The sequence below is a fragment of the Anopheles merus genome, chromosome 2R, assembly GCF_017562075.2.
Source record: "Anopheles merus strain MAF chromosome 2R, AmerM5.1, whole genome shotgun sequence".
Taxonomy (NCBI): Eukaryota; Metazoa; Arthropoda; class Insecta; order Diptera; family Culicidae; genus Anopheles; species Anopheles merus.
This window is the reverse complement of record NC_054082.1, coordinates 36,908,496-36,980,584: the sequence shown is the minus strand read 5'-3', so window position 1 is coordinate 36,980,584 and position 72,089 is coordinate 36,908,496. Positions and strand designations below refer to the sequence as shown.

The window sequence follows — 72,089 nt, the reverse complement described above, 5'->3', positions numbered from 1 at the left end:
CAAATAGCCAGAATTGCTTAAGCAGCTCATTCTGGCACGCTAAAGATCGCTGCTCTAATTCGCCTTTTGCAGTAGTTAAACAGCATCAAAGTTCTATGTGGGTCTTTCAAACAGCGCTTAAACAGCTTCCCTATGCTACGGTGCCGGGGATTATTTTTATTTGTGTTTTATTTTCAAGCAAGCGTCATCGATGAAATAAACAACAGGATTTGTTTTGTTTGTGTACATGTGTATATTTTTAAATCATTAATATTCATGAATTATACAAAATTTTACACAATTTACTGTACAATCACAATCACTTCACTCAATATTCCTCCTTCAATTAACTAGCTAGGGCAGCAGCAAGTCAATCATCTCGACGGCACCAGTCTTTGACACTTTGACAGGGGTCACCTCGTACCGATGTCATGCATTAAAAAGCTATAAAATTCCACCAAGTTCGGTACACACTCTTAACAAGCCTTAAGGTTCTACCATGAACCCTACACATAGTGCTAATCAGCCGCAAAGTTCTAAAGAGTACCATGTGCCTGTTAAAAAGCTCCATCCCAAGTGCCACAAATCCACTAAACGACCACTAAACGGCTTCTAAACGACTCAAGTTCTCTACCTAAACGGAATATAGAAAGACTTCGTTTAGCAGACGCCAAACGACTCATGCATTCTAAAAATAGCAAAAAAGCTGGTGGCGCTATCTGTTGGTGGGATACCCCAACCAGTTGAGCTTCATCGCTTGGAGGAGAGCTTTCTCATTTCCTCTGTACTGTTGTATGGTTTCGCATTGAAGTTATGCATCGCTAGAACTAGAACGGCGATACGATTGTTTAAATACTAAACTCCAACGGAAACCACCAGCACTGAAGCAAGTGAGATTTGAGCAATGGTCATTGGTGTTGATACCCACGTATCTAACCACACGACCATTTATATAGATTTTTGCTCAGAAAGTTAGAAGGCTATATAGGTCATAATAAATGCAACTTGTCGAAACACATTGCAAGAAAAGGATAGCAATATAATGATGAGTTGTAATACGCCATCTATTGATCAAACCAATGAAGCTGTGGAGCTTTCATTTTTTTCCTATGGATATTCAATTTTCCAGTCGTTTAAGCTTAATCTGTGGCGCTTGGGATAGTTCCGCAAAGTACCGTCTATCTCTTAATCAGCCACAAAGTACGACATCGTTACGAATTTTCATTAAACAGCCCCAAATCAGCTATAAAGTACGAGCAGGCTATTTGGGGAGTTCTGCAAAGTACCGTCTATCTCTTAATCAGCTACAAAGTTCGACATCGGTACGAATTTTCATTAAACAGCCTCAAATCAGCTATAAAGTACGAGCAGGCTATTTGGGATGTGCCTGTTAAAAAGCTCCATAGTTCCGCAAAGCACCGTCTATCTCTTAATCAGCCACAAAGTACGACATCGGAATAATTTTTCGTTAAACAGCCCTAAATCAGCTATAAAGTATGATAAAGGGAGCGTTTCTACATACACCGAGACTGCAGCTGAGAGATGGCTGTGAGAGAATTGACAACCGGTTTCTCACACTGGTGTGTGTAGAAGCTCTGAAAAGCGCCGAGATGAGACTTTTAAAATGATGTTGAAAAAATCCATTTTAATCGCTAAAATGAAGTCAAAAAAGTTTCTTTTACTTTTTAATAATATTTCTACGATTATTTAACGGCAAAAATGCAAACTATAATTGATCGGTCGCTACAAACCACCAATTTAATTTTTTCTCAGCTTCATCGTTCTTTGCATGCCGAGAAAATGCTGTCAGTCGCTGTCAAAGCATGCTGTCAGTTATTTTCTCAGCTGCATTCTCGGTGTATGTAGAAACGCTCTGGTAATGGTTTTTTAACATGATTTAGCTGGCTATTAAATTGTTGGCTGTTCAGTTCGACTAAAACTGACAGATCTTTAATTTAAAATATTGATTTTCAAGTAAAAGTAATTTTCAAACGGGGCCAATCCAACAAAAAACACAATATAGCCGCCAAGGTAGCCACAAATGAATAACAGATAACAGAAATGAATAACAGAGAGGGTTAATGGAACATTGAGCTTCAATAAGCTTAAGCTTATTATACTTAACAAACTGTATAGTCGATTATTTATATTTAGATTTAGATATTTAGATATTTAGATTTATTTAGATTATTTTTTCCAATTTTTCGAATGTAAAATTATGGCAAACACACTCACAAATAGAAGATTAGTAATTGCTCCAAACTTTCAAGCTTTTGACTGTGCAGCTATTATTAAAAAGAAATTTCTTTTTTTAATTGTTTCGAATAACAAGAAATTTACCTCTTATTTTGTTTGTTTTTCATTCATGGTGGATTCTACACAGGTCTACTCAGGACTGCTTAACTAATCCTTTGGACCAAGCCAACAAGAGGCTGAAGCCGAGACAATCGCTACCGCTGCCGTAGATAATTTAGAGCATATAATTTGCACGATAACAATTTTTAAAGATGATTTGGTTGTTTCAATTAGTAATGATATTAATTGATTGCGTTATGACAATTATATGATGGTTGATTGCGAAATTCCTCAAAAAGCTGACGCACTGTTTATGAAACTGTCCTCCTTTAGTCGGTGAATCTTAATCCCTTACATTTATGCACGCACAGTTCTATAGCTAAAACTGCTGTTGCTAATGTCCATTGCACAATGAAAAACAGCATTAGGGGTTTTAGATGCTCATAGCCAATAAGATTTGCTGATGGGTCGTACGCACCACGTGACAGTCGGAGGTTGTGTACATGAAGAAGAAAGCAATTGTAATACTCCCGACGCCAGCGCTGCTGCATACCGGTTTCGAAGACGCGCTGTTGGAAGTTATGAAAGCGCCTTGCCAGAAGTGACTTGGCGCCAAATACGTAAAACGGAATAGCCTCGTACACATTCTCGCTCAGTAGTGTGTATTGCATTCCGTACCCTTTCATTTTATCAGCAAACAGCTTTTCCATCATCAGAGCAGCACGATTATCCACCAATGTAATACCATCGAACGTGTAAACCTCTTTGTCGTAGAATGCTAGCAGGTCGCTCAGCTCATGCAAATAGGTAATGTTGATTTTTCTATAATGTACGGTGATGTTGCGTTCGCGCAAGTCTTCAACTGACTTAGCGTCTGGGACACGTGGCGCTTCGGTGATGTACGATACAAGCTTTGCCTCGTACGCACACTTGAGTTGGAAAAATAGCACGATCAATGCACAAGCGGTTATTTTCTCGATGCTTTTGGAAAGGACTAGCTGTCGCTTATCAAACCCAAAGAGTGCCAAAGCTAGCAGATTGTTGGAGAAAAGTGTCGGCTTCAGCTGATGGATTATCTGGTAGGTTACAAGGATGCCCAGTATCATGCCCCAGGCAGACTGCTGGAATGGTTTGAGCATAATTTCCCACACAGTAAGCAAGCGTCCCCAAATAGCCAGCTCGTACTTTATAGCTGATTTAGGGCTGTTTAACGAAAAATCGTTCCGATGTCGTACTTTGTGGCTGATTAAGAGATAGACGGTACTTTGCGGAACTATGGAGCTTTTTAACAGGCACATGGTACTCTTTGGAACTTTGCGGCTGATTAGCACTATGTGTAGGGTTCATGGTGGAACTTGAAGGCTTGTTAAGAGTGTGTATCGAACTTGGTGGAACTTTATAGCTTTTTAATGCATGGCATCGGTACAAGGTGGATCTTGTCAAAGTGTCAAAGAGAGACGCCGTCAATCATCTCATTGCTGCTGTACAAGTTAGATAAGTTAATTAAAGAAGGAATATTGAGTGAAGTGATTGTGAATTATCAGTAAATTGTGTAAAATTTTGTGTAATTCATCAATACAAAAGTTTTAAAAATATACATATGTGTTTAAACGAAACAAATCTTTTTGTTTATTTCATCGATGACGCTTGCTTGAAAATAAAACACACAGAAAAATAATCCCTGGAATCGTGGCATAAGGAAGCTGCTTAGGCGCTGTTTGAAAGACCCACACAGAACTTTGATGCTGTTTATCTACTGCAAAAGGCGAATTAGAGCAGCGATCTTTAGCGTGCCAAAATGAGCTGCTTAAGCAATTCTGGCTATTTGGGTCCCTTCGGTGTGGCAATAGCGAACTGTTCCATGGCTACACCACTTACGGCGAATTTGTCGTACTGCACCATAAAATATCGATTTAGCATCAAATGTATCGGATTATACCGCGATACACACTGGGCCAGAGATTCATTGCTGTTGCATCGAAGCTGTTGCAAATGAAGTGTTAGTTGTTGCGTTTCAGCAAAGAGAAGAAACAGCATTGTGTCCTCACCGTGCAGCTTTTCACAGTAAATGGATGTGTAGTAATCCTTAACGTATCCCGCCACTAAACTTTTGAACTGCATCGTCTGTAGCCGGTCGAAGAACAGTTGATCGAGCGTGGGGAGGCCGGAGTGACTCGTGATGCGTAACGGTTGATAACGAAAGCAGAACACGGCGTCCTCGTTGATTGCGATCAATATGAAGTAGAACACCAATCTCGTTTGGAAATACTCTCCAATTTTTCTTGGCTGATCAGTCCCAGTTTCATCATGTTCATACAGGACAATTGTAGGACATTCGGGCGGTATGTTCACTATCCACTGGCTGGTGTAGAAGTTGTCAAATGGTTGATGTTGGTTTCCCCACAGTATTATGACCAAGTTGGGCTCTCGGAATGTAGGAACATGCTGACCCCGATGGTCCGCTTGCAACAGACTGATATCTTGATTACTCAGGCGCTGTGCGATGTCGTTCAGCAGAGGTGATAGTACAGATTTGTTGGAAAACTGTAGTAGCCAGCAATTAAACACTCCAGCATGTTGGATCTGAAGATTGTGGGTGATATTGGTTAGATAATCTAAAACTTGCTCTTGTCGATCGGCCTGTGCACGAATACTGAGTAAAGCGTGGATCGCAAAGGATATTCGAACAATCTTGCGGAACATGTTCAACGAAGGCCGCTTTCAAGCACACTAAACTTGAAAACATAATTTGCTTAACGATTTTGTTTCAAATTGTCTAGTAATTATTCCGTTTATAGTTGGGTTTCAGTAGCAATTTAATAATGATTGTCTAATTATTGGTGACCAGAGGTGTTATCACGTGCATAATTATTCATTAAACTGTTTAAGACATCAAGTAAATGAAATGGAACGAACGAAATAAACTGGAATATAGCGTAGAAGGTTTAAACATCTTGAGTTTATAGTAATCTTGGGTTTGTGAGCATCTTGGGTTTTGACAAATACGATGTCCGAAGAAGTGACAGTGTGCGAGCTGTCAAAGCAAAAAAAAAAGAAATAAGCCTTGGGGAAAAGACCTTCTACAATAAACTCCTTGTGAAAAAACTAAAACAAATCCGTGTATATTACAACTCAGAAGTGGGATTTACCTCAGAACATGCCGACAAAGGAGGAAATGGTGTGTACGTTACAAAGTAATGGCGTTGAAGTGCCATTTACAGCAACAATGTCGCAGATAAAAAAGCTGTTCGAACCATACGCACCGCCATGTGTTCGCAGTGAAAAGCAAGATGGCCGCGATGAGATTCCCGAAGCGTCTCAAGCGGGAGAGATGAAGCTAGCACCTGCCATCATGTGTGATACAGGAAACAATGCCGAAACAGCCAGTGACGTAGGAAAAACGCCGAGTGTAGCAATCATGAGCGACCGTGATGAAATTCATGCTCTTCGCACCAAACTGGAAATTCTTGAGCTTCGCCAAAAAATCGCTGCCCTTGAATTCCAACCTATGAATACACCACCGCAACTTTTTATGGGTTTCGACAAGTTTCTGGAGAAATTTAGCGGTGACAATGATGAAAGTGTGGATGAATGGTTCATGGAATTGGAGCGTGTATTCGAGCCGTACAACATGACTGAAACATTTAAATACTACAACACGCGCCAGTTGCTCACTGGAACTGCAGCACTATTGGCCAAATCTGCTGAAATCAATACTTATGCCAAACTGAAGGTGGAGATGCACAAAGCATTTATGAAGACAACGTCCATGGAGCAAATCTACCAACAGTTGAGAGCGCGGCGATTGGCACGCAATGAAACTATAACGAAGTATGTGCTTAAGATGCAGCGAATCGCCGGAAAACGCATCGGTTAAGAAGAATTGATAAACATCATAATTGATGGAATCGGCGACCCCGTAAACATGGCGTCTGTGCGCTTCGCAGCTACCTCAATGGATACACTAAAACAACTCCTGAAGAAATGCGAGACCTATCGTGCTACTGCTCCTCTGATTCCTGTTACGTCAACTATTGTCAACAAACAACATGACATTAGTAAGGAGAATTATGCAGCCCCCCGATGCTACAATTGCCGAAAAATGGGACACACACAGAATCAGTGCCGACTACCAGCCAGACCACCCGGTTCGTGTTTTCGATGTCACAAAGAAGACCACATATATCAAAACTGCCCCCAACGCGTACAACAAGCTGCAGCAACCATGCACGTTATCGATTCGGAAGAGGAAGAACCTCACAATAACCAAACCATTGTTAAGATGAATGCGCATCAGGAGGTAAGTGTTGCCTATAAATGTAATGATGTATGGAGCACTAATTAAAATCATTGACTCTTTGTGACACGGACAGTCCTAAGAGCTTTATCAATGCAGGACTACTGCCGGAAAACTTGTTAGGTAAGCCACAGCCTTCAAATATGCGTGGAATAGGTAGCCAGGAGCTCAAATCATATGGAAAACTTGAATTACGTATCACACTTAATGGAACTACAATAGAACACCCTTTATAAAATAAACCTTAAATACGTTTATGACATGAAAAAACTTAAAGATTTGAATAAAAATGTCAGGGTTAGTTATCTAGATCAGAATATAATCGAAAAGCTCCATACACTAAACATACATCGGAAGTCCATCGTGCGCTCGGGGAAGACAATATGCCAATTGTGCCGATTTCTAAACAGCGTGATTTATGTGACATCAACGACACCTTTGGGAGTCTGTGTATGATAGAGATTACTGATGAATCTAGTGTGATTGATATTGGTACTCACCTCTCGGAAGATCAAATCAAATTAGTAAGCAATTCAGTTATTCAAAATTATCACAAATTTCCCATTGAAGAAGTCACTTCTCCAGTTTATTCAGTAAAAATTAATTTGGAACACGATACACCCATTTCTACCAAACCTAGATGTTTGTCCTTCGCCGAAAGAGCTAAAGTCAAAGATATAGTGAAAAACCTGTTAGAAAAGAATATCATCCGTCCAAGTAACTCTCCATACGCCTCAGCAATAGTTCTAGTTCGCAAGCGTAACGGAGAAATTCGTAAATGCGTTGATTATCGGCCATTAAATAAAATTACAATCCGAGACAATTTCCCATTACCCCTTATCGACAATTGCCTTGAACATCTGGGAAACAAGAAGTATTTTACGCTTCTGGATCTCAAGAGTGGATTTCATCAATTGGCCATGCAAGAGGAATCTATAAAATACACAGCGTTCGTTACTCCAGATGGACAATACGAGTACACGCGCATGCCTTTTGGGCTGAAAAATGCACCAGCAGAATTTCAACACTTTATCAACTTAATACTCCGTGAATTCATTGATCGTGGAGAGTTGGTGGTGTACATAGATGATATTCTTATAGCCTCGAATGATTTTGACAATCATATTGAATTGATTGGGAAAGTTTTATACACCTTACGCAAAAATGGTCTAGAACTGCGATTGGACAAATGCAAATTCGCTCAAAATGAGTTGAATTATCTCGGGTATAAAGCTAATGTATCAGGCATTCTTCCTAGCGACCATCATATCGAATCAATTAAGAATTACCCCGTTCCAAAGACTAAAAAACAAGTTCAACAATGTTTAGGATTGTTCTCATTTTTCCGTAGATTTGTACCAGGATTTTCAACCATAGCAAAGCCTCTAACAAACTTATTAAAAGATAAAGTAAATTTTGATTTTGATGAAACCTGCTTAAAATCTTTTGAAACATTACGTAATGAACTAATAAAATCACCTGTTTTATCGATCTATGACCCAAGCCGTGAGACTGAATTGCATTGTGATGCAAGCTCTTTAGGCTTTGGATCTGTACTACTACAAAAACAAAATGATGGAAAGTATCACCCAATAGCATATTTCTCTAAAACAACATCAGCAGATGAAGCTAAATTGCATAGCTACGAACTAGAGACGCTCTCAGTAATTTACTCGCTGAAGCGGTTCCATACTTACGTCCACGGGATTCCGATTAAGATTATCACAGATTGTAACTCCTTGGTACAAACTTTAAAAACCGGAATGTCTCAGCAAAAATAGCTCGTTGGTCCTTGTTTCTTGAAGATTATGACTACACCATGCATCATCGCCCTGGGTCTTCAATGCCACATGTAGATGCGCTTAGTCGGTTAGAACAGGTTGCAGGAATTGATGACTTAGATATAGATTTTCAACTACGTATAGCGCAAGCACTTGATGTTGAAATTATATCTTTAAAAACTGAAATAGAATCTAAAGGAGTGAGCGGCTTCACAATCCGAGATGGAGTAGTATTCAAACAATCACCAACAAGCCAATTAAAGATGTATGTTCCATCAGAAATGATTAATAACTTAATACGACACATTCATGAAAAAATAGGACACCTTGCCGTAGACAAGTGTTACATGCAGATTTCCGAATATTATTATTTTCCAATTTAATGATTTAATGAAAACAAGGATCACTAATTACATAAAAAATTGCTTGAAATGTGTAATGTATTCTGCACCAGCAAGAGTTAACAATAGAAATTTATTCAGTATACCTAAAACACCTATTCCGTTTGATACTTTGCACATTGACTTTTTAGGCCTCTTACCATCTGTTCATTCAAAAAAGAAGCACTTACTGGTAGTAATAGATAGTTTTACTAAATTTACAAAGCTGTATCCTACGATATCTAAGAACACACGTGAAGTTTGTAATGCTCTCAAGCAATATTTTATGTACTACAGTCGCCCTAGGCGCATCATTAGCGATCGAGCAACGTGTTTCATGTCTGATTCTTTTTCAAATTTCCTAACGACGCGTAGTATTACTCACATTTTAAATGCAACAGGATCACCTCAGGCGAACGGACAGGTTGAAAGGGTGAAACGTGTCCTACGACCAGTACTGAGCAAACTTTCAAACCCGGTAGACCATGCGGATTGGAGCGCTCAAATTCCTAACGTAGAGTATGCTCTTAACAATACTACTCACACATCTACACATTTTGCTCCGTCAGTTCTTTTATTTGGCATTGAACAGAGAGGTCCAGTGATCGATGAATTAACCGAACATTTGGATGAGATAAATAACGATTCAAGAGTAGATTTAAATAGTATACGATCACAAGCATCAGTTAACATAATGAAACATCAACAAGTTAATGAGCAACAACACCTGTCGAAATGTAAACCAGCCCCTGAATTTGTAGAAGGAGAATTTGTGGTAATACGAAACGTAGTTAACACGGTAAACTCAAACAAAAAGCTTATCCCTAGATTCAAGGGCCCCTATGTCATACACAGACGGCTTCCAAACGATCGTTATGTTGTTCGGGACATCGATGGGTGCCAGCAGACCCAACTTCCTTATGACGGAGTGTTGGAGGCGAATAAGTTGAGAAAGTGGATTGTGCCGATCCCGGGCAGTGATTGACTTCCTTTTGCGTATCTTTGGCAACACTTAGTCTATAAGTAAATTGAGGGCAATTTATCATGTCAGGAAAGGCCGAGCTGTAAACATCTTGAGTTTATAGTAATCTTGGGTTTGTGAGCATCTTGGGTTTTGACAAATACGATGTCCGAAGAAGTGACAGTGTGCGAGCTGTCAAAGCAAAAAAAAAAAATAAGCCTTGGGGAAAAGACCTTCTACAATAAACTCCTTGTGAAAAAACTAAAACAAATCCGTGTATATTACAAAGGATTAACTTACGAACAGTACAATACGATGGTTTAACCTTGCCACAAGAATTCACGTTGTGCTTTGAGCTCCATCCCAAATAGCCAGAATTGCTTAAGCAGCTCATTTTGGCACGCTAAAGATCGCTGCTCTAATTCGCCTTTTGCAGTAGATAAACAGCATCAAAGTTCTTTCAAACAGCGCCTAAGCAGCTTCCTTATGTCACGATGCCAGGGATTATTTTTCTTTGTGTTTTATTTTCAAGCAAGCGTCATCGATGAAATAAACAACAAGATTTGTTTCGTTTAAACACATATGTATATTTTTAAACCTTTTGTATTGATTAATTACACAAAATTTTACACAATTTACTGATAATTCACAATCACATCACTCAATATTCATTCTTCAATTAACGAATCTAACTTGTGCAGCAGCAATGAGATTATTGCCGGCGTCCGTCTTTGACACTTTGACAAGAGCCATCTCGTACCGATGTCATGCATTAAAAAGCTATAAAGTTCCACCAAGTTCGGTACGCTTTCTTAACAAGCCTTCAAGTTCCACCATCAACCCTACACATAGTGCTAATCAGCCGCAAAGTTCCAAAGAGTACCATCCCCAATAGCCAGAATTGCTTAAGCAGCTCATTCTGGCACGCTAAAGATCGCTGCTCTAATTCGCCTTTTGCAGTAGTTAAACAGCATCAAAGTTCTATGTGGGTCTTTCAAACAGCGCTTAAACAGCTTCCCTATGCTACGGTGCCGGGGATTATTTTTATTTGTGTTTTATTTTCAAGCAAGCGTCATCGATGAAATAAACAACAGGATTTGTTTTGTTTGTGTACATGTGTATATTTTTAAATCCTTAATATTCATGAATTATACAAAATTTTACACAATTTACTGTACAATCACAATCACTTCACTCAATATTCCTCCTTCAATTAACTAGCTAGGGCAGCAGCAAGTCAATCATCTCGACGGCACCAGTCTTTGACACTTTGACAGGGGTCACCTCGTACCGATGTCATGCATTAAAAAGCTATAAAGTTCCACCAAGTTCGGTACACACTCTTAACAAGCCTTAAGGTTCTATCATGAACCCTACACATAGTGCTAATCAGCCGCAAAGTTCCAAAGAGTACCATGTGCCTGTTAAAAAGCTCCATAGTTCCGCAAAGTACCGTCTATCTCTTAATCAGCCACAAAGTACGACATCGTTACGAATTTTCATTAAACAGCCCCAAATCAGCTATAAAGTACGAGCAGGCTATTTGGGATGTGCCTGTTAAAAATCTCCATAGTTCCGCAAAGCACCGTTCCAAATAGCCAGCTCGTACTTTATAGCTGATTTAGGGCTGTTTAACGAAAAATCGTTCGGATGTCGTACTTTGTGGCTGATTAAGAGATAGACGGTACTTTGCGGAACTATGGAGCTTTTTAACAGGCACATGGTACTCTTTGGAACTTTGCGGCTGATTAGCACTATGTGTAGGGTTGATGGTGGAACTTGAAGGCTTGTTAAGAAAGCGTACCGAACTTGGTGGAACTTTATAGCTTTTTAATGCATGACATCGGTACGAGATGGCTCTTGTCAAAGTGTCAAAGACGGACGCCGGCAATAATCTCATTGCTGCTGCACAAGTTAGATTCGTTAATTGAAGAATGAATATTGAGTGAAGTGATTGTGAATTATCAGTATATTGTGTAAAATTTTGTGTAATTAATCAATACAAAAGATTTAAAAATATACATATGTGTTTAAACGAAACAAATCTTGTTGTTTATTTCATCGATGACGCTTGCTTGAAAATAAAACACAAAGAAAAATAATCCCTGGCATCGTGACATAAGGAAGCTGCTTAGGCGCTGTTTGAAAGAACTTTGATGCTGTTTATCTACTGCAAAAGGCGAATTAGAGCAGCGATCTTTAGCGTGCCAAAATGAGCTGCTTAAGCAATTCTGGCTATTTGGGGTCTATCTCTTAATCAGCCACAAAGTACGACATCGGAATAATTTTTCGTTAAACAGCCCTAAATCAGCTATAAAGTACGATAAAGGGAGCGTTTCTACATACACCGAGACTGCAGCTGAGAGATGGCTGTGAGAGAATTGACAACCGGTTTCTCACACTGGTGTGTGTAGAAGCTCTGAAAAGCGCCGAGATGAGACTTTTAAAATGATGTTGAAAAAATCCATTTTAATCGCTAAAATGAAGTCAAAAAAGTTTCTTTTACTTTTTAATAATATTTCTACGATTATTTAACGGCAAAAATGCAAACTATAATTGATCGATCGCTACAAACTACCAATTTAATTTTTTCTCAGCTTCATCGTTCTTTGCATGCCGAGGAGAATTCTCTCACCGAAAATGCTGTCAGTCGCTGTCAAAGCATGCTGTCAGTTATTTTCTCAGCTGCATTCTCGGTGTATGTAGAAACGCTCTGGTAATGGTTTTTTAACATGATTTAGCTGGCTATTAAATTGTTGGCTGTTCAGTTCGATTAAAACTGACAGATCTTTAATTTAAAATATTGATTTTCAAGTAAAAGTAATTATCAAACGGGGCCAATCCAACGAAAAACACAATATAGCCGCCAAGGTAGCCACAAATGAATAACAGATAACAGAAATGAATAACAGAGAGGGTTAATGGAACATTGAGCTTCAATAAGCTTAAGCTTATTATACTTAACAAACTGTATAGTCGATTATTTATATTTAGATTTAGATATTTAGATATTTAGATTTATTTAGATTATTTTTTCCAATTTTTCGAATGTAAAATTATGGCAAACACACTCACAAATAGAAGATTAGTAATTGCTCCAAACTTTCAAGCTTTCGACTGTGCAGCTATTATTAAAAAGAAATTACTTTTTTTAATTGTTTCGAATAACAAGAAATTTACCTCTTATTTTGTTTGTTTTTCATTCATGGTGGATTCTACACAGGTCTACTCAGGACTGCTTAACTAATCCTTTGGACCAAGCCAACAAGAGGCTGAAGCCGAGACAATCGCTACCGCTGCCGTAGATAATTTAGAGCATATAATTTGCACGATAACAATTTTTAAAGATGATTTGGTTGTTTCAATTAGTAATGATATTAATTGATTGCGTTATGACAATTATATGATGGTTGATTGCGAAATTCCTCAAAAAGCTGACGCACTGTTTATGAAACTGTCCTCCTTTAGTCGGTGAATCTTAATCCCTTACATTTATGCACGCACAGTTCTATAGCTAAAACTGCTGTTGCTAATGTCCATTGCACAATGAAAAACAGCATTAGGGGTTTTAGATGCTCATAGCCAATAAGATTTGCTGATGGGTCGTACGCACCACGTGACAGTCGGAGGTTGTGTACATGAAGAAGAAAGCAATTGTAATACTCCCGACGCCAGCGCTGCTGCATACCGGTTTCGAAGACGCGCTGTTGGAAGTTATGAAAGCGCCTTGCCAGAAGTGACTTGGCGCCAAATACGTAAAACGGAATAGCCTCGTACACATTCTCGCTCAGTAGTGTGTATTGCATTCCGTACCCTTTCATTTTATCAGCAAACAGCTTTTCCATCATCAGAGCAGCACGATTATCCACCAATGTAATACCATCGAACGTGTAAAAGGCTGAAAAGGTTTGAGCATAATTTCCCACACAGTAAGCAAGCGTCCCTTCGGCGTGGCAATAGCGAACTGTTCCATGGCTACACCACTTACGGCGAATTTGTCGTACTGCACCATAAAATATCGATTTAGCATCAAATGTATCGGATTGTACCGCGATACACACTGGGCCAGAGATTCATTGCTGTTGCATCGAAACTGCTGTAAATGAAGTGTTAGTTGTTGCGTTTCAGCAAAGAGAAGAAACAGCATTGTGTCCTCACCGTGCAGCTTTTCACAGTAAATGGATGTGTAGTAATCCTTAACGTATCCCGCCACTAAACTTTTGAACTGCATCGTCTGTAGCCGGTCGAAGAACAGTTGATCGAGCGTGGGGAGGCCGGAGTGACTCGTGATGCGTAACGGTTGATAACGAAAGCAGAACACGGCGTCCTCGTTGATTGCGATCAATATGAAGTAGAACACCAATCTCGTTTGGAAATACTCTCCAATTTTTCTTGGCTGATCAGTCCCAGTTTCATCATGTTCATACAGGACAATTGTAGGACATTCGGGCGGTATGTTCACTATCCACTGGCTGGTGTAGAAGTTGTCAAATGGTTGATGTTGGTTTCCCCACAGTATTATGACCAAGTTGGGCTCTCGGAATGTAGGAACATGCTGACCCGATGGTCCGCTTGCAACAGACTGATATCTTGATTACTCAGGCGCTGTGCGATGTCGTTCAGCAGAGGTGATAGTACAGATTTGTTGGAAAACTGTAGTAGCCAGCAATTAAACACTCCAGCATGTTGGATCTGAAGATTGTGGGTGATATTGGTTAGATAATCTAAAACTTGCTCTTGTCGATCGGCCTGTGCACGAATACTGAGTAAAGCGTGGATCGCAAAGGATATTCGAACAATCTTGCGGAACATGTTCAACGAAGGCCGCTTTCAAGCACACTAAACTTGAAAACATAATTTGCTTAACGATTTTGTTTCAAATTGTCTAGTAATTATTCCGTTTATAGTTGGGTTTCAGTAGCAATTTAATAATGATTGTCTAATTATTGGTGACCAGAGGTGTTATCACGTGCAATAATTATTCATTAAACTGTTTAAGACATCAAGTAAATGAAATGGAACGAACGAAATAAACTGGAATATGGCGTAGAAGGATTAACTTACGAACAGTACAATACGATGGTTTAACCTTGCCACAAGAATTGTCGTAATGACACCTATATAATGCTGTAAGCTTAATATAGCCGTACTAGACTCAATTGCTCTACGTAATTGGAAGAAAAGGATCGTTCTCACTGATAAGATAAATCATACGCCACGGCAAAATACAAATTCACACCAATACTTACCGTTTTTTATAAGCCCTGATGCTAAATGATTTGGTAAACTAATAAAGTTTAATTTTAAGTTATTTTTACAATTACAGATATGATGCGATTTAATCAATTTTATAAAAAGCCTACTTTGTTCTGATTAAATTCTTTTCATATTTTTTAAACTGCACCTTCAACTGAACATCACCTCACAATGGCTGCGTACGTACGCAGCCAGCTTGATGCTGTGATTTAAACTGACAGCATCGTAAGTTAGAAAAGCTGTTGCGGTCATCAAGTGTATGGTAATGCTTTTTATTTGACGTGATTTGGCTGGATAATAAATTTTTGGCTGTTCAGTTCGATTAAAACTGAGAGATCTTTAATTTAAAATATGTAGAAGTGTGTAAATGTGTAGTGTAGTAGGCTATGACTACCAAACAGTGGTTTTACCTCTGCAGAATTTCGCTTCGCTTCCATAGTAGGCTATGCCTTCTTTTGTAATAAATTGGTTCATAGTCAACCACCAAACGAGCAAGTTGACTTTAATTTGCTCTTCGTTTGAACTGTAACATGTAGAAGTTGTCAAATGTTTGCTGTTGGTTTCCCCACAGTTGACCATGGTTATGACCATGTTGGGCTCTCGGAATGTAGGAACATGCTGACCCCAATGGTTCGCTAGTAACAGACTTACATGTAGATTACTCAGGCGCTATGCGGTGTCGTTCAGCATCGGTGATAGTACAGATTTGTTGGAAAACTGTAGTAGCCAGCAATTAAATACTCCAGAATGTTGGGTCTGAAGATTGTGGGTGATATTGGTTACATAATCTAAAACTAGCTCTTGTCGATCGGCCTGTGAGCGAATACTGAATAACGCGAGGATCGCAAAGGATATTACAACTGTTTTGTGGGACATGATGTCCAAATGCTGCTTTAAAGAACACTAAACTAAGGATACTAGGTTACTAAAACTTTATTAAGCGTACCCTTTCTCAGGTATGATTGTTTCACTGATCATCAGCTTATTATTCTTAATGAAGCAAAATACAGTAGTGTATTGATAAAAGTGCGATATTAAATATAAGCTAATGAAAGATAAGGATAGTGCCATGGGAACCCCCACTTAGCGTGACATTTGGCAGCGGTAGAATGAAAAATCGATCGGTGGTGTGACGGTCGAATTAATTACACCTTATGGCTTTGAGCGATTTTTATACAATACCGCTTTACTTAACCGTGTGGGATTGGTGATAATTCATTACAAGCGTGATAAGTGCTTTTTTTTAACATTCTCAAATAGTTTGTTGAGCCATTAGCTGGAAAAAAGACATTTTAGCTTTGGTGTGCAAGATAAATTTGACACTTACGGTTCTGTATTGTTTTTTTTTATTTATTTATTTATTTTTTTTTTTGCGATTGACCTCACATATCAACACAAACGATCGGAATGTGCTCGTATCGGCGCTTTCCTGGCCCATCTGCAGGAAAAGTGCTGCAAAATGCGTGCGAATAAAGTGCGTTATTTTTACGATTAGGGCCTCAAACTCAATGCAGCTATCTCAAACTGAAAGCTGTAGAAAACTGTAGTAAAGCCATACAATACAAAAGAGGGAAATGGTAGGTCTTTTATGTGGCAGTAGGACACGATAGATTACTACGCGGCTGCCAAATGCTAAACCACCACGAGGAAATTGCATGTTTTATATACTTTACGGCACTCCATTCCTTTTCATAATTCCACAGACGATGTCATAGAATAAAGCGGTGAAAGAGCAATGAGTGATTAACATCAGAAAGCTTAGAAGTAACAATATATTTGAGAATCAAGTGAAACGAGTAAGCGATATTGATTTGGACTATATGTTCGTAGATTGATTTGGCCTTAAGCACAGCACAATTAGGTTCTAGATAATTTCAATACATTTTCATCCCTGCGTACTTAATCCACAGTCTGTAAAAAAAACCGTTGCCTCGAGGCATCTCGATTACTTGTGATAACATCGCTTACAATCACATGGTTTCTAGTCTTAGCCAAAATGGACCCAAAAATGTACATTTACAAGGCTTACGATCATGGCATGATGACGATCGGGGAATAACACACCAAAAAGCATGTCTGTCCTGTTCACGAGATTTAATTTATAACATTTAAAACAAAATTGCAGTAACGATTGAAGAATTTTATCGACACACGTTATATGACATCAATGTATTGCGATCGTTTAAATATTCCCACCAATATTTCGATCCCAAAAACCATTACCTCCAAGGTCCATTGAACGAAGAAAAACAGCAACAGTGGCTTGAGATGGTTGTAGCTAATGATAATAGATGATCCATCGTATGTACGTTCGGAATGATGTGTGTACTTAAGTCGATCTCGAATGATGTACCATAGAAAGCAATTATAATATTCCCGACGCCAGCGCTGCTGCATACCGGCTTCGAAGACGCGCTGTTGAAAGTTATGAAAGCGCCTTACCAGCAGGGACTTGGCGCCAAATACATAAAACGGAATAGCCTCGTACACATTTTCGCTCAGTAGTGTGTATTGCATTCCGTAGCCGTCCATGTTATCGGCAAACAGTTTTTTCGTAATCAGAGAAGCACGATTTTCCACAATCGTTATTCCATCGAATTCGAATTGATCTTTGTCGTAGAACTTGACCATACCGTGTAGTTTATGCACTAACGTAATATTGAAACTTCTATAATGTACAGTGATGTTGCGTTCGCGCAAGTCTTCAACTGACTTAGCGTCTGGGACATGTGGCGCTTCGGTGATGTACGATACAAGCTTTGCCTCGTACGCACACTTGAGTTGGAAAAATAGCACGATCAATGCACAAGCGGTTATTTTCTCGATGCTTTTGGAAAGGACTAGCTGTCGCTTATCAAACCCAAAGAGTGCCAAAGCTAGCAGATTGTTGGAGAAAAGTGTCGGCTTCAGCTGATGGATTATCTGGTAGGTTACAAGGATGACCAGTATCATGCCCCAGGCAGACTGCTGGAATGGTTTGAGCATAATTTCCCACACAGTAAGCAAGCGTCCCTTCGGTGTGGCAATAGCGAACTGTTCCATGGCTACACCACTTACGGCGAATTTGTCGTACTGCGCCATAAAACATCGATTTAGTATCAAATGTATCGGATTGTACCGCGATACACACTGGGCCAGAGATTCATTGCTGTTGCATCGAAGCTGTTGCAAATGAAGTGTAAGTTGTTGCGTTTCAGCAAAGAGAAGAAACAGCATTGTGTCCTCACCGTGCAGCTTTTCACAGTAAATGGATGTGTAGTAATCCTTAACGTATCCGGCCACTAAACTTTTGAACTGCATCGTCTGTAGCCGGTCGAAGAACAGTTGATCGAGCGTGGGGAGGCCGGAGTGACTCGTGATGCGTAACGGTTGATAACGAAAGCAGAACACGGCGTCCTCGTTGATTGCGATCAATATGAAGTAGAACACCAATCTCGTTTGGAAATACTCTCCGATTTTCCTTGGCTGATCAGTCCCAGTTTCATCATGTTCAAACAGGACAATTGTAGGACATTCGGGCGGTATGTTCACTATCCACTGACTGGTGTAGAAGTTGTCAAATGTTTGCTGTTGATTTCCCCATAGTATTATGACCAAGTTGGGCTCTCGGAATGTAGGAACATGCTGACCCCGATGGTCCGCTTGCAACAGACTGATATCTTGATTATTCAGGCGCTGTGCGATGTCGTTCAGCATCGTTGATAGTACAGATTTGTTGGAAAACTGTAGTAGCCAGCAATTAAACACTCCAGCATGTTGGATCTGAAGATTGTGGGTGATATTGGTTAGATAATCTAAAACTAGCTCTTGTCGATCGGCCTGTGCACGAATACTGAGTAAAGCGAGGATCGCAAAGGATGTTACAACTGTTTTGTGGGACATGATGTCCAATTTCTGCTCGGAAACACACTAAACTGACAATATAGTTCGATTCACGGCACAAGTAATGTGTAGATTACAATGAGATGATTAAACTCATTAAAATAATTGACCAATAATGATAGATCTATAATTCGTTTTTAAGGTGAAAACCAAAAGCATGGAAAGGTGTTGCATAGTGTTGAGAACGAAACAAAAAAAAAACAAAATGATTTTTTAAATAGAATTTTAATCTTTAAATTGCTATGAGTTGCTATTATATAAATGAAACTGATTTTAATCAAATGTATAGTATTGCAGTTTTATAGGATCATGGAAGAAATTATTTATAATAATGATTTACAATTTGATTTCCCGGGCGTTAAATTTAATGAGTGGGTACCTACTCTTGAATTAGCACTCGACTTCGATCGTAACGTCGCGAAATGTGCCGCATTTGTGTGAAAATACAAAAGATAAAAACCGCAAAATTCACGATTGCTTTTGATTTGTTCTAAAACACCAGCGATTTTGTTCCAAAACTAAGAAGTTTTTTTACAACAAACAGCTCGCTGTTTTGGGTCGCCTAGAAGCAATGTAACACCGCTTTTATTTTCGTCATAACGCTTCTAAACATATAAAAAAGCATTTTATAGCTACCTCTAAACACTGCTTCAGATACAAAAAAAACCGTTTAAATTGTAGAAAACAGAAACATAAATTCATTTTGAAAACCAAGTCATTTCTTAAAATACAACAAACTTTCATTTATGCTACAACAAGAAATATTGGCATCTGTTCGATCTGAAATTTACACGACAAACCTCCGTGCGTTACGAACAGCTACGGCAAACCCTGCAAGCGAACAGGCTACGGGCCAATTTCCACCCAGCGCACATGTCATTTGCACTCCGAACGTCGAGTGAGCCGGATCGCGTTACGCTCACGCTCCGTCTCGTTCAGTCTCTCACTCTGTCTCTCGCGCTGCCGTTCAGATTGGTCTCGTGTGTGTTTGTTCGCGCTCGACTTTCAGATCGGCCGGTGGCGGTTTGTGTTGCTGTCGGTATCGCTGGACCGTGTGCGCCAGTGGTTGTGTTGTGTGCAAGCGGGTATCTCGCGAAGGGTGCCTCGCCGGCATCTATCCGGATGGACCGTGTTTTTGTGCGGTGTCCTTTTTGGTGAAGCGTATACAGGGTAAGAAGCGAGCATCGTACCACCAAGTACCCGTGGGTGTGTGTGTGCGTGCGCGTCTGTGTGTGAATGTTGTGTGCGTGTGCCCGCAGGTGTAAACAAAAGTGAGCGGCCACCAGCGAAAGATATGTTCGATCAACACAGCATAGAAGCATAGCTGGGCAACGTTGGAATTAGTGCGGCAAGCTTCGACAACAGCCAACGTAAGAATGTTTTCTTTAAGCTTTTCTTTAGATTTCGACTGCTTGCAATTTTTGTTTAAAATGTACAATAATTTTAAAATGTATTAAAGTGTGCACCGTGTTGAATGTGGAGGAATGCGGCATGAGCTTAGAAAGCTGCCGAACGGGAAGCAAAGAAAACCGGGAAAGTAAGACGAGAAGCAAACGCTGGAATAGGATATGTGCGTTTCAAAGCCGCGGACGGTTCGATTCTATCGATTCTGGCATTCCCCGTGTTTAGTGGGTTGAAGAGAGATACCGATCGAAATCGGGCGAACAGATTACACGCCAAGGCATTTGTCCGAGCGGTCTGTGGTTGCTACGAAAGCGTAGCTAAGACACCAAGCAGTCCCGCTTACTGTGATACCAAAAAGCATGACAGGAAAGCATCGAAATGCCTATAACAAGTTCATATGCAGGAACATGCAGGTCTGTGGCAGCATGACGAAGTATGTGAAAGCATCTAAATTTGTTTCCGTATCCGTATATTCATCCAGCACAACAGACTAATGAAAAATCATTCAAGAATTCAATATGTTTTCTAAACATTACTTTTAATTAAAGCGCTCTCAATGCACAAAAGCTACCGAACACCAAATCACTGCTGGCCAAACATTGCGTTTTTATTGGGCATCCGTGATGCCGGCGTGGTGCTTAGCTGGCCAGATCGCCACAGGGAATGGCGAAACCTGTTAAAATCCAATTTCGCGTCCACTGCAACATGGATTCACTGCGACTGAATCCGGGCGGGCAGTGGGCCATTCTCGAACGGTAGAGGACGCAATGTTGAATTGAATTTCTTCTCCCTTGTCGTGCCCTGGTGTTGTGGTCCAACCAGCGTTCTGCGTTTTTTTGGCCTAATTACTTTTCACCGCACAGCGGTTGTTGCCGCTTTGCCGCACGCTTGAAATTGCAACGAATAAAACGGCTTGACGTTCGTTCTGGACCTCCGTGTTTGGGAGGAAGAGAAGAGCCGGACAAAGCAGATGGAAAGGTTCGCAACACTAAGCATGGTCGCCTATGCCGGTTTGGCTTTTTGATGGTTGAACTTTCGGTGGAGTAGTTTACGCATCTGCTGGAGACTAAATTTCAATCAAATAGAAGGACTTTTGGGTAAAATACGGGACACAATAGCGACAAAGCCAGCTTCTTTGTTTGTTGCTCATTGTAGATGCAGTTGACATATTTTGCTACAAATTGTTTGCCAAATTTTACAGAGAAAACAACTGACAAAAATTGGTTTAATTGTACCAAACTGATACAAAAAGGGTGTGTGCGTGTGTGTATATTTAGAAAATATTATACAATTCATCCGTTTCTGTTTGAAAGTGTAAGATACAAATATGCGGTTTGAACGACCAACGTCTACCACGTGGTTAAGGAATGTTTTGACGCAGGAAACATTTAGCGTAAAAGTCAAAACGGAACAGTGGGACACATTCTAAATCCTTTCGGGGTCCCGCTCAGGGTCGTCTTACTTCACTCGTCTTGCTTGAACACCACTCCTGTCTGTGGGCCAAGAAGACAGCATGCCAACGAAGCAACTAAATGAAAGATAGAAATAAGATTCAACTCAACAAAAGAAGCAAAAAACGGCTCGTGTTCATTCATCTTTTCGATCTTGTTGTGCCCCGTTTGCGCTGTCGACAAAAATGAAATCCACAATCAGTGGGACAAAAAAAATTAACGTGAGATCTCCATTCCATTTGGGCTAGAGAATGCGGGCGCTGAGCTCAATTCGACTTGGCGAGGGCCCGAAGCTCGAGGTTATTTTCCCGCGAAATCAGAAGCCTCTGAAGGTCTAGCTTTTTTTTTGTGTTTTAGTATCGCAAAGTTCTTCTTCTGTTTTTGTAAGCTCGGTAAGCTACCAATCGGTAGGCTATCGTATCAAAGGTACTGCTACTATTACGGGAACGGGCGTGTTGCATTGACATTCCATTAAGGGAGAAGATATTGTACGGTTTGGGAAAACAGGACATTTGCTTTTTGGTGTGTACTTTTGCATGCAAATAGTTGTCTTTGTCTCGTTGGACTTTCTACATGCGATAAGCGCACTCATGCTGCCACTGTATAGGTGGTTTTAAAACATTTTTTGTTCGTTTTTCAATACTCATTCCGTTCATGGTACGGAATCCACTCGATGTACTCCAGTTGAGTTTGGTACATTGATTTTTAGTGAAATGTGAAATGTTCACCCGTCAGCAGCAGTAGAAATGGAGCAGTGTTTGTTCTATCGAATGAATGATTTGATTTCCATTCGCTCGTGATTGTGATGTGATTTAGACCGTCCCACAAAGAGGAGATGACCAATTTCGCTTATCTGTTTACGGCTTCGTTCGGTTTGCTTTTTGCATGCAATTTAAATTAAATGTTACAAAGAGACTAGCTCGAAACAAGTATCGATTCAATTTGATTTCCATCTCGCATAGAACTGTAGTCAATAGTTGTTAAAAAGAGAAAAAAAAATATTGTCGATGTGGGAAATTCTTTGTAATTTGTTGTTTTATTATTCGTAAACCATCATACACCACGTTAACTGCTGCATCGTTACAGGGAAATAGGATACATTTGTGGTAATATTATTTTTTATGTAAAAAAGGAGAAAGAAAAAAATGTTCAAGCTCCAAAAACAAGCACTGTGAACAAATACTACATGCAAAATGGGGTATCAAAATTCTGCATACTTCTTTAAATTTAATTTAATTTTGGTCCAAAAAAAAAACTGCACACGTTTTGTACCATCAGCTGCCAAAAAGGTGTGCTGCAAGCAAATAAATGATCAAATTAATCGGTTATCTTACCCAACCCAGCCCTGCGGGATATAAGAAAAAAAAAAAAAAACGCCATACCTCCAGCGTAAATATGAAACCAGGAACAAATTTGAACAAACCACACAAAAGTGAAGAAAAATATGATAAAAACAAAATCGAGAAAACAAAACACAAAAAAAAGCGACAGTAACAGATGGAAAGGTGTTTTAAATCATCGAAACACAAAAAAAAAAGTTGAAAGCAGCAGCAACAGCAACTTTAGCCACACACACATACACACAAATATACACGAAAAAGTAGTAAAACCATGCGTTTTCAGCACATTTTCACAGCACGGTCACCGATCGCCGTGGGCTGCCGCTAATCAAGGTGAACCTTAAAACATGTGCTTACCACTTGAGAGCTTTCCGGGCCTCCTCCCACCCGGGCGAGCCTTAAGGGCTTAGGTAGGCGGTAATTGGTCGTAAGGTTGGCCTAAAGAACCATTTCCGCATCGTAAGCTTTATGTTTTTCCCAAAATTTAATATTGAACTTGTTTCGGGCGAGTTGTGTGGTTGTGTGTACCTTTTGCTTGTTTTTTTTTCGCTTTTTATTGTGTTGAACAATTTCGTCGCATTGCTTTGCAACATTTGCAATATTTTATTGTGCGTTTTGTTAGACTTTTTGCTTTCATTTGTAGCATTCCTTGTTTTACGGGCTTGATTTTGCTGATTGTATTGCTGGTTAGTTTTTTTTTGCGTATGTTTTCTGCAAAGTGTGTTTTTTCTACTTCTTTTTCGTTTGAAACGCTCTTTTCTTCCTCTTTGCATCTTTGGCAGCCGATGAAATATGCAAATATGGATGGCAGCTTTTGTGTGTGTGTTTCTGAACCCCCTATCTCCCTCCCCCCGCTCCCTACATCACACACTTTCTGCGATGGCGTGACTTATTTATTTATTTCTTATTTTCTGCCTGTGATGAAGTGCCGAAACTTGCAGCATTTGATATAAGTTTTTTTTTCGCTCTCCCATTTGGCCCTGTTCAAATTTCGTTCCGAGAATTAATAATGCCGCTGTACGGCGCTCATCGGCGGTCGTCGTATGGCCGGTCGGTTTTGACCGAATTTGGATTTCGCATGCGCTTTTGATCCGGTGCGCCACGGTTGAGAAGTTGTTCGATCGTGTCTCCAAGATGTGTGTGACGCATGGATCGCGATCACATTGCCAGCGGAGTGTGCGAGTGGAGAGGAGGCGGTGACAAATTGTGGAATTTATTAGCGAAAGCGAACGATTTATTTGTATTTATGTATGCACTCTACGTGCGGGCACATATGTTATGTCATCGATTAAGAGTTGAACATTCAATTAAGAAAATGTGCAAACATAAATTTACTACTGCAGGTTAGTGCTTCATTAAGGAAGATACAATGTATAATATCATCACATCGACGATGCTTGTCGTCGCGAGTTGAACACAGCAATAAGTGTATGAGCAAACTGAGTCACAAGTTACGCGCGAAAGCAAAGCTTCCTCCACGGTCCGCTCCTCATTTGCCGCCGACGATACGTCCCCGCCCAACGGCATCATTATTGTTATTATTTTATTATTACATTATCATGATCATCAGGAGCGCAGGCAACCGAAACAACCAAAAACTCGCCAGATCACGCACAGGAACGTACAGTTCGTCCCGGTACGGCCTTCTGGCGACAGTCGCGCCACAAACCGACCCGAACATCGTGCAAGATTTTCCCTCTGCTGGCGCTGTGCGTTGTATGCGTACGCGCGCGTGTGCATGTGATAAAAGCTTGTTGCTGTTGCTTTTCGGTTATGCTTCGTTTTTTTTTTACCGGCAATTTCCCGGCGGGTGCAGAATCTACCGTGCGCTATCTTCATGTGTGAGTTTCGCGAACGTGTCCGGTGCGGAGCCTTTTTCCTTATTGCGTTACATTGCTTGGCCCGGGTGTGCCGATGGCTTCACTGTACCGATTGCGAGATATCGGGCGTTGATAACCGCAAGTGAAGGTTGCTTTCGCCTTCCCACCGTTAGCGGCTCGATGGGGTGGAAATGTTGAGTGCGTTCCGATGATTCCCTTCGGGCCATCCGGACCGGGGCTCGCATTCGGTACACGCCGACCGACCGGTGACTGTGCATCAGTGTATCGCTTTCGGCCTTTTTGCAGTGCCCAGAATTTCCGTCCATAAATGGAATAAACGGTCGAGGAATCGCTTTAATCAGCCCACCGTCTGGGATCGTACGTAGGGCAGGGGGTTTGTTTGATTTTTTTGTTTGCTTTTTGGCATTGAATTTTCGAATCCGGTCTCTCCCTCTCTCACCGTCCGTGTAATGCTGGTACCGGACACAGACCACAGACAGGACGGGCTACGGCAGGTTTTAAAAGAGATATTCGGCGAACATGATGCGCACATGTGATGGCGCCAGCTGCTGCTCCGGCTCCGGCCGGCATCGATCCCAGGCAGCATTTAGCTGTACGAACGCGGGCCACAATTGCGCTCCGTGGAACGTGTTTTTCACAGGGGCTGGAAACATTTTTCGGGGGTTGGTTTCGATTTCGAAAGAATGTTTGTGGGGGGAATTAGGAAGCGTGGTGCATGATAATGACGGTGGCCTCGGGAGGGAGCGAGTGTAAGGTTCTCGATATTATTATTCTGCTGTGCCGTCGCCACCGATACTCGCAAGAACCGGTTTCCCTGTTGGAGTTTTCACCCGCCATGGATCGATCGGGCAGCCGGGAGGGTCGATTGGAAGAAGTATGAAAGCATCCTCAGCTCATTAAACGAGTTCTGAGCTTGTTTCTTCGCCCTCCTCCCCCAGAGGTACTTTTGGGGCCATCCGGAGCAATGAGGACACGCGATGCTGTTGCAGCCAGTACTGAGTACTTGATAGATTGTATTGCATTTTTGTTACTGTTGTTGTTGTTGTTGCTGCTGCTGGTACACCACCCCCAGCCCTGCCAAACGAAGGTTGCATCAACCGCGCCAGAAAAACCTTTGGCAATTTGGCGTTCCTTCCTTCACAGTTCCTTCCCTTTCCAGGCGGTTTTCAATGGCTTTTTTTTGACAGCCGCCTTACTTTTGCCGTCAACGTCCTTGCACGCATGAAGAATCCCGTGGCATGCGTCGGTGGATGCAATAAATTATCTACAGACAGCGCCGAAAGGTAAAGATATGGAGGTGCGTGTGGTTTTGCGCAGGACGGCGAGGGGGTTCGTCGCCATGATCGGGAAGGCAAAACCGGCATCGATGCCCCCTTTTTTGCTCCTCGTCCGCTGCTGTCATCATCTCATCCCTGCGGGACCAGCATCTTGGCAAGAAGAAGTGCCTCACGAATATGCAAAAAATAAAGAAAAATGTACAGACACGCGGGAGAAAATAAGAACACACGCGTGTTGCACACGATCGCTGGGGGATCGGATCGGTTTTCGGTACGGGTTAGAGGGGGCTTGCCGCGGTCGCTTGCAGTAAATGCAGCCATGCGTTCGTTTTGTACTTGCCATCGAGTGTAGCTTCAAGTTTTAGCGGGTTGTTTTCTTCCCTGTTTGCGATGATGGCTACAGTACCTAAACCGTGGTTCGCTTTCCTGGTCCCGTTTATCTCGCATTGCCCGCGGCAATGGTAAGTACTTGCGGTGGATGATTTTTTGGATAGGTTCGACTCGATCCGATGGGGCTCATCACTGCAGAATACTGGAGCTTGGCTTGGTTATGTTCTTTTTTTTTGCATTCATCGGGAATGAACTGGCAACTGCCGGGAGCAGCAAACTCAACAGCGACAAATAAAAAATCCTCCCAAAGCGGACAAAACTGCAGCTGCTTCCTCTCTGTTGTGCATTATTTATGTGCTGCTGTGCGCAAATGTACACGGACCGAACGGAGGAGGGAAGATTGTGACGCGCCGAAATGCAACAAAAGATTAGATAAAGTAACAGCAGTTGTGCGACACAAGCTGTGCCCTCCTGATCGATGGTCGGAAATGGAGTGTCGAAAAATTGGCGATACTTTGCATTCGAATTGGCTCCATGCCAGACTGTAACGATAAGTGTGTGTTTGTGTGTGAAGTAAAGTGTGCGTGCGAAGCAAAGCGTTAAACATGTTAACTGTCACCTATCAGAAAATGACACGTGTTTCTCAACTCACGGTGCTGTGGCATCCAGTAGCGTTGAGCTCTGAAGAATCAACCATGACTCACCAGTTTCGGTGCGATTGGTATGATAAATTATGTTGCCGGCTCTGCCCTAGCCCTAGTTTCGCACATGGCGGCGCTTTACGTCGCACCGCCGGTTGTAGTGCTGCACGACCATGGCCAGTTCTGTTTCGGCCCAGACAGACCGGATAGTCACCCCGTTGCGCCAGGCAGGAAAATGCACAGGCAATTCCCAAGGGTAAACGGTGGTTCCCCCCTTTTTTGTGGTCGTAATATGCACTCGTGGCAGACGGTGAAAAATGAACTATCCGTTGTGCAGTCTTTGCAGACTCATACACAGGCACACGAACGCGAAAAACCTCATAAATGGAAGGAAGAAGAAAGAGATGAAAAATAATAAAAACGACCATGAGGTATGGTCGAGCACAAGGAAGAGGCAACACAACTGGGTTTAAATTTCGGAAAAACGACTGCAGTAAGACATCCGTGCAAGGAAGTGCTGGCGTTTGCGAGCACGTTTTTCTTGGCTGCAACACTTTATCACCATCTCAAGATAGCGGTGACACGTGAAAAAGTGAAGTCCGTCTGTGTCGGAAGAAGTTCATTCAGTTTGTATTGAGCGCTTACTAGCCTCGGGTGGCCAGTATTAGTTCGTTGTTTCCTTTTTTGTCATCGAGTTGTATTGTGATTTAATTTTTAGGTGCTAAATACTTTAATTTCATTTGTATGCTTGAAAATGTTCACATGGATGTTCGTTCTATTCACTTTTCATTATGGAAATTTGGTCGATAATTTTAGTATTGAATCTTATACTCAGATTTCTATTTTAAGTGGTAAAGATTTGCCAAAGATTGCTACAATCTCCTCTCTGTATTTCATCTGGCACTGCTTTAACGGAGGACATGGAACGATGCAGCCCGGCGTGTTTATTGTTGCGTATGTGTTAAACCGTCTGACAGGTGCATCATGCCAAAATGGCATTTCTGTCCCTTGCACCAAACACGGCCACATCCACCCGGTACTGTCGCGAGTTGACAGTTTCCACACTTCTTGCGCTAGTCACGCGCTTCTAGTGTCTTCTGGCTGGTAAGTTTTCGAGCTCATGCTGCTTGATGCTAGTTTATTTTTGCACACCATCATCTGCCTCATACCATCATGATCGGGATGTAGGTTTTACCATAAACGACCTCACCGAGCGTTACACCGTGGTTGTGGTGCGTCCTGTGCGTCTGGATTCTGTCACCAGGCGTCGTTCGCGGGAACCACTCTGTTGGACCTGGGCAGAGCACACCGAGTGAAGGCTTTGATGTTGTTGGTGGGTTCGGGGTCCGGTTCATACTGTAGCCCGCTGTGACTCATCAAACGCTCACGCATCCCACTCTCTAGTGGCATCCTCATTATCGCCATCGTCGTCGCAGCATCGTTCAACGGCGAAGGTCAGAGGAATGGTTCTAGAATAGAGTGTGCACCAATATGCGAAACAAGAAGTAGTAAACATATTACGCCGTATTGGGCTGTCTTGGTTCTAGGGAAATTTCCGCGCTAAAATAACCGACTGCACGGTTTCCCTGTGATCAATCGATCGTTGTCGGTTCATTGTTCGATTGATGGTGTAGAAAGAGGTGTTTCACTGCAAAGATTCGATTCAGCCGTGCTTACACAAACCAAATAGCACGGCACCATTACGAACTGCCGCTAAAAGCGAGCGGACTTCGGAGAAAGATCACGGATCGTTGTGCGGCCTCCACCATCGTTGATCGTTCGCTAGATTCTACCCTCGGTTTTGCACCCCCTATCGCACGGCGAACGCACAATCGAGTTACTCGCGAGCTTTATGAAAAGTGCGAATAAAATCCTCCCATACCACCCCAGTTCATCCTCTCCACGCACCGCGTGTTAAGTGGCCATAAATTTGGACCAACCGTCAATTTCCTTCCGAGTTTCGCCCATAGTTCGCACACCGAGTAGAATGTGGTCGCGTCCTTGGAGGTTGGGAGACGTGCGGGCAAGTGTTGCTGTGGCACTCACTCGACACTATTTGTGTGTGTTTGCATTGGTGTACTGCGCGGAATGCGTTTCGCGTCTCGGATGGGTAGTTGCCCGACTGCACCCGAGCCCCGACCAGGGAAGATGCCGTTTTGCTTACTGCTGCAAATCTCGCCCGCCAACCGGGCACGTGATTGCAGGCGGGTTTGTCTGCTGTGGTGCCCCATTTTGGTGCCGCCGCCATTGGGTTGGCTGTTTTGCGCTGCCAAGGCAAACGTACACATGTTTTCCGATACGGCACCGCAGTGGAATGAATCACAAGAGGTGCGTTGCCGCAAAGGAACAAGTATGCAAGTTTTGAAACACAATCTCGAAAGGGAAGCTGTACTGGGTGTCGCACGTTTTACATAGAACGCGTACGGGGTTTTACAAGTTTGTTGGCGGTGTGAAAAGCGTATTCAATCCTTTCTAAGGGGCACATATTTCTATTCGACAGCAATATTTTAGCCTTGTATGTGATTTGTACCATTTTTTCTAATAATATTTTTTTAGGAACTTTAGGTAAATAACATGTAAACATTGAATTGTAAGGAGTTTTCTACAACTGAAAATTTGAACTAAAAATAAATTTAACTGAGCCAGTTTAAAGTATCTTCCAAATGGGTTCGATTACATTTGATTTTGGTTGTCATAACATAAGCAACGTAACATAAAACCGTTGTAAGGCAATGCATGTTTTGGACAGTGATGCCTTGTAAGAACGGAGCTATAAAGTGTTTATCGCTAAATGACTTGTAATACTTAGTAAATCCCATTCAGAACGCGAAAATAGCCACGTGCTGGACGTCACACGCTAATTTTTACAGTCTCACGTTTTCGGTAAATGGTTCTCTCGTCAGGCGAGCCCAGACGAACGATCGAACGACGACGGTCTGACGTCAGTTCGCCTGTGCGATGTGCAAATAAATAGCTGCTTGTTGATATTTAGTCACCTCTTCGCCATGGTACTCTCGTAGCAAAGCTCATCTATTCTGTAGCGCAATGGACGGATGCTTAAATAATGGCAAAGTAAACACACGGGGAAGGTGGTGAGTCTGTTGAGGGGAGATGGAGGGCATATTCACCCCCCTCCAAGGCCAGTTTGCATTTTTGGCGTGTAACAGAATAGCTCTCTTTATTTATCCCAAGCAAGACTGCTTCGAAATGAAGAAAAATTGAACAATACGCCGGCTTGATGTTGATTGAATTCTAAGCTTTCATTAAGCAAACCATTAGGCAGCTCAAACAGGTTGGTAGGTGACACGCTAAAGGTTAAAAATTCTTACCATATTAATCACGGGCAGCTGGTACCACTGGTCGTAAAACCCCGCAGCTCCACCGTGTGGGACGAGGCTCGGAGGTGCCAGAACCGGAATACTTTAACGTACTTTATTGCCCATTTGGGTGGAAAACCGCAAACCTCTCTCCTCGCGACCGACATCCCCGTCGGTTTCGGTGTGCAGCTAATTTGACATGCATAAACTTTAATGTTTCGTACCCGGGATTAGTGAAATCTCGTGAGGTAGTGGTGCGTATCGGGGGAGGAGGTATGCGGGATAGAATAAATAATATATTTTTTGTGGGCAATGAAGAGAGACTGGTGGTGGTTGGCTTGAGCAAATGGGGGAAATAATAGTAGCGGCATTGGTGCCGAACGTGTGCGCCAAGGTGTTAAAGTTTGTACAACTCGGGTTCTCTCTCTCTGGTACGCTTGCTGGCCGCACACATTCCTTGCCCGATGGATTTTACATAGTTTTCCATGCAACCGATGTGGGACCAGTGATGGAGACAAACTTATTCTACCGCACGAATACTTGCGCTAGCGCATACACGCTCATGCCGGCTTCAGGAGACCGTGCAAGACAGTCGGAAATGCAAATACCCTCGACGGAATGTATCGATGGCAGCAAAACAGATCCGTCCTTCTGCTGTCCCAAAAAACCCCACCAGTGTTCGTCCCCCCGTTGGGCTGAGCACGAGACGCAAAACCTGCGAAAATCCCTGATACTACCAACTTGTCCATCATCACCCGCTGCTTGCGCCAAGTGTAGCAACGCGGAAAAGCGCCGATTGGTAGCGGCCGGCGTGAAGCCTCTCGTTTCGTAATTAGTTTATGAATATTTATTGGTACTTACAGTGATTTTATGCCACTCGTTGCTAATACTCTCGTGGCAATCGAGATAGGTTAGAGTAAGGCTTTGGACGTTGGTCTCCTGGGACGGTGGCAAGGGAATTCATTGTGTTTCAGGAAGGTTCCTAAGGTCCGCTAGGTTTTGATGTGACATCTTCGCGCGGGTCGCGTGCCCCGCAATAGGGTGGTGTGAATCGGTGATGTGTGCTCGTTATGCTAAACGAGCTCCCATCAGCACACACAAGGAGATTAGAAACATTCCTCTAATCCAAACTGCAAACGCAACCAAAATGGCTGCGTGATGTTGTTTGTTGGGTAAGGTCACGACTGTGGTGGTCAGTTTTTCAGCGATTACCGCCATTACGCTGGAGCCGGTGGTATAGGGCGGGGGCTAATATGCTTTATCGGCTAATTCCATATTATTTTCTCACATTGCCGCTCACCCTCGGCGTGTCATAAATTTTATCGCTCACCTTAATCTTCGCTTCTGCCTGCAGTGGAAAAGGGGATAGGGTGGGGATGGGGATTTCATTATTTCGCTGTGGTGCCCTGTGAAACGACACCTATAGTGACACTTAAGCCAGCCAACCATACCGTGTGTATAGCTAGTTGTGGTTTGTGTTGCCTTTTTCCTCTAATGCTTCCACCACCACCGCCGCACTTTATGACTTAATGAATGACTTAATGCCGGTTCCTAGGGGCGCGTCGGGCTGTTCGCGTGGCTCCCTCCCCCCCGTAGAAAGTAGCGTGCCACGTGTCGCCGTGCTGCCCAGGTGGAGTCCCTGTGCTACCCAATACCCGCTACCTGTCATTGTTGTTGACAATGTTGTTTGAAGTGGGTTGAGTTTTATTTTTCGTCCCGTGCAGCACTGCGAAGCGTGTGTAATGCTATCCTTATTAGAAATGAGGATATTCATGTATTTTGTTTTCGATTTGTTTTTGCTTAAGTGTAATCCACTGGGTGACAAGTGGAGCCGCTTGAAACACGGTGCGCTTGATGTCTAAGAATGTACCTGATGCGTTTTGTTTTTCCAATTTCCTACACCATCAACATTACGCTCTAGAGGCATCGAATTGCGTAGAGGCAACCCTGATTTCCGTTCTAAATTTATACAATGGAGAAGAAAAGCAGATTTGCGCTCCCTCTGACTTATGCTCGCAGTAGATTGTAAAATGTGTAGACTATTGGAAATAAACACACAGCGTCTCTCCCGCTCGACGCTCACTAATGGAACTGACTAAGCGGTTCGTTTTTGTTTGGGAAAGCTGCATGCGCAAAAAATGTGTATTGCTTTAAAATCAATAATCAGACCAACAAAAACAACCACCTTTTGGCAGACTGCTGGCCGCCGACCAGCCGACGGGGGCGAAGTCGATTAGCGTGTGCTTGGGAGTGAAAATATCGTCCAAAACCACGCGGGGTCTGTTTATTTTCGGCTTCGATTCGGCACCGTTCGACTAAGCGAAAAAGGAAACTACAATGTAGGAGCAAGTCGATTAACGTCCCAGCGCACCAGCTAGCGGTGAGAATACATCCGTAGTAAAGAAAGGGAACTTACGACACTCCAAAGCAGCACAAAATTGTGGATTTTAATGGACCTTGCCAGCTCTGGCAGTGGTTGTGTTTGGAGCTAATTTCGCGTAGTTTGTGTATTTCAGAATCAATTTGATTAATTGTATGATTGCGCACAAAATGTCTGCACGAAACGATCGGCGTGAAGCCAATGTCCCATTTGGTCAATGCATTGAGGTACCGCAAGCGACTACAAAATGCATTAATCCGATATAAGTGCGCTACAAACCAGACCACCATTGCCGGTGCCGTTGAAAAGTCTTCCGATACAACTGTCTGCCGGTCCGGTTTCACCCACCGGCCACCGCATTGCAACCTGTTGCTGTCAGTGTCGATAACGACACTTTGCATCTCGGTGCTGCAATGAAGATAACCGCAGCCGCTTGGCAAAATCCGGGACTGGCGCGCCGACCGAACTCGAACCACCCTTACCCGTATCCGCCCAACGTGTGCAGGAAGAAACCCTTACGGTGCAGTGGCAAGAGTGGTTTGCGCGGAGACTGGTGATTGGTCTTGCATCACACGCAAAGCGCAAGGAATGTGTGTGCACGCGCACGGTTTGCATTTGCTTGCTGACCCGACCGGTTTACCGGATCGATCTTAGCCCATTTGGCACCTGCCTGTAGCCGGTGCCCCTTCTGACAGATGGATATCTGATGCCCTTTTTACGCAAACACATACGTACACGTTGGAGTCGGTGCTTGGTTGCCACGGTTGCCAATTGAAGCCAGTGCCGTGACGATGGTTTATTTTAGCACGCTCGCGTACATCTTGCACTGTCCACGGTGGTTTCCACCACACGCTGCAGGTCTTAGCAGCGTCTTAGCAAAACTGTGGAGGATTAGCTGTTTGGAAGCGAGGCCAAACATTTCCACGGCGTGTCTTGGGTACGCTGTGGGGAGATAAAAATCACAGTGCTTAAGCCAACCTCGTAACAGTTATTTTGAGCACATCTAGCGAAGTAATGGAAGGCATGGATTAGGATTGGAGAAACTACAAGCCGTCGTTACTATTTCCTATTTTTAATGACGATTATATATGTTATGCTTTGCAGTGAAATATTTAGTGCTAAAGGATTGATTTATATCACATAGACCATGTTTGTATTCACCTCTTAGGCCTACGGATGGATCCGATTTTGAATTTACATGGTGTTCAAGGGTTGTGGAATCTTTTTTTACTTATTGCATACATATCAATGTCAGAATCAATGTTAAAAAGACATGTCGTGGTACATGCAAATTGCGACTGTCACCAAGCAGATATATTTGAAGGATAGCAACCGTTTTACTTCATAAGCAATGAAACGTTTCCTTCACGCTACTTCATTGAATTGAAATGTAGCGCCACTCTAACATTAATGTCGGCTGCGATAGAGAATTAAAATAGTCTGACAAGCATTTTCTTACAATACAAAACTCCATTCGTCTCACAAGTAGCCTTACACATAATAAACATATCCCGGACACTTTACCCCGCACACGCACAGAACCCCTTTTGCTCCAAAAGCTTCACCAGGTACTGACAGATAATTTATGCTGTCACCGAAATCACGCATCAACGCACCTGCCACATAAATGCCAGTCCAGACGGGGGCATTTTTACGACTCCCGTATATGTTCTATGGTACCGTATGCGTACAGTCTTATTGCGTACAGTATGCGTATCGCACTTCGCGAATGTGCGTCGTGGATTTCGCGTAGCACACCGCGTTCGCGCATGGCGTGTGAAATGAATATCCCGTAATCAATAACTGTCAGCGGGTGGCACACCGAGTGCTCTACTATACCGGTACGCCTCCTATCCGATATAGTTTTTCCCTTGATTTTTCCCCGGGGCTGGTCTCTGCTCTCGTTACGATGCAGCAGTTAGGTGTTGGGCGTGGAAATGTGATGTGTTCCTACCGGCCTAGTGTAAATATTTTTCACCATTCTGTTGTTGAACTCGGAACCTACTGTGGCAAGTGAAGTGATCATTTTTCACTGTACCAAAAGGCAAGCAAATACATCGGGTACAATAAATAAACGAAACATTGTGTGACCATACGTTCGGTTGTCGTGCGATCGATTAATCATTCTGTGATGAAGAGATTTGCAGACCGTCGCAGGCGTGAGTACGTGCGGGACAAATCGGTGCAATTATTGAGCAGACTTCAGGTGATGTGTAGGTCTTTGGTATAGGCTAATTGATAGGGAGCTGTATTAATTTCTGTCATCATGGTACGTTGTCCGTAGTTTAAAGTCATTATTGATTAATGTATGGCTATGAAAGGCAGGATAAGTTAAAATGTTAAGAAACATTTAAGTTGAAAGCATTGATACGTTCACAAATTAGACAGATCACAAGTGCCACGACGTTGGTAGATCAACGTAGTCCATTATCACGCGATCCGATTTGATTATCCAATCTAGCTCATCTCAAAGCAATCGTCTCGTCTCTATGCGGCTTACTTTCCTGTCCCTTTCATCAAGGTGATCCTTCCCATTTCGTGTGGGGGCCTTAGAAAGACCTCACGAGCAGCGCTATCAAGAATACCGGGACAGAGAAAACGGATTAAGCTGTTTGCCGGGCGTCCTAAATTGGATAATTCGGCGCGACACAAAGCTAGCCGCCAGAGTCTGTTACCGGTGCGAGAGACAGTTCGTTGAAATTATCCGTTTGATTGCCGCTAAACCACCCAGCTGGCCAGATGCGAATGGGAAAGTAAACGATCGCCGATCGTCTCTCACTGTCCACCGCGGTTACTGTGCAGGGCTTATCGTTTTTACTGGTTCTTCGAAAACTTTCTTCCAGAGTGGCAAAGTAAAGATATGCTAATTGTAGCTGCAGCTGCATCATTGCGCTGGAACTCAATTCCCGCTTGTGCCACGCTTCCGATGCCGCATTCGTGCGCTCCGAAGTTCTGTGGGCCGATAACTTCCCGGATCATTGGCCAATGTGGGATGAAATCGGATCATCCAAATGTTCAAGGTTGGTGGTGGTGGCAGATTCCGTGAATGACGGGCGACACCACTCATGGCCCAGCAATGCAGATAAATGACCCCCGGGAATGATTAGCACAAGTGGAAAGGCATGGTAGTGGCAACACATTCCAACAGAAACTGGCAGCTAGTCAGCTGGCAGGAAGATTATTGCGATGTTTCTGCACGTAGTGTCGTAGCCCACCCACTGCTGACCCGTTTGGTATGTGTATGTGTGTGTATGATTCAGTACATGATTAAGTTTACAGTCTCTCGCTGGCCCTAGTGAGACGTTCAGAATATCAAACAGGTTTGCTGGGGTTTGGACAATTTCTTGAGGATCATCCGCAAGGTTTTTTTCGTAGTGTTTTCTGTAGAGAACTCATGAGAAAGGGAATTAAAATTACTCAAGCACTAGGATGCAGTAGCCTATGCCATGGCTATTGTCCGAAGGGATTGCAATGAATGGTTTGTTGGTTGCGTGCCATCCTCATGATAGAACACCTCACTACAGGATCACTTTCAAGCTAATGCGCGGCACACAATCAGTGGAAATTAGATCGTTAACAATCGCGGCTGGTTCGGATGGGTCGTCGTTACGCTCGTTCACAATGCCCTTGACTGTATGCGCGTTGAAAGAAGGTAAGAAGTGAGAAGAGGGCAACTGCTCTGCTAAAGGTTCTTTGCGACCGAGGTTGGTTGGTTTGTGCAGGCGAACTGTTAAGAACGTACCGGAAGGCGTAGGCGCGATACACTTGGTAAACGCTCGAGTGTGAACTGGTGCCTATTATTGATAAATTTAACAGGATGAAACTGTTTGTTAAGCAACGTGACCTACTGTCCACTTCAAGAGTTATGTTTTTATTACCTCAAGCAAGCAAACTGCAACTTAGCTTATGCACATTGAACCCAGCAATGATTTCAAACCAGAAACCAAACCATCACCGATAGTTGAATCTGTGGTTCGGTTTGTTTCGTCTCAATTTGCCAGCCAATTTGTAACGCGTCTTAATTAACTGTCTGTGTTCTTTTTGCCCCACATGTCGAGTGGGGGGTCACACCCATTAGTCCGGAGTTGATAAATGGACTCTGTAAAATAAGCAAACTTCTTCCAGATGGATTCATGCCGAACCAGAAACTTTAACTGGCGTGGAAGAAATCTTTATTTGGAATTTCCATATCTGTAAACAAAAAAACCAAACGAAACGACATACGCAAAGACACGTCCCAAATGTAACCCAATTTCGTCCCAAACACATCTGGCTACGGGAGGGAATATGGTTAAGACTGCTCCGTTCCCGTCTGACAGCATCAAATTCTCACCAAAAATCGGCCCCCGGCTGTAGTGATTAGAAGGAACGTGAAACGCATTAATGTCCGCTGGGGTCGCACATCGATACTTGATCCGTAACACATAGCGAGGCCGGTCGGTGTCGATCAACACCACCCGGAAGCGGTTTCAAACTTGCGGAGGCTTGTCGCATTTGCGCGTCGTCTGAAAATTTCTGAGTCGATTGAGTGGCTATTTACGCGCTTTTTCACACGATCTCCTCCACATGACACATTGGGCGGTAATGGTGGGCAATCGGTCCTGTTGCGCTGCGGCCCCATTTGCGCAACACTCTCAAATAAATGGTCGCGTTTCTGATTACTTTCTAACCATAAACGGAGACGTAGATTCCGGGATGGCGCACGGGATGGAGCGCTCGTAAACGCTCTAACCCAGGCTGCGTTGAACCAGCGGTAGCATTAAGTAGCAGGCCGTACTCAGCATGGCTCCCTGCGGTGGCGTGATGTTTTTAATGAGCATTTTGATGGCGTTCAACCACCACATTCCCGTGCATTCTGGCCAGCTACACGTTGAGATCCAACCGAGCGCACAGCTTGGTTGGGTGTCGGTTGTCATTGCAGTGTAGTGGTAGTTGTTGCTGTTTTGGTATTCGGTCTACATCATTTAGCATTCGAAAGAACTGTTTGGTTCTTGTGTGAGATGATTCTTGTGTTCCGCAACGTATTGGATTCGAGGCACAGAATCTTTGGCCGTCATAATAGCGCTTGATTGTCGATCCCTATTAGAACGACAGCTAGACGACAAGAAGGCTTCAAGCTTTACGAAGTAGAAAACAAGTTCATTGTGCTTCCCGGTCTCTTTTTCCAACGTGATATGTGTTGTGAATTCTTTTGTACCGGCGCCGTTTATGTGCTCTGGCAAACAACAGCCACCCCCTGCAGAAGGCCAGCCAATGAGATGCGCTGAAGAGTGGACATCGGCTTCACTTCGGTATCGTTAAACTGCCCCCGAGCTGGACTTGTGTAAAATGTAAAAATCGAACCGTTCCCACGGCTTCTCCTTACAATCACATACGAACCACAGAACCCTTCGCTGCAGGCACATTAAAAACACAACACATGGTTTGGCGATTGCGGGACAACCAACGAAACAAAACCAAAACTGACGTGGCGGACGTGAATGTCTGTTTTTGGAGTTATATGTTACTGTCGTGCGGATCTGTCCGCGCTGCACGTTACTTTCTTCCGGGGTTTTGTGTGTTATTTCATGTTGTCGTATCGTAAACTAATCGTTGATTGGAATGTCTTCATTGCATGATTCGTTGTTCAGTCGCATAGCAATAGTAGTATTGTCGTTCACGATCCAAACCCGTCCTGCCACGATACTGGGTGCCAGCAGAAAGGGGTTTGTGTCAGTCGTAAACAATCGACCAGGCATTGTTTCTCCGAGAGGGAGCCGTGGCAGGCATCGGAAGGAATCGATTGGGCCATCGAAAGCCAAAGCAACCCGTTCGATGACACCGTGGCGTGCTGGAGGCGAGCTTTTATGTTAGTTTGCCGACCTCCCGCCTACCCTCGGTGATGCAATAAAATAGTGAAAGAGAAGAGACATGTTCCATTTTATTGCCACACGATGGTGACGTTCGGCTGTCGCATGATGCCACAGGCTTCCCGGTTTCGGGCAGTTTTGACTAGGTACGGGTCACGAAAGCTTTCACCGGACGGTCTCCATGTCCCTCCAGGACGGCTTCCGGGACGACCGGGCAGTGTGAAGGATTCAATAAGCTAATATGATTTTCCTGCCGGTTCGATTACGCTACCGGGATGCGACAGAATCGAACAATGAATAACTCTTACCCCTCGTCACCGGTCGGCACGGTGAGAACATGCTGATGACGGTGGCCGGGCGGGGACGGGACCCCCGTTGAAGGACGTGATGTGGATGGTGAATTATGATGAGACATTTTTCTCCCGGGATTGTGTGTTAGCTTTAGCTGCTGTGAGAACGGAACGATCACGAACCGATCGATGAGTTGATGATGAGAGAAGGTGGCGTAAGAGAATGGGAATTGAAACAGGATGGCAGCAGGGTGGGTTGCTTTGGTGGGTGGAATTAGATCCCGATTTCATCCCCCCTCTGAGCAGCAGAAGCAGCACAGCTGCGAGCGTATAAATAGAAATGTTTATGAGAGCAATATGAATTCATATCACACATATGTTCGGGACGAACGGTCAAATGGCGCCCGAACGCCGCGGGAAGCGAATGCCGGACCGGGGTGGCGTAATGAATATTGGTCTTTTATGGAAAGCGAGAAAATTATGTGTGCAGAACGTAAATGATTTGGGCAAATAGCGCAACCGTCAGCAACATGACACATTACAGAAATGAAATTCGTAACCGGCAGCGAAATCAAGTGATAAATGTTTCGCATCAAACGACCCACACGACAACAGCGAAGGACTACTGTTTTTGCACGAGACGCTCTTTGTGGTGAGTGAAGGAAACAAGTAAAAGCAATTTATTGAACTTACCTTGTTCATGGTTGCACTTGATTTTTTTTTGCTTTGCGCAAACACGGCACAGCTCGTCCATATGGTTCCACTCTTGGTCGCTGACGTCAGAGGGGCTAAGAACCACATCGCGTTAACGCTTTAAATCACTTTCATGTGAAGCGTCACGGAGTGCAGCTTTCATCACACACATGGAACGGATGCCGCTGTGCACCGCGTGGTCAATGACAAGCAAAAGAAAAAGGAATATCAAACCGTATTGTGGCTTTGTAAATATGTTTTGCCACAAATCTGTACCAAATATGCCAGACCGCGGTTTCGTTTCAGACTTTGCGCAATGTGTTGCATTAAATGGTGACTTTTCGGTTTGGAACGATTGCAAATGCGCTCAGGAGTCGGTAAGTGGGCAAATTGATAATAAACTCATCGAAAAGATACAACAGTATGTTTGAATTGAAATTGTAAAAACAAGAAATTGAACGTACAATTAAACCACATAATCATTTATTTCTTCCTTCTTCGACATTTGGCGCAAAATTTGTAGTCCTTCCGTAGTCCGGCGCAACATTTATAACATTTCCTGGGCGAATAAGATGAAAAGTGATTAATTTAACAGTAAGTCTTTCTACTATTCAACCTTTTGTGCTCTCTGGTGAAATAATATACTAAACGATCTAATTTATTGTTCTAATCGAAACCCCATTTAGTCAATGTGCTATCTGTATTGATTGTACATTTGTTTAATTAAATATCTGTAGAAGTGAAATAATAATACTCGTAAAGTTTTGGATGCATGCATATCGAATTGTTGCTCTAATATATTTATATTTGCAATACGGCCGAAGCCGTTCTTTCTGAATAATAAATGGATTTTCATGCCCTTAAGAATGGCTGGTATTATTGAATCCGTTCGTAGCGGGAACGTACGGCGCTCACATGAAATTCTAGGGATGAGCCCGGTCCTACAACGCTGCGGTGAATAACTGTAGTAACCATCTAGTACGTTAGGAAAATGAGTGTCTACGCTACGAACCTGCCAATGTACAATGAAAAAAAAACCTTAACCAATCCGAAAAAATGACCTGTATAATTTTTGTATTATTTTGGAGCTATTGCGCGAGACCGCACGAAAACGATTGGCAAAAAGGGATAACCTTTTTTCATTTGCATAATGTTGACCAAAAAAAAAATCTACCAAAATTGAAAGTTTTGCTGCAAGATCCCTGCCAGTTATTGCCAAAATAAAGGGAACCATCATCGTAATAAATGGATATGGTCTGCAACTAAGAGCAATGCACGCAGAACGCGCACAGTGTAAAGAGCGGCTGTAAACTGTCTCCCCTTTGTGTGAGTGAACGTGCAAAGATCTCCACCGCTCAAGTGTCTGGAAGGTGGCAGGAAGCTCATGATTGTCACACATTTTCCACCCACTTAACCCCGTTTGCCGAGGAGCATCGTTCCCGGTCTCTAAAGGCACGACACCATCTTCGTCGCGCGTGCGGTCGATGCCCGTTGGAGCAATGGGCCTGGTAGAGGTAGAGCCGAGCGCATCCTGAAGTGATGCAGCTCTTCAGGGGGTTGGTGAAAAAATGAGAATATATGGAGACATTGGCCTTTTTTTTGCATGTACACTTTCTTTTGCACTTGTTTTCCTTCCTGATCGGTAGCGATTGCGCTGAACCGAGCGGCTTTGTACGTGGTTGGTTCGTTGGTGGCGGGTAAGGATAATAACTTTGACGTGTTTCTGGAGACGGTTCATGCTCCCAGTTATCGGGTTCTTGGAAGGACGTTAAATAGTGCAGTAAGATACGGGAGAATGAAGGCAAGGATTAACTAGCGCTGTAAGTGCTGGGAAGAATACAGCGAGAAGGCACTCATCATTCGGAAATGGTTAGGTTCGCTTTATTGTTGAGCAATGGGGAAGATTACATGTACATGTACATGTAGCATATGTAACAAGGACGCATCGTTTCGAATGGCGCCTTCTAGTCGCACTGCAATGAGGGTTGATTGTGGAGCTGTTCCTCCTGCTGTGAGAGGTTGATGATTGAACCGGGTGTAATCCAACAAAAAATGGATCTTCTTTTGTATTAATCCTGGAAGTGCTTCTAAAATACAGTAACACGTTTCCACTTACCACAGCAAATACCAAAACTTTGATGGCGTGGTCTCAATTTTATTACGATGCTTTGGAAACATAAAAAGTAGTCAAACTTTGGAATAGTTGTGGTACCATCATTGGCGCTTTAACCACTATTCCTCGTGCACACGTTGAACCATCTCGAGAGCCGTCAGTCACACATTATGTTCACGGGGTTCACGCTCGCTGCTCAGGATGTTCCTTAAGTGTGTTTGAGTGTGTGTGTGTGGTTTTTTGCCCTCACCTTCACCCATGTTGAAGCAATAATTTAACGACGTTGGTGGTTGGTAAGCGTTGGAATGTTTCCTCTACCCTGATGACATTGCAAGTGGTTTCGTGGTGTTTCGGGTTTCGCTATTTTCGTTTGGAGCGTCAGGGACGTTTTGGGTTCCTATTTTTTTGTTTGTTTGCTGTACCATGAAGCGTTTAGCTGCACTGGAATTTCTGCACTCATTATCGGCGTACAGTGTGGTATGGCGCAAGTTATGCTGGATAAATGACGGAGAGTAAAATTCTTGTGGGATTTTTGTTGTTGTTCGCTTCAATTTCATGTGCGCGAGAAGGTTTATTGAGTTTACCGCGGATAATATTCGCAGCTTAAGGCTAGCCACGTTGAGACAGTGAGAGGGAGGATGCTGTTTACGTCGCTGCTATGGCCACGGGAAGGTTTGATGTAATAATAACGAGGAACATCAAATTTACATTTACTTACAATCTGTGTTGTGATAATATCCTTATATTCAGGGACACCCGCAAACACTTCAAAGTGTTTCAATCTATGCTTATACTCTATTATGTGGATCTGACAGCATAAAGCGATAGAGAAAACATGAACCATCCGATCCACCCTAACCGGTCACCAGTTTGACACACTTTTCGTTTTGTCTTTCTCTGTGTGTGTGTTGCAGTATCCGCCGATGACCGGGATGAATCGAAACCGGAAATCGAAAGCAATCAGCCAAGACGGCGACAGTAAAGATCTTTCTCTTTCTCTCGTTCTCTTGCGAGCGTCGGAAAAGACGAACCGGTCCCCGAGGCTAGCCTAAATTAGTCGGTCTGTGTGTCGCCATTTTTGCCCGGGTGGCCCTAACCGATCAATGAATGGAAGTTAATTTTAGTCCCCCGCTGACTCTTCCCCACGGTTAGCTGTGACTTTCTTTGATGGCAAATGGGTATACCTAGTGACTGTCATTCATTCATCCAATCGACCGTTTCATTCATTAGCCTCCTTCCCAATGTGTCAGTGAAGGTGGGGCCACTCGTTTTAGGCTCGCTGAAACGAATTGCACAGTCGTTTTGTCCCAAGGAGTGGCGAGACGAGAGTGAGATAGGTGAAGAGCAACAAAAAAAAGCAGTAAATACAAAATACGACCCAAAGAAAGGGCTGACCCGGTATGGGCAAGGAAATGCCGAATGCCCGGCGGACGGTTTGTTGATTCATTGATGGCTGGTTGAAATGGCTGAAAATGGTAATCAATTATGGAGCGAGTCGATTTTAGCATTCGTCTGTACGCGCTCACTGCCACCGTACGATAAGCGTTAGGCGTGTGGAGTGGAAAATCAGTGCCCAGTGCCTTTGATTGAGGAAAAATTGCTTCTACCGCATTAGGCAATAGCGAGAGAGGGAGTTGGGAAAATGGTTTACGGTTTGATGCGTATCGTAAGCTGATGTAAAAGAAGGAGTATGTTTGGATGTGTGTGAGTGAGAGAGATATAAAAACCACAACCAAATCTAGAAGACGGCATAGTGATTCATGCGTTCGTAGTATCCTTCACGACCGTGGGTCGATTTTAAAATGGAAGAAAAGGGTAGAAGCATTATGTCGGGTTTACTGTGAGTGTTCAATACACTAAAGATGGTACCACACATTTGTGGGTTTATTTTTTGCGCTTGTTCTTGTGAATCCCCCCCGTGGCAACCCTTTTAAAGGTTGATTGGATGAGTGTCTGCCCGGAAAAGGGGATCGCATCGGGTGGCAAAAAGGAAATAAGCACACGCAATCGCCGTCTCGGGTCTCGCCATCTCTGCGTGAAAGAAAGTATCGCATGGACAGGTGCCCAGATGCAAGGGGGGGGGGAGTGTGAAATAAAAGGTGGGATATACATGAAAAAACATCACAACCACAGAAAAGGTAAGCATCATCCCGCAACTGTAAAGATGGCAATCGTATTGAATGGAATGGCGGCGAGCGTACCCGGTGTCGGTCGCTTAGGCGAAGATTGTATCCACACCGGGTTAGGAAACGGAAGCTTTAAAGCACGCCGAAGATCCCGCTCTCCGAATATGGTGCGGTTCGTAGCAGGTGGTTGTCCACCTCGGCTGAAGGATCGGGGAATTGAAACTTCGATTCCATTGCGGACTACGGTGGTCGCGAATGAATCAGACGGCAGTGTCGAAGCGCTGCTGGGAAGAAGATGGTCCCTGGTGGGTTTCCTTTTTCGTGAAGGCATTCGTTGGCCTTCCCTTAAAGAGGGTTGAAAAATAATTTAATAAATGGATGGAGCTATCCCGGGCCCTAATCGATTACGAAATGTTTGATTATAAAGAAAGAGAGAAAAAAAAACCGCACAGGTAATCTACGGTTGCTGAAGCATGTTTGTAGATCAAAGCGATCGTAGACGAATGTATTTCTTTGTGATGAAGTAACATTAACCTCTGGCTGAACATATTTGCATCGGTCGACATTTGAATGGTAAGCTTTTTGCCCCGTTCGCCCGTGAATTGAATGGTAATCTGATCCTCCATTCTTCTGTTACTGCCGGAGGCGCTCCATTTCCTGCGCCGTGATATGTTGTGCGATAATGCTGCTGTTGCTGCTGCTGCCCGTCATTAAAACCGGTGCCCACTATCTCCGGCCCAACAATCAATGGAAAGCGGTGCGGAAACGATTAGTCCCACCATGTTGGGTGAGATAATCGTGAAAAATTATCTTCTCTAAAATCGGAAGTCATCGCTCTCTTTCTTGGCGTCTAGGACGATGGAACGGGCGGACGGTGTGTGTACCTTCTGCGCGTGCAACTTGTAGCACGTCTCGGTCGGTGGGATTTGGACAGCGAGCAAGATCGCAAGGTTAAATGAAGAACATTTCACATTGAGCAATTGCTCGCGTGCATTGCGCGGGTTTCGAGGTGGGGTGGAGTTTTCCTGTGCACAATCGCACTTGAGCTTAAAGTGAAACAGGATAAGATTATCGTAAGCGCAATGCAAGGAAACGGCACACAATTACCTTGGCTCGTTAATCGGAAACCGAAACGAAGGTAACATGAAGTTGCACGCTGGATCGATTTGTATCATCCTTCTTCAACCTTGAGCAGTTACTGACGCTAATTTTTTCCTCTTCCAACTGTTTGGACGTGGGCTGGCAGAAGGAAAACTGTTTCCACTGTGAACTGTGAAGGTTCGGGGAGCGGTAGAATTGATGTTGTTCATTAGAGGTACGTAAATAAATAAGTACGTAACAGCGTTGCTTCCTTCGTGTCTGTCAGCCAGTGGATGGGTACCGTCGCCATGGCTATGGTTTTGTGAAGACTGTGTAGACCAGTGTAGTCAAACTCATTTGATCAGGAGGGACGAATTGGTGTCATAATCAGTAGAATGTTGTATCTATGCGAATTTACGAAAATTGTACAATCCAATTGTTGAGTGAAGATAATTCCTGGGATGTTGGAGATAATGACGTTGTGTGCACGTCATATAGCGTCCTACTTTTGTCACCTATGATCGAAACATAACCTCTTTATATTTGATTAATACTAGAATAAATATTGAAAATTACCAAAAACTACAATGCCACCCCAGTGATTTTTCTCAAAAAGGTCTCGCATCTTATCGAATGTTGTCAAGAACCGGATGTTTGACTACTCTGGTATTTGACGGTCATCAAGAACTGGTTTTAGGATGCTACTAGGTTGCCACCTTTTGCGTCCCCTAGCAGAAGATATCTCACGTACAGTGAACACAAACATACACACACTCACAAAGTTTGCAGAAGCATTGTATGAAAGTTTATTGTCCGAGGTACACAAGGCAAAGGTTACATCGGCACGATGGATGCACTAGAATGCATCGCCGGTGAAAGATCTTACCGGCTTAGACAAACAAAGCAGAGTGATACTAGAAGCATTATGGATCGTTAGGAATAGGATTTAGAACCATTTTGTTGTTGTGTTGTCATTTCCCACGGGACGGCCATCGTTGTAGCACGGACCAGTTTTTACTCAAAGTGTCGGATGCTTTTAACAGCTTCTATTTTGGCAGAGTAGTGGCGAGCGAGGGCTAGCCTAATCAGTTCTAACAACACCATAAAGGAAGCTTTTAGACGAGAGTTTGGGATCGAAGAGGTCGTCCGTCATTAACCTGTCTCATTCAATTTAACACACAAAACAGTGTCGGCTGCTGCTTTATTATTCTATTAGCAGCGAAATCAATTATGTAGCGTTTGATTGTAGTGAGTTTATTGCGCTTGAAGCAGTTAAACTAACCGGGCGTTGGTACGGCATAGTTTTTGTTTCTTTACTTTAGAGCAGTTTTAGGGAAGGTGAAATAAAGGAAAAAGCTCCCACAACCGATCGATACTCCCCGTCCCGCGCTATGCAGGCATCGTTGGGGCCAACGCATTAGCGACTCTGTGTGTTTGTGTGACAGCAAAACGCGCCCTCCGACATAACAAATCGCATCCACTTAAAAAACTGTACACAACGCACGGCGGCTTTTATTTATTCGGCTGTTATTTTTGGACACAGCCAGCACAGCACCGGAAGGAACCTTCACGATACTTCAGGTTTTTGGATTTCCACGCGATGACATTCGGCGGCGACCGGGAGAAGCGAACGCGAAATATGTGTGCCTTTCGAGTGACCTAGAACGGTTTGGCCGATTTTTGTTGTATATTTCGAAAACACTCCTCTCTAACTTTTTCGCAATGGTTGGCCGTTGAAATGTCACGGCGAGTCTACCAATGAAGCCACAAAGCTAACTAGGCGGTAGTTGTTTGGAAGACCGTTTTTTTTGCATAAGCGCTGACGTAAAGGACGAACACGAGCAGCTTGCTTGTGTTTGGCCTGATACAGTATTTCCTGCACCGCGCCCTTTGCCCTTAATAGAGCTCTCGCTGATCTTCCACCTGCTTCACTTTGCCGGAGTGCCGTCCTCGCAGCAATCGTTCCTTTCGGAGTTCATTCTTCGCGTGAGTGCATTTGCTGAAAGGCAGATGGTATAAAATGTGTACCACAAGACAATGATGGAATTTTGCTGTTTTGTTTTCATTGCAAGTGGAGAGTGGTGGTGTTGGAGGTGGCAATTTTTATGCTTCTTCCCCTCCCTTGATGATGGGATTTCTCCAATCCACTTCATCTCCCTCACCCCACTCTGGGCTTCAGGAATTGTTGGGCAAGTGATTTGTTGTGTTGCATTGTGTCGCACATAGAGACACACTAACGTAACGACAAGCCGGGCGGGCTGGAATCATAGATGCATGAAGCTACCGGGCGACATTGATCGGCAGACGGATAGAGTATCACGATGCGATGCAATTTGTGCAAGCATTGTTTGTGATGGATGGTGTAATCATCATCTCCCTTCGTTACCGTACTGTTGTGATGATTGTTGTGTAAAAATGTCTGAGCGAGTCCGGCCCGACTGGTTGTAAGCTTTACTGCACGCTATAAGATTGGAAGTAACGGCTGAAGACTCATCGCTTCAGAATGGGTAGTATTTTTAAAATCGCTTTCTATCTAGGTCAAACAGGACATTGTTTAGAGCCACAGTGGTAAGATAATCGATAGCCAATATATCGCAGTTTTGCTCCAGCCTTTACTATCTCACGCTTTAGCTCATTTCTAACCAATTCCGATGGACTCGGTGTTAGGCGATGTTCGGTTTTATAAATATGGCTTTAAACGTGCCATCGCGCCGACTCCACACAGTCTGTGCCTCACAGTCTGGTGTGAAAGGTCGACTGACTTATGACTTGTTACCTTTCGCTGACCCCTTGCGCATAGCTCGCGGTTGCAGCAACGAAACATTCCCAACAGCGCTTCAAATCGGCTTGACATTGTTTGTCTAGCTGACCTCCACCAACAAGATCACACTTCACGCCCTACTTGGGTTTGGATGAGGTGAGGTCCTACCTTTTAGCTGTATTAAGCCTCATACAGAGCCTCTTCGGTACCGGAAATGAGGTGTACTCCTCGAAGGTCAAATCACCCATCTTAATGTCAGTCCGCTTACCGCTGCCACCACTTCAACACTTGCGAGGTTCGTGCGATTCACGATTCTTTTTTGTTGCTCTTGCTTTCTGTAAACCAATGCGCTTCAATTAACGATCTAATGCCAATGGTTTCGGTCGTTCCCGTCAGCGCCTTTGAACTTTTCTCCGCCCAGCGCGCTAAAATACCTCCGGTTTGGGACGGGTAAGTGGGACTCAAAAGTCTGTGTGTGTTTGCATGTGTGTGTGTGTGTGTGTGTGTGTGTGTGTGTGTGTGTGTGTGTGTGTGTGTGTGTGTGTGTGGGCTAGCAAAGGCTTCGATTCATTAGCGTCGAGGGAGCCGATCGGCACTCCGAGATTTTTGTGGAACGCCGAGGTACATCATCAAAGGTATCCGGTTCTGTGTGGCTTCAGCGCCCCGGATCGTGTCGATTTGTTTGAGGCTTTCTTGTAGTAGAGGTAGATTATCAAAAAAAGCATCCTCAGACACATACACACTCGAACAACGAAAACGATACCTTCATGGCTCAATAAACTCTTTTACCAGCCAGCCATTGGTAGGCCGGGACGCTTTGCATGGAATTCATTTCGTTCGCTTCTCCTTCGTTCGACCATTTAGAACGTATGAATATTTTGGGGCCGGGAGCTTTATTTGAACCGGCTGCAGGATTCTGGGTTCCGTTTCATCTTTGTAATTAAACAAATTACAGTGCGCCCCGAAGCACGCGGTTATTAGTGGCGGCAATGCCGGGTGGCGCTTCCAGTTCGTTCTTGTTCTGGTTCCGTTCGGGCGTGCGTTCTCTTCGCGCATCGCTTTTGCTTTTGCGGTGGAGTAGTTTTTGTAGATTTTTTATTTGCTTAAATTTCTTCCTTTATTCGCCGTTTATCATTTGAGCGGCATCCACTGGAGGTTTGGAAAAGAAAGGGCTAGAAAAATAGGCTTATTCGAGTGCCCTCGGTTTCGCTCTTTCGTTTCGCGACGGTGCAATTTCGTTTGCGAAAAGTTTTGTACGTTCCTTTGGCACGGATTCGAGTAATGTTGAAATGAAATTTACGAATAATGCCCCTCATAATCTAAAGTAGCAGCTTATGGTGATTCATGTCCCTTTTTCTGTCTTGCCCCCTTTCTTTTTTTTTCGCTTCGAGTGGCATAATGAAACAGTTTAGTGGACGTACAATTTCGCTGCCTCGTCGTCACTTAGCACAACATTAAGCGCCATCGTCGGCGTATTTGATGCACAAGAGTGATGTGATATAAAAGCGAAAAAGAACGAACAGCTATATAAAACGCATTAAACTGCATTCAGCTGCAACGAGCATTCTGCGAAGCTGCGATGCGAAGCTTGCTCAAATCCTACTTTTCGTACTTAGCCATTATGGACGAATAATCAAGCGATTGTTACGTCGAATGGGATGGGTGGTCTGCGTCATAAAGACGGAAGTGTAATGCAGTGTTGCTGTTCATTCCCAGCTTTGTGCATCCATCACCGTGCTCTATGGTGTACTTTAATTTCGAGATGGCTATTCTGCCCGAAATAATTCTTCGTTTTAAAAAAGTACATGATGGGCAGGTTTTGGAACGTTTCATGTTATATTTTTGTTTTGTAGGCGAGTTCCACACCGCATAAAACTCCAAACACAGCGCTAATTCAGGCAGAACACATCAAGCTAGAAGCTGGTCGGCTTAACAGCTCGTTGACCACATTACTCGCGAAGATCTGCAAATGGCATTGCAAGAAATTAAGCACTGCGCTACAGAATCGTTTCTGCTCTGTAGTGGAAGTGATAAGGAGAACCGTTTAGTAAAATGTCCCCTGGTGGGTTGTAATGTAACCACTCAACTCAGTCCTCACTATTCGGAACCTAACTATTTAACAAAGACCTCACCATACTCCCCAAGACCCCGTTTTAAAAAATAACTCTTTGAGGGCAAGCGTCGGTGCATCGTACTTCCGAAACTATTTTCAGAAAGCATAACTTTAGCTCTTGAAATAAAATTTGCTGGAGCAGCAACACTTTATGCCCATTCTTATGGCTTTTTACAATTAACGAGCAGCCCTCCTACAAACTCGCCATCATCATCATCACCGTTGGAATTGCAGTTTGTGCATTAAAACCTCCCACCCACTGCCACCGAACCGTACGAAATGCACCGAAAAGTTGTGCTCTCAGCCCACACTACGGGGCGCAAATCTAGAGCCGAAGGTCGATGCATGGTCACGTCATTTCCATCTCAAGAGCATGACTCATCGAGGAAGAAGCTTCTCAGGGCCGAGGAGAAATCTCTTTTACCGGTGGGGGGAAATTCGCCAGGAGCGCCAAGAAAGCGACCGGCAGTGATGAGCAGACGTTTGCGGAAAAATGTGCAGCAACCCTATCCGGGCGGCGGGCACACTCAAAACACTGAAGTGTACGAACTTTCCTTTGCATTACGTTTCTTCGCATCTTGCGGAAGTGCTAAAAATGGACGCACTAATTACCCGCCCTTTGTACCCCTTTCCCCGTCCGACAGGGACGCCGTGTTTTTCTGTTCTAAAGCAGTCAACTGCAGGCTTTCCCTTGCTTCCGCTTATCATCCCTCGGATGTATGGGGTTGGCCATTTCGCCTCCCTCCTTTTGCAGAGAGGTTTCTTCGTGCTGTCCGGAACGTTGTGCAACTGACACCGGAAAATTCGCCCTTGTTGCCACGGACTCACTCGGATGTTAAAACCTGTTGGGCGCCGTGCTCCACCCATGAAACACGGCATAGAGCAGAGTGCTGGGGTTTGCTCCATTCCCTTAATGGACTTCCGTACGGTCGATTTAACACTGTTTTATAGATGCTGCACAGCTAATGAAAGCACCAAACGATAAAGTGCACAAATTCGTTTGAATGTTTGGGTTGGATTTTTTGAAAAAATGAACCCTTTTTTCCTACAACATTGTCCTGCCAGAATACGGGGTGAACGGAAAATCGAATGACAAGGATAAAAGCAAAACACCACACTCCAGACAACACAATCTTCCTACTCTCGGATACCTGTAGAGAGTAACATTTCGGTGGTGGATTAATTGAAAAGGATCGGTTCTTGAGGGGTGATGTTTCTGCTTTGAACGTTCGTCCGAAGGCGGAAGCACACGATGGGAGCACAGTTTTTCCGCTAGTGTGGTTCAGTTTGCAGGTAGATGGCCCCGGGGGCAAAGGTTGAACAGTGATGACCGCTTTGGCCGGTATTGGCTGGGTATTAGTTTCAGCCCGCCCACCCGCCAGCCGGCAGATCGGAAAAGAGCCTGGTGGCAATTTGATTAGGTCGTCATGCTCTCACCAAGGGACATGGGATGCACGAGTTGTTTGGGAGTTGTTGGTTGCTGTGTCGGAGGTGTTGTGAATGTAGCGAAACCGGTTGATAAGAAGATTGAAACATTAATTTAGTTTGCATTTCGGAGAGCAAAGTCAAGGGAAATAATGCAAATAGGCTAGGGCTGGACTAAAAGGATTTTGCACTTTGGTTGCTCAAATAAATTGGATGGTCACCACATATAGATAGCTTTTAGATAAGTACAAAAGAAGTAAGAGTTAGTTTGTTTTCACTTATAGCATGTTTGGTTAGGAATGCTAGTGAATTTAATGGATATTTATAATTATTAGACTTATAAATCCATTTCGTTTCATTTCATTTTATACAGGAAGTCGCTCAGAAACGTGAGTAATTGCAACAAAAAATCTTATTTATAGTTTTTAGTTTACGGTGCGAGAATTTTTAAACCCAATTTCGTAGTAGAAGGTAATATACAATTACTATTAACAATTTAGAGGTTTATTGATGCAGAACCAAAATGGTCTAGTTCAGCATCAGCACACAATATGAGTTTAGAGTCAGTGCTAGGATCACTACGAGTTCAGGCTTCTTTGCGCGACCTGTGTTGGGTTCATAATCAGTTCCAGAACCGGAATGGATTAAAAACGTAAACAACATTAAGGCATTCTTTCACAATTTTCGTGTATGAATAAAATGTTAATTTGATTTAGGTAAAATCCAATCGTTCACCCTCTAGCCGGCATATAAAAATGAGATTCCAATGACCACAAATTCAGTCATCATTTCTATTCAAGACCGTGCCATTAGTGTTGAAAGGTGTGCGTGCTATTCTTCTCTCAAGGTCAGATAATTCTATCACTTTCAGCAACCGCAACACCGATAGAACTTGCCTTTACTTTCTTTCGCCCGTTGTACCACCAAGGTGTTGTAGATAATTTGTCTGTATTTTTTCGCTTTTAGTTACACACATTTTCCTTCCCACCATACTTCGGGCAAGCATTCCATTTACTCTTAATGGTTTCATTACGTCAATCTCGTTTAATCTGTGGTCCACCTTTTTGTTCGTGTTCTGTTGGAAGGGGCTTCCTTTGACTTTCGCCTCATCGATTCGACATCGTTCTTCGACTGCGACTTCGGAATGAAAAAAAAAGCGGCATATGAACACTGCTCTCGTTGTGTTCAGGTCGCGAACGGTGTTCGAACAGGAGACATAAATTCACCTGATATTAATTTGAGGCTTAGCGTGTTCGCGCGTACAACGCGGTAGACCGCCGGCTCAGGTATTATTGGCACAGGGTGAAGAATTTTGGGGGTTTACTCTTCGGCTTACGGCTTCTTTCTACCTCGTCGACCGGCGGAGAGAGTGCGTGGACTCCCGAGGTCGAGAGGTTCTCTTTTCGGTAATTTAATCGCCGCGCTATTACGTTGTAATGCGAATTTTTATTACCTCCGCTGTGTGCCCTTTGCCATTTATATTCCTTTAACACACACACACACACACACACGCGCACGCACGCGGGGCTGGATAGAATCGGCGAAAGAATCAAGCGGACGCTGGCGCCGCTTCGATTCTGAGTTCCGTGCAGTGTGGCAGACGTTCGGTCCCTCAGTTCATGGGGCGGACGGGGTAGTAATTAGCGGATGGTTGCGTTTGCACACGATTCCTTACGATCGTTAAGGGAAAGGAATTCGATTCGATTGGCACGACCCCATCCCCATAAAGACCGCAGATTTTCCGTTGGTCAGTTTTGTTTTGGCGGATAAATGAACCCTGCTTTGTGTCCGCTTCGCGACCACAGCATTAGAAACCTTGCTGTTTCTGTGGAATGTTTTCGATTATTTATAAACTATTCTCTAGGTAAATGCTTCAGAGCCAACCCTGTACGCGCCTGTTTGCGCCTGTAAGGTATGCAAATGAGCGTTCGCATTTCACCAACATTTCGGTTGCGCGTTTATGCGCTTGGTACATAATTGCAGCTGGTAGCAGTTTCGTGCTCGTAAACCCGGAACCATCGCAACTAGAAGGTTTACGAAATAAATCATCACAGGTCGCGTTCTCCGTGCTCCCATCTTCCCCCTGGTGCTCTTGTTTTATCCTTTTGCCGTACCGTTTTTTGTTTCACTTACCCCGGCGAAGACTAGCGAATTTGCAACATGTGCAAAATTAGCGAAACATTAATCATATTGTGCCTTTTGCTCTTTGTTTTCTCCTCTCTTTAGGGCTAGCGAGTGGTCACACCCGGGCTGGGAGTGAACGAAAGAAGTGAAAAAAGGTCTCTCCCAGATCCAACGCTGCGCGGCAGGCAACCCCCTCGGACGCACTCATTAGAGATCGAACAACCAGTGGCACCAGGGTTGGGCCCCACTGCACCTAAGCGCCGTCATCACCGTCACCGAAGTCACGATCATTGACCCCGGAAAATCGAGCGACCAATCGTGGCTTGCGGTGGGTCGAGGAAGCATCGCACCCCGACCGCGAACACGTGATTGCGTGCGTGCTACAGAGCGAAACGATCCATCCGCCGGTGGTATAGTGATGATGATCGCGCCGAAAGCACGATACATTGGCTAAACTCTGGCCGTGGACACGGGTAGCGGACAGTGGAGTTGGAGCTCAACGCACTGTGCCATAAATCTGTCCCGTCAAGCAGTGTTAGCTTATGAACGTAATTAGCTGTAAAATGTGCAAAATGATGTGAATCGAGGCGGGCAAAAGAGCGGGTGCGATCGTGATGAAGTGATCGTACAATCTCGGGAGCAATCTGACGGCCACGGCACAAGCGCCCAGATGCAGGAAATGAGCGGTGAAAGTGTGATAGCATTTGTGCGACAGCTGCACATGTCATTGGAGAGTGTTTAAAGATGTGCCCGGCCATGTTGGTAGTGCCCGCACCACGATCTAGTTTCCGTTTGTTTGGGAAAATGTGTACACTTTGCAGTTGGTGCCCGGCGTGCCCTTAAGTGTGTGACGCCTCGTAAATACACTCCCAAAGTATATTGAACTGTGATAGTGTTCCGTGTGTGTGTGTGCTGTTGGATTGGACGCTGAGCCAATCTGTTTTTCAGTGTGCTTCATTTAAGTACTTCCGAAAGTGATTGTGTGTGCGTATTAAAGATTCGTAAGTCTTCAAGTATCGAGATGGCGTTACAGTGGAAATCGTTTGCACTACGCACGAAGCGTGGAACAAAAGTCGAAAGCTTAAGACTGGCGGTGACAATGTGCTCGTTGCTGTTCGTGCTGCTCGCCACACTCACGGTGGTGGCCGCGGCTAGTCAAAAGGAGGCCGATGCGGAAGCTGCCGGCAGTGTGGCGCACCGTGACGTCCAAGCGGACTGGCCCAACTACCAGTACCCGGAGCATCATGCTCCGCATCAGCAATCGCGTCGCAACGGTCACCGAGCCAACGGGCAGCATGCCGGGCGCCGACGACACCATCAGTACCGGGTGACCAAGAATCGACGCGTCCGGGCACCGCAGGATGGGCGCGGACGGGTGAAGAAAAGCGGCACCGGAAGCGTTACGGGCAATCTGCTAGCGCAGGACACGGTCGGTCAGCTCCCGTTGGCCGATCTGAGACAGACGCGCGAGCGCAAGCCAAACATCATCCTGATCCTAACCGACGATCAGGACGTGGAGCTTGGTTCGCTCAACTTTATGCCGCGCACGTTACGGCTGCTTCGGGACGGGGGAGCCGAGTTCCGGCACGCCTACACCACCACGCCCATGTGCTGCCCGGCCCGGTCTTCCATCCTGACCGGGATGTACGTGCACAATCACATGGTGTTCACGAACAACGACAACTGCTCGAGCACCACCTGGCAGACGACGCACGAGACGCGCTCGTTTGCCACCTACCTGTCGAACGCGGGCTACCGGACCGGGTACTTCGGGAAGTATCTGAACAAGTACAACGGGTCGTACATACCGCCCGGATGGCGAGAGTGGGGCGGGCTGATCATGAACTCGAAGTACTACAACTACAGCATCAACATGAATGGGCAGAAGATTAAGCACGGGTTCGATTACGCGAAAGATTACTATCCGGATTTGATCGCGAACGATTCGATCGCGTTTCTGCGCCAATCGAAGCATCAGAACCACCGGAAGCCAGTCCTGCTGGCGATGAGCTTCCCGGCACCACACGGTCCGGAAGATTCCGCCCCACAGTACAGCCATTTGTTTTTCAACGTCACCACGCACCAGTAAGTATCTAAGGCATTTAAAAAAAACATGAACTTATTTATGCAATTTGTATGACAAGAGACCATACCTTATTTCGTATTTGTCGTTTTAAACCACACGAATCGCCACGTGACCCTCTCACAAGCGGTCTCGCAAAAGTCGGAAATCAGAGCCAAGAAGAGATAGAGCACATTAACCGAATAAAATTTAAGATCACAGAGAGCGATATGTCAGCCGACCACAGATAGCATTAAACGGTCGAAAACGGCGTGATCTTGGCGGAAGGCCTTTTATGATGCAAACATTACGGAACAGTATAGCTTCGACGATTAGACAGACCCCCGTTTTACAGTTATCAATTTGCTTGCCTTAAAACATGTCAATCATGAGTTCAAGCACCGATTGGATCCCTGCCTACGTTGGACTGACTGTATCCTATCATAGGTTCATCAGTGACTTATTGAGAACCAAAAAGCCTGTAAATGGCTTAGACATCTCCCCTACAATCGCTAGCGATTGGTGTGATTTCAATATCTTGATTTTGCATACCTAATTTAATTTGCCATACAGACGCAATCGATCTGTGAAGATATTAGTGAAAGAGAGGACATTTTCGAACATGGTAAAAGTAATTTCAATGCTAAAAAATAATCTTTCCTATTATTAAGCCGGTTAAGACGGTCTTAGCTTTGTTTCCTTCAACATGCTTCTTTTTTGTAATTTTACTACCTACATAAGTAAAAGAACGTAATTTCTTGCAAATTTTAGAGGAACGATCTTGATTGGAAAACGCCACGACTACTACTTAATCGCCCTAAGAGTAGAATTACAATAAACCGTTGTTAGAAGCAGCTATTGTACAAGGGAGTGTGAAACGATCATGATCGTTCCTATGTTTTTATTGTATCTAACTTACTTAGCACTCAAACATCGAACTATGTACACACCTCTGCTACAATGTTGTTGTATTATGCTGTACGGTAATGTCCGAAATAATTTAACTCCAATTATCACTTTGGAAGCGCTACAATCAGTTTCTTCTTGTTTTGGGGGAAAAAAACTTCGACACAGTCCAACATCTTCATACGGTGTCTTCACATCCCGACGCTAAGTGATTGAGTCACAAGAAGACAGGTATTGATTGCATCAGGCAAATGTAAAAAAAAACACTCTACTCATACCGTTTGCATAACTCACATGGAATACATGGTAGCTTTTATTTTTTATACCGAACCTGCGCATTTCATAAAACCAACGTTAGACAACCATATTTATCACACGAGGACACGTGCAGCAGACGTCGTCACACAGGGGGCCACTCTGTCACTTCCCACACTCAGCGCGCTTGTTTTGCATCGATTAACGTAGATGGGCCGTGATTAGGAAGTAGTCGCTGTTAATCGAATCAGACACATCCTAGCCCTCGAACGGTGCTGAATGCTTCATCAATAATCTATCCGTGTGAATTAATTATTTAGCGCTGCGCAGGATTGCGCAAATGAAACTGTGTGAAGCGTCATATCATCAAACCCCCCTGAACGTGTTGCAATCTGCCAGGCACCGCCATACACGGCAGGATGTTTGGATGGACTGGAGGCGCAAACCTATGGCCGACAAAGTACGCCGCCAACTATTTTTATTAATGTCCAATGTCATCGATGATATTAATATTTTGACTCATGGCGGCGCACACTCGCCAGAGAAGAAAGGGACCCATTACACTGGATATAAAACGGATCCCCTCTCGAAGCAAACCGTGCCCAAGCAGACGCTACGGTAGGTGCCCTCTGAACCAGGGGCTATAAATCACCCCCTCAATAGGTTGGCACGAAATCCACCACACTACTCCCCCTATGTACTAGGCCACCTCAATGGTCTGGGTTGGAATATCCACCAACCACCACACAAGCTATTCCCGACGACGGAGAATGGCAAATTAATTAATCGATCTCACGCCATCATCCATTAACTCCCGGCGGTGCTCAACTCTGATGGGCTTTACTCCCCGGAACCCCTCTTACTTGCACTGCAACCATGAGCCGACGTGCCCCGTTCGGCTAGAGACCGCTTGTTAATAGTGTGTCATGATGCTGGTTGGTTGGTTTTGTTTGTTTGCACCGGCTTCATTGCGACCTCAGGTATTTGCGCTACCGCTCCTGCTACGGGTTGCATGCTTAGCCGCGATTGCACCGGGATAACTACATTCTCCCGGCTTCCCTCCGCTGCAGCCGCTGGAACGCTATAATCGTGTGGATGCATTATTAACACATTCGAAATTGAAACTTAACTATGCATATGATTTGCATATCGAGCGCGACCGACTGCCTGGTGGGTCGTGTATGGATGAGTGATTTATGAACCGCCGGGTTCTGCAGGCGGTGTGTACCAATATTTGCGAAGGCGAAACACTACTTTTCCGATTCCAATCGTAAGATGTGTGCCAATCAGGTGCGCGGGACTGGTGTGCTTGTGTGCAACCATTCGATTAGAAGGATTTTATTTTGAACTTTAACAGTCCTTTAAATTATTTACGAAAAAAATCAAAAACCCAAGTAGTGGTTACATATATGCTAAGAAATTATACTGATCTTGGCAGATCATTGCACATGGTGGGAATGTGAAGGATACATCCATCCACGAACCAATCAAGCTTCATAGCGCACAATACGAAGACATATTCGCGTCAAATTATGCTGATTGCGACACAATATGCGCCGCTGGCAGCGTGGATTAAGCCCCAATGGTGTTCATAGGTCTGCAAAACTTGCTAACACCTTGACAGCTGCAAGTTTTTATGCAACTTGTTCCGTGGGAATCGGAGATAACCTGCCTACATGGTCGTGTCCCTCAAGGACTCGTTTGGTCGCATTCCACTTCATATGGGCGAGATATTTGATGAAGTCCTCTCCCCGGGTCTGAATTTCGAATGCACCGATATAAATCATCATCAAAAAACCAATACACTCCCACCGGGCGCGCATTAGTCAACCGCTCATCCGTCCATCCATCCATCCATCCCATTTGCGACGGAGTACATGCATGAAATGAACCGCAACGGATCGGGGATATAAACCACGCGCATCAAATGTGGGCCCCGTCGCATGGGGACAATTATTCTTTTGCTACGGTTAGAAATGCCGCACACTTCCTCGCTCGCGTGGCGTGTCCAGTCGAGCGTGTTGAACGACGCGTTTTGCCAACCGAACGAACGTTTGCTGCGGAGCGTGGGGAATTTAATTGAAATTAATCACACTTTGTGGGTCTTGTATTTGTTCGTCTGCAGGTTCGGTCGGTTTTCGGGTGGGGGAAAGTGGCTCGACTCATCCAAAGTGTAGGGCAAATGCAGCGGAAGAATAGCCAACAAAAAAGAAGGTAGATAGTTGTGGGCTTCTGTTCGGCCATCGCATTACTGAAGTGCACGTTCGGTCGCTCCTCCTGGGTAGCGTTGAATAGCTTTTGGTTGTCCGCCCGTAGTTTGGGGTCGTCCATTCCATCCATAATCGAGCGGGAGTGTATTGGGGTCTGATCGGAGAAAAAAGCGTAGCAACGGAACGGATCGCATCATAAATCAGAAAGTTTGTGAAGCATGTAAACGAATGCTATTTATCGATTGCTTCCGGTGTGAGCGGTGTGTGTGTTGAACCGCATCATGGCAGGATTAGTGATGGGTTCTTGGTGCTTGGGAGTGCATCAATATTTCTGGATAAAGTCTGGTGGATCTGTTCTGGTACGGTTCCAATGGAACTGAAGGTTGCGCATGGTTTGGAATGGTTCCGAAGATTCCACAGATTCCGACTATTCTAACAATTCCAAACGATTCCGAACGGTTCCAGGCCATTCCGAACAATTCAAAAGATTTAGTACATAACGTATAGTGTTGACGTCTCAAGACTGTTGTTCCAAAAATTCCAAATGATTTCCAAGTTCTGATGGTACAGGTCCGAACGCTTGCGAGTACCTCGGCCATCTCGGATGGTCCTGGCGTCATCAAAAGATTCCGACGAATCCACATCGATTCCGGATGGTTCCGAACAATTCCAGACGATTCCCAATGGTTCCTAAAATTCCGAGTATTTTATATGGTTGTTGATATATCTAGATGCTTTCGATGGTTCCTACCGCTTTGGACAGTTTGAATATTTCTAGACAGCTTCAATGATTCCGACGATTTCGTACGATTCATGATGATTCCATATTGCTCCAAAAGATTCCGAGCAGTTCCTGCCGGTTGCTATCCACATATCCATAACTGATTCCAAAACTGTTTAGAGCGGAGAGGTTTAGAACCATCTCCGGTTTTTTTGGCGAAATTTGCCCACCTCTAGGAGCCTATATGCCAAGTTGCATTCATGTACTGCTTTTGTTTTAATATGGGTCATGCTGCTATGATTTACGAGAGGGCCTTTGTTTGTTAAAATTGATGATGCATATTTAGAAATTGTTTCATTTCCTTAGAAATCGATTCGCAATACCGATGGAAGCACACATAAAAGCTTACCCCTACACATGTCTCTCTTGCCGGTATTGACTGTCTCTTTTTTACTTTCAGCACACCGGCTTACGACCATGCCCCGAACCCGGACAAGCAGTGGATCCTGCGAGTAACGCAGCAGATGGAACCGATTCACCGCAAGTTCACCGATCTGCTGATGACCAAGCGGCTCCAAACGCTGCAAAGCGTGGACGTGGCGGTCGAGCGTGTCTACCAGGAGCTGAAGGCACTCGGCGAGCTGGACAACACGTATATCATCTACACGTCCGACCACGGCTACCATCTCGGCCAGTTCGGGCTGATCAAGGGCAAAAGCTTCCCGTTCGAGTTTGACGTCCGTGTACCGTTTCTGATGCGCGGTCCCGGTATCGAACCGGCGACAGTGTAAGTGAGCGGAAATAAAGTCACTTAGGATCATGTTTCATATTTATTTCGTTGTTGCCCCCCTTTCCAGTGTCGACGAGATCGTGCTGAACGTTGATCTGGCCCCAACGTTTCTGGACATTGGTGGAGTGGCTCCACCGCCCCACATGGACGGGCGCAGCATCCTTCCGCTGGTGCTGAACCGACACCGGACGGTGCTAGACAAGTGGCCGGACACGTTTTTGATCGAGAGCTCGGGACGGCGCGAAACTCCGGAGCAAATACAGGAGCAGAAGCAGCGAGCAGCGGCCGCTCGGTACAGTGCACGGTTCAATTTGGTGAATGGTAACGGTTCGCAGCCGAAGCTTGTACCGGAAGTGCTGGTCGAGAGCCGGCACACGCACGGGGAAGGGTCGAGCGGTGTCGCCAGCGTAATGACGGGTGGGGCAAACGATCGTAAAGAGCTCGACTTTAGCTCGCACGAACACGACGACGATGAGGACGACCATGAGCTGGACGGAGACGATGGTAAGTAGATGGGCCAGGGTTTTGAAGATGATGTGTGAGTCATTCGTTCTTTCCTGTTCGCTGTGTCTGCCCAAACAGATGACGACCATCTTGGAGCGATCGAAAGTGAAACCGAAGCGATCGAGCTGACGAAGCACAACGAACAGCCCGAAGACTATGTGATCGATCATCAGGAGGCACACACATTTGATCGTAAGTGTAATTGATCGCCATGAGCTGCAAAAAGCGTGCCATTAACCGCAACCGCAATTTCGTTTCGCAGAAGCCCCACCGCAACACGACAACCATCATCTGGATAATCATCTGACACCGTTCCGCACGAAGATGGATCGGCTCAACACGGAGTGCTCCAACCCGGCGCTGCAGCAGAACTGCATCCCGGGCCAGAAGTGGCAGTGCACGAGCGAGGACGGTCGGTGGCGCAAGCACAAGTGCAAATTCCACGGCCAGTTGCAGCAGCATCTGGCGGAAATGGCGCGCAAAACGAACGGCCAGGCGAACGGGCGGAATTGTGCCTGCTTTACGCAGGATAACTTCTTCTACACCAAAATCAAAACCAAGCGTGATCACACGAAATGGCAACCGTTGGCGACCGGGCAGCCGATGGCAACGCATCAACACCGGCGCCGGCGAACCCGCCAAAAGCGGTCCGTGACGACCGGGCTCGGTGGCGATGAGGAGGAACAGGTGATGCTGATGGAAGCGGAAGGACCGACGTTGGAATCGTTGGTGCAGGTGGCCGCACGAATCGATGCGCTACAGCGATCGCTTTATGCGGGTGAGCTGGAAGAGCACGAATCGGAAGGCAAGCGAACGAGAAACAAGCGTGACACGACATCTTCCTCGCCTAGTCACTTGGCGGATGTGATACATGAGCTGCAGCAAACGCTGGTAGAGATCGAGCGGGAGTACGAACAGACGGCGACGGTGGAGAGCCGTGATGATCACACCACGAACGGCTCGAACACGACGACGAGCGAAGGTGTGGTGGAACCGTACGGTGTCACAAAGCGATGCTCCGTCATTGCGGCAGACAAAATCAACTGCTCGAATGTGATCTACGAGGACGAGGTGAGCTGGAGGCGCAACCGCATGAAGGTGGATCAGCTGATCCGGGTGCTGAAGGATAAGATCAATGCACTGAAAGACATCAAGCGGTTGCTGCGCGAACATAGGCCGGCAGGATATCGAGGCGAAGACTCGGAGCTGGAGGATAATGAGGAGGAGGAGGAGAACGAATCGATTGGTAGCGGTGGGATGGGGGAACGGACGACCTTAAGCAGCAGCAGCAGTACGACGGTTTCGAGTACAACTGCAACATCCTCGGTGACGGAACAGTTGGAAGTTGTCCAGACTCCCAGTGGCAGCGCAGGGCCAAGGAGAGTACATCCCTCAAGCGGTACCGTTGTACGTCGTCCCACTGGGAAGTATTCACACATTGGGTACGGTCAACGGCGGAAGGTATCGAAACCGACGGCAGCACCGGCGGACGACGATGCCGAGGGATCGCTGATTGATATGAGCCTGTTCATGACGGATGTACAACCCTCTCCATCAGCTACTCCGAAGTACAATCGTACCGGTTATGGTGGTGGAAGGCATCGTACCAGTGGAACGCAGCATCGTGGCCATCGTGGACGGCATCGGGGAGAGTTTGGGGGACCGTATAATGGCAGTACATCTTCGTCGACTTCATCCAGCACAAGCTCCACAATAGCAGAACCTACAACGGAATCGAATGAAGGCTCACCATCAGTACGCGGGGAGCACTGGTTCACAACCGATTCGAGCCGCGAGTCATACGGTGCAGGGCCCGGTACAACCGAGAGTCTCCAAAACCAAACGTACACCAGTGACGAACAGATCTCGCCCAACGCTATCGATGCGGGTGTAATGTCGTTCTCCACTACGACAACGGAACAGTCATTGGTTAGTTTGAGCACAAATTCCATCGATCAGCACAACATTGTCATCGATCGACAGAAGTCCACAGACTCAGACCTTGCGGGCGGTAACTCGGTGCAGCAAAATGTGATACCAACGCCCTCTACCGTCGGTGCCACGATTCCACCGACCGAGTGCTACTGTGCCGCAGAAACGGAAAGGTAAGTGTTGTTGCTACTAAGGTACTTGGCTGGAGATGGTTTAACAGATGGTCCCCATCCTCTTCTTGTTCGCCGCACAGCCCCGTACCGGATGAGAAGGAGCTGGCCCGCGAAACACGCCGCCGGCTGAAGGAGGAACGCCAGCGGAAGAAGGAACGCAAGCGCATCAAGAAGGCGAAGATGGAGAAGGAGTGCCTGTCGGAGCGGATGAACTGCTTCAGCCACGACAGTAACCATTGGCGCACGGAACCGATGTGGGACGACAAACCGTTCTGTTTTTGCATGAACGCGAACAACAACACGTACAGCTGTCTGCGCACGATCAACCAAACGCACAACTTCCTGTACTGCGAGTTCACGACCGGGCTGGTGACGTACTACAACCTAAGAATAGGTAAACAGATCGTTCTCTACTAGAAGCTTCGATGTATGAACGATGACTGAGTGGTTTACTGATCGTGTTCCATTTTTTCTTGCTGTAGATCCGTTTGAAACGCAAAACCGTGAATCATCCCTGACGGCGGAAGAGAAGGCAGTGCTGCACGAAACGCTGGAGGAGATGAAGCGCTGCCGTGGCAAAGGCTGCACACTACCCCGGCACCAGCAGAATGTGCTCCCGGAGAGTAATATGCTGCCGTCCGGTGCAGGAGCAGCTGTAGGTGGCTCCATCGGTAACGGTAACGGTGTGGGAGGTCGTCACGCAGGTGGCTCGATCGGTTACGGCATAGCAGCTGGAGGGAATCGGCGAAAGTATCACACTCACCGTGATCACCTTCAATCTGGCGGTTAGTTTAAAAAAAAGGAAAGCCGGGTAAAAATGAAGGAATTTAATGTTGTCTTTTCGGTTGGCCGCAGTTGGTGTTGGAGGCAGTACTGGTACGGCCGCACACTACCCAGGAGAGTACGACAGTGGGATGCATCTGCCCGGTGGTATTGCGCCTGGGGCAAGCTCAAAGAAAAAGAATAAGTAATAGCGCGCAACTCCGCACAAACTGAATCGACTGACCGTTGTTTTTTTGTTTTGTTTTGTTTTAGAAATTGGAAAAGAAAACATCACCAACAGCAGCATCAGCAGCAGCAGCAGCATCCGTCGAACCGTCGGCAGTATGGAGATCCAGCAGGATCGGCAGCGGACAGTGATATCATGCCGGATTTGCTTCTACCCACCGGTACCGGGAGTGCCGCGAAGCGAAACCGTACCAGCCGCCGACCGGTTTGGCGAACGATCTACACCGAATGAGAGATGAGCAGTACGAGCCTGCCGGCTGATGTAATTAACGTGTGCAATCTTTAACTTGATATTTAAAGCGGCACGGAACCGAGCGCTGCGCTGATCTATACTTTCAAACAGTAGCAGCAGCAGCATGGTCGTGATATACCCAGCGATCGCCATTCCCACAGCGCGAACCCTGTGCTATGATAAGTAGGTCCCGCATCTCCCGCGCCTTTCTGCGGGGTGGTATGGGGAGTAGTATTTTAATGTAATCTCTATGCTTTATCACTGTTTATTTTTTTTTCTCGTGTCCGCGTGGCTACTAACGCTGGATTTGTTTTAGTGTGATGGTTATTTTTCTTTGAGCCATTTTAACGAAGCGATCATGACCCCGTGCAGCAGTATAGTATGCTAGGATCGTTTTCGCCAGGACCGCAGCTATTGCACAACATTACGTTCAACCTTGGTCCACACTGCCATTCCAGTACAATCTGCTAAACAAAACAGAGAAAAAGGATCAGGAAAGTGCCCCAAACACACTAAAACTAAAACAATAACGGAAGCAACGGTTAGCTTACAATCACTGATGGATCACAGTCGATGCTATTTGCACTATGTAATGTGCAATGTATCGTTTAGATCTTGTGCTTTTTTATTTTATAGTTTGACAGTCACAATTACGCCATTAATAATTAGCTCTGGAGGCTTTCGTAAACTATTTATTGCCAAAAAGTCGAAGGAATTAGGTGTCTGCGGGCTTTTAAGATCGGTCAGCACTCGGCTTGAAGCAAACGTAGGATCCATTTTGTTAGGAATTGAATTGGCCAGAGTGTACACGCGACCCGCTTGATTTTAGTCATACGCTTTTAGCCCAGTTTTATTGGAGTAGCTGTAAGTAAATGTGTAATAATTTATCGTATTAGTGGCGGGCGCGTACGAGTGCAGTGAATTGATTAAATTTTACTAATCAACCAAGATACAGGGGGTGGAGAAGATAGATTCAATCCACTGTACAATATACTTATCGAAGGCATCGAACAACGCGAACCAACAGAGCCGCACACTCAGAAACGAAATAGAAGAGGCTTCCGTGCTTCTTGGATACAATTTTACGTACAGTAAGGAGTTTAGTTCAATTAGAAGTGGGATGTTTGTTCTGTTCACCGCAGCGTCCGCAGAGCATATTTATTGCTTGAGAAGAAATGCGCAATACATCCTACAGGCGCAATGCTTGCAAAAGCACAAATCCATTTATACAAGCGATTTTACTATCACACCACAAAGAGCAGCAAAGTATAACGCATTTACCGATGGTATGTTACGTTGAAATTGTATCCCCAAAATTGCCGAGCAAGGCAAACCCCCTCTCAATTGTACAGCATTGCGCAGCGAAAAGCTTGGAAACGTGTTGAACCGGCTTCCTTTTTTAGGGCTTAGTATTTGGGCGTTTGGGACAGTGGAAAAAAGGGGGATGGAAATAGAGCGCACCACCAAAAACTAACACGCACACATCCACCACCACTGCGCATAGTTGCACAGGGTGGGCAAACAAATAATCGCAACGATACACATGCATGATATGATAGTAGTGATGTATACAGTCTTACTGAGCAAAGTAAACCCACGCACCTCGACTAATACAAGGTGCGTTGAGAAAAGTGAGGCAAAGCTGTTCGACCGATTCCATTACCCATTTACATCCGAAACGTTTAATTGGCGAACTGCATTCGTTAGTTCGTTCGTCCTAGCGACAAGCAGTTCACTATTCGGTCTGTCCCATTTCGTTCATTCATCCAGAAACGTAATTTGTTCATCCATTTGAAAGAACTGAACAGTCTGTTCCAACTAGTGATGTGCATACTGCATCAGATTGAGTGAGTGAGCTACATGTTTGCAGCGAAAGAGTTGAACTAAACGTATTTGTGAGTTGACTCTTTGTGCGGATAAGCAGCTCCAAGCAGCAGGGATTAATAACTCACTCACAGTGAATTGAATCATTCGTATGCTAAACAACTCTTTCGAGAGTTAAATCTCCATGAGCCAATCAATCCTTCACGTCAATTAGATGATCACTCATAGCGAATACTACACTTAGTAGGATATGTAACTCAATCGCGATGGTTGATATAACTCACCCCTCATGGCCAGTGACTTACTCGCAAGTTGTTTCTCATTATTTTTCGTTAAAGATTTAACTCCGAATTCTAGGCCATTCACACTCAATCAACACATTAAGTGCACTTTCCTATGAATTCATATGGCTTCAACACACCAACTGAAGGAATGCCATTTGATGGGTTCGACAGTGTTGTTTTTGTGTGTAAATTTTAACACAAAGTCATTAGGATTCCGAAACGGAAAATCAACCATTGATCCCTTGCGGCAGATCTTGGAGAAGATGGCTGAATACAGACACGACACATACCATCTCTTCATTGACTTCAAAGCCGCATATGATAGCATAGCCAGGGTAAAACTGTTTGACGCTATGAGCTCTTTTGGAATCCCGCCCAAACTGATAAGGCTAGTTAGAATGACTATGGCCAACGTCACTTACCAGGTGAGGGTGGATGGAAAACTATCAGGACCTTTTGCTACCACCAAGGGTCTGCGCCAGGGGGACGGGCTTGCCTGTCTCCCATTTAACCTGGCACTAAAGAGGGTCATCCGCGACTCGAGGGTGGAGACTACGGGAACCATCTTCTATAAGTCAAGCCAAATCCTGGCATACGCTGATGATATAGACATAATTTGGTCTGCGGCTCTCCTATGTAGCAGAAGCCTACCAAGGGATCGAGCAGGCGGCAGAGAACCTCGGATTGCAGATAAACGAGGCAAAGACCAAACTGATGGTGGCAACATCAGCGGGCCTACCAAAAAATAATCAGTATCTACGTAGGCGTGACGTACAGATAGGTGAACGCACTTTCGAAGTCGTCCCACAATTAACCTATCTTGGGTCAAAGGTCAGCAACGACAATAGCATGGAAACTGAGTTGCGCGCAAGGATGCTGGCTGCCAACCGGTCATTCTACAGCCTGAAAAATCAGTTTACCTCAAAGAAACTGTCGCCGGTAATCACATACGCCTCTGAGACATGGACACTGTCCAAATCTGACGAAACCCTCTTAGCCGCGTTCGAGAGGAAGATGTTCAGAAGGATACCTGGCCCCGTATGTGTGAAAGGACAATGGAGGAGCCGCTATAATGACGGCGATCTCACTGTCGTACAGCGTATAAAACTCGCCAGGCTCCGGTGGGCTGGCCATGTTATACGCATGGAAACGGACGACACAGCCCGTAAAGTCTTTTTAGGCGTGGATGGCGTGGAGGCGTCCGCCATTAAGGCTGGGATAACGGACTGGTAGACGAAGGCGCGAGACCGTGAGCGGTTTCGGACGCAAAGCGGTTGTAGCGCCGGATAAGTAAGTAATTGAATTAAACGTCTCATGAAATAAGCAATATGGGAAAAAAATGCAAAAAATTGAGGAAAAACTTAAAAACATAGACGATTGTTTTATTTCCCCTTATGCTCATTATGAATCTCATATTTCATTTACTAACTATGCATCGACAAAAGTTGCTTATGTTTCCATTTTCCATCTACTAAATAGTGGTATTCATCAAATTGTCCATCAAACGTTCGCTTCCTATGCAAGTATCTACTCCCACTCGTTAATAATATGCTCCAGAAACAGGATGGCCTTCCCTGACTCTGAGAACACTAATTCATCATTAGTTTAACGACAGGTGCGCAATAAAACCAATCACGTGTTGTTTGTGTTGCGCCAAACTGGCCGCCCATGAACGCTCATTCTTCAAACCCAATTACTTTCTAGCTGCAAATCTGCAAACATCCTGTTCGAAATGCTCCCCTCCCCGAAACACACCACATCACACACAAATGCGTCGACGTTTGTACTAATCCATCAATCTGTGATCGCGCACAATCGGTATTTGTTTTGTTTGGCGATCGCGAAGCGTGAACCGCCGCAGAACGGTCGCGCGCGATTTAGAAAATGAGAATAAAACAAAATCGCACAACAAATAACAAAACCACACGGAGCACGGAAGGGAATGTAGTTCCTCTTGTGAATGGGGAAGGTGAATATGGGGCTGTTTTTGGTTGGGTGTTTTGTTGCGGTCAAACACGTCAAATCGCGCCAGAATCGGGGCCCCGCGCTTGTTTGGCTTCTAAGGAGACGACCATCGAATGGCACGACCGTTGAATGGCGCAAAGCGGAAGGGACGAGGGATGAGGAGGGGAAGGCCATGTTCGATAGGCGATTATCAAATGTTATACCGTAGCTAGCGGCATGCGCCACGCAGCTTCTGGGATTTTGCGTTTATGATGATCTCTTTTTAAATTGCGCTTGTGGAGTGTTTGCTTATTTTTTTACCTCCCCCCCGCCCTTGTTTACCAGCTCATTTGACGTCAGTTATGGATGTTTTTTGTTGTACCTAATTGAAAAATTCGATCTAAACCTTCCAGAACCGGAGAAACTTGAACCTTGCGCTTGTGTGTGTGTGTGTCTCGGCATGCGGGTTTACCTGCTGTTGTGAAATTCGTCGATCGTGATCTTTGCAAAGGGGTTGTCGATTCAATCTCAGCAGCCACTGGTTTGCCTTTTTTTGTTGTTGTTGTTTTGTTCCAAACCTCCCATCCGCATCGAACCGAAATTACACCGTAACCGTTACGTCGCATTAGGTCTCTTCACGTGTGTGCGAGTCTATAGCCTACTGTGATGCACCTTGCAGAACGGCTTCCTTGTTCTGGGACGTCAAGGTCGCTACGTGTTTCGCTCGTCCGCCCTCCGTTTAAAGGTTGTGTCAGGGCGGAGGAGCCAAAATCGAATTTGTTATTTAATTCCCTTGTGCAAAAGTGGCACCAAATGGGACCGGTGTGGTGGTTGGTGTGGCGGGGCCTGTCCGAGGGGTGAAAGCAACCTTCTTAAAAGGCCGCAGAAAGCATGCGCGAAAGACGCGCTGCCCATCCCACAGGAAGTGGGCAGTAAAACGCGACCGAAACTGACTGAGCAAACTGTCGTCAGAAATTGCATCATTCGTCATGGCCCCTCCAAGAAATCGTAACCAATCCTATTAATTAGCAGACGAAGACGGTGCTTCTTTTTGCTGCGTGTCGCGTGACCTCATCGCGGACACAGGACGGGAGAGAGTGCGCGCGCGCGCGTACCACGTGCAGCGTCTTGACTGGATGGCGGATTTTTGTTTGCGCCGGAATGCATGACGCGTGTGTGTGTGCGCGTGTGTTATCCGTGGAAGTACACGCGAATCTAAGGTAATCTATTTCTGGTGGTGGTTTGCTTCGGTTCAATATCCTGCTGCCACGTGTCACCGTGGAGGCAATTTTGGGGCTGAGGTGATTTCGCTCGTCCTTGTCCGGTGGTTGCCATTTTCGGATGCGCAGACAGAACACGTGCCCCTTTGCAATTATGCGCAATTGTGGCGTATGGCTTCGGGGGCTGGTAATAGGTTTAACGTGAAAAACGCGTGTAACTTGCCCCCGCCAGCAGGGAAGGCAGGGCAATGCATCGTGAGCGGCTTTGCGTTGTGTTTAATTCGTTTAATTTGTGCTGTACGCACTAACTCCCGCGTAGACATGCATCTCAAAATAAAACAATCCATTTGCAGCGTGTTCCATTTGCAGCGCTGTAACCGATTGCGTCATACTATGGCGCACAATTAAAAGGCTTACCCCGGAGGGCTTACCAGTTTTCTCCAGTGGCCGGTTTGCGCTCAATCGAGCCTCCAGATCGCTTATCTGCATGCTTGAACCATATTTGCTCCATTTGAGATGCTGGATGAATGTGTTCTAAGGTGCAAACATCGACTTGCACACCAGCCAAATGGAGCTGACGGTGCGTTCTATGACGCATGATGTTTTCATTCGCAAACGCCCTTCATGAAACGGGTGGTAATGAGCAGCAGCAGCATCAGTATGGTGAATCTCCGGCAAAACAAAGCGGTACCAAACAGCGGCTTGAGATTGGCGGGAGCGTTTAAATTCCGTAAGCGCGTTTGGCGGTGAATGTAAATACGCCATTTGACTAGGTTTCTGTCGCTGTGACGGAGGGGTTTCTGCATAAGGAGCGTTGAAAACCGCGTGATTGATTTTTGGGAGTGACTTTCAAACATACCACCAAAAAAAAACTACCGAAATATTAGTAATAGCAGTGTACATTGCCTCATTTAATAACGTTTCTTCATTTACAGTGTCCTATTAAGCGATCTAAATGTATCAATTCTTACACCAACATCACATGAGATGCGCGTAAATTTGGCTCATTTGCCAGTGCAGTAGCCCCAGTCACAGCCCCAGACTTTGCACGTGCCAATTGAAGCTTTCCCGCTTAAAGTTCCCCATTCAAACGCGAGCGTACGATATGATCTTTCCATCATTAAAATTTTCTATGGCAAAAGTGCAGCACTAACGACGGCACGGCATCCCAGCAAACAATCGAACGCGCGAGCTGTGCCACCACACAAAAGCCCTGACTACCTTTAATGATACTCCACATAGCTTTGTAAATCACACTTACAGATTACAACTCGAATGAAGGCTGGGGGGGGGGGGAGGAATGTCGGAAGTAGAATGATTTACCAGTTGGAATGTGATTTTATGATGTAGTTTAGTAGAGAGTTGCAGTTGGTATTTGAATCAGCCTTACTTTGTATTTAAAGCCGCCATAAAGACTCATTTTGGAACGCTTCTGTGACAAATAATTAGCTTGTTTTAGGCGGTTTTTATTACAAACATTACAACATAAAATCGCACATTTTAATGCCAGTTTTTTGATAAACAACAATTAACATAGATGCAGCTGTAGATAGAACCGAGCGAAACCAAATAAACAATCGCGCACCTATCGAGGCATACACAATTGTCATCCTCAAATCGGGTTTCGATCGTAAGACGCATGCGTGCGTCGCGCTTCGCACGTGGAGCGTCTGCGGCAAAGCGTTAGCGTTAGTTTGTTTCGGGTAGAAAAAACACAGATTCGCGCGCACTTTCGCGCGCCGTGCCGGGGCGTTGGCTTATCGAAGCCGACGCTGCGAACACCCGAACCATCCCCCTCCCGCCCTCTGTACAGTGTACAGTGGTGGCCGTTTGTTTACTGGCACTTGACTTTGTTCTATGCGATGGTTTCCATTCAGCGGACCATCGCATCGCACCATCGTTATTTGATTCGCAATAAACAAAAACGTTGTTGAGGGGCATTTTGATCGTTAACTTTTGGGTATTAGGGGTAAACGTTCTAATGTTGTTTCCAGAAAATAAATAAATAATTTAATTATTTATTTTATTCTTTAAAAAGTTCATCCATCGGCCGTACTGAAGGCTCTAGAGGGATGCATTTGACCCAAAAGGCCACAGTTTCGTGAGATATGATTTAGATGGTTTTAAATTCATTTAAATGTCAATGTCTGCCATTGTTTATGTTGATATTTCGTATGGCTTAAAATTACACAATTTTTACTAAATAATGTTCAACTCTGTAAAGCACTAAAATGCTTCATTTTGTTTCTTTGTGTTTGGCAAACGAAATTTATTATTACAGGTGTCCCCCGAGATACGACTGTATTTGGGACCGAAAAAATGTCCCAAAGCAAGGCGTAAGTCGAAAAAGTCGTATGTCGAATATCTATGAATACTAAGTTTATAATCGAATTTGAAGAGTTGGAATTTATGATATCGTGTATTTTATTCAAAATAATGTTCGATAATGTAATAATTATATTTTAAAAGCCGTACACAATATAGATATTCAAGATAGGGTAATTGTGGAATCTTTGGAAATGTGTGTATAACGATTATCAGCCCAGAAATTCAAAAAATACATCAATTTCTTGTCACTGACATCTTTTAACTGTCAAAATCAAAATCGTCGTATCTGCGAATCGTCGTAACTCGAGGA

At 44.7% G+C, this 72,089-nt stretch overlaps 3 protein-coding genes across 3 annotated transcripts; 2 read left to right on the top strand and 1 right to left on the bottom strand.

Moving 5' to 3' along the window:
* Positions 1–4,109: 4,109 nt before the first annotated feature.
* LOC121590292 lies at positions 4,110–5,266 on the bottom strand. Its single transcript, XM_041909807.1, has 2 exons — positions 4,323–5,266; positions 4,110–4,257 (listed from the first exon to the last, which is right to left on the bottom strand). Exons 1-2 carry the CDS (start codon positions 4,975–4,977, stop codon positions 4,238–4,240), a joined length of 675 nt encoding a protein of 224 aa, XP_041765741.1. The 5' UTR covers positions 4,978–5,266; the 3' UTR covers positions 4,110–4,237.
* An 891-nt stretch (positions 5,267–6,157) lies between these two features.
* Positions 6,158–6,667, top strand: LOC121590293 (protein lin-28 homolog A-like). The gene is made up of 2 exons (XM_041909808.1): positions 6,158–6,574; positions 6,648–6,667. The coding sequence occupies exons 1-2, from the start codon at positions 6,200–6,202 to the stop codon at positions 6,651–6,653; spliced, it is 381 nt and encodes a 126-aa protein (XP_041765742.1). The 5' UTR covers positions 6,158–6,199; the 3' UTR covers positions 6,654–6,667.
* A 13,049-nt stretch (positions 6,668–19,716) lies between these two features.
* Positions 19,717–65,814, top strand: LOC121587891 (extracellular sulfatase SULF-1 homolog). The gene is made up of 10 exons (XM_041905185.1): positions 19,717–20,201; positions 53,489–55,471; positions 60,001–60,327; positions 60,398–60,834; positions 60,913–61,026; positions 61,097–62,939; positions 63,020–63,333; positions 63,422–63,724; positions 63,795–63,906; positions 63,975–65,814. The coding sequence occupies exons 2-10, from the start codon at positions 54,408–54,410 to the stop codon at positions 64,177–64,179; spliced, it is 4,719 nt and encodes a 1,572-aa protein (XP_041761119.1). The 5' UTR covers positions 19,717–20,201; positions 53,489–54,407; the 3' UTR covers positions 64,180–65,814.
* Positions 65,815–72,089: the final 6,275 nt, after the last annotated feature.

Bases quoted from the DNA above. Each gene is read 5' to 3' on its own strand.
- LOC121590292 (XM_041909807.1), bottom strand. From the start codon at position 4,977: ATGTTCCGCAAGATTGTTCGAATATCCTTTGCGATCCACGCTTTACTC. The intron at 4,258-4,322 runs GTGAGGACACAA...CATTTGCAACAG, and splicing joins TTACTGTGAAAAGCTGCACG to CTTCGATGCAACAGCAATGA.
- LOC121587891 (XM_041905185.1), top strand. From the start codon at position 54,408: ATGGCGTTACAGTGGAAATCGTTTGCACTACGCACGAAGCGTGGAACA. The intron at 55,472-60,000 runs GTAAGTATCTAA...TTTTACTTTCAG, and splicing joins TTCAACGTCACCACGCACCA to CACACCGGCTTACGACCATG. The intron at 61,027-61,096 runs GTAAGTGTAATT...TTCGTTTCGCAG, and splicing joins GGAGGCACACACATTTGATC to AAGCCCCACCGCAACACGAC.
- LOC121590293 (XM_041909808.1), top strand. From the start codon at position 6,200: ATGGCGTCTGTGCGCTTCGCAGCTACCTCAATGGATACACTAAAACAA.